Source organism: Hyaena hyaena, unplaced genomic scaffold (genome assembly GCF_003009895.1).
Source record: "Hyaena hyaena isolate Hyena2069 unplaced genomic scaffold, ASM300989v1 scaffold_73, whole genome shotgun sequence".
Lineage (NCBI taxonomy): Eukaryota > Metazoa > Chordata > Mammalia > Carnivora > Hyaenidae > Hyaena > Hyaena hyaena.
Genome location: NW_024080705.1, coordinates 2,717,503 through 2,788,333, shown reverse-complemented (window position 1 = coordinate 2,788,333; position 70,831 = coordinate 2,717,503). Strand labels below are relative to the sequence as shown.

Here is a 70,831-nt window from a genome sequence, read left to right as displayed (position 1 = left end):
GGGGCGCCTGGGTGGCTTAGTCGGTTAAGCGTCCGACTTTCGCTTAGGTCATGATCTCGCGGTTCGTGGGTTCGAGCCCCGCGTCGGGCTCTGTGCTGACTGCCAGCTCAGAGCCTGGAGCCTCTTTCGGTCTGTGACTCCCTCTCTCTCTGACCCTCCCCTGCTCACGCTGTCTCTCTCTCCTAGAAATAAATAAAACATAAAAAAAAATTTAAAAAAAAAAAAAAAAAAAACCTAGAGGAGAACACGGGCAGCGACCTCTTTGACCTTGGCTGGAGCAACTTCTTACTAGACACGTTACCAGAGGCAAGGGAAACAAAAACAAAAATGAACTGTTGGGACCTCATCAAGATAAAAGCTTCCACACAGTGAAGAAAACAACCTAAAAAGCAACCTATGAAATGGGAGAAGATATTTGCAAATGACTATCTGATAAAGGGTTAACATCCAAAATCTATAAAAAAAACTTATCAAACCCAACACCCAAAAAACAAATAATCCAGTGAAGAAATGGGAAGAAGACATGAATAGACATTTTTCCAAAGAAGACATCCAGATGACTAACAGACACATGAAAGGATGCTCAACATCACTCATCATCAGGGAAATACAAGTCAAAACCACACTGAAACACCAGCTCACACCGGCAGAATGGCTAAGATTAACAACACAAGAAACAGCAGATGTTGGCGAGGATGCAGAGAAAGGGGAATGCTCATACACTGTTGATGGGAATACAAACTGGTACAACCACTCTGGAAGACAGTATGGAGGTTTCTCAAAAAGTAAAAAATAGAACTACCCTCTGGTCCAGCAGTTGCACTAGTAGGTACTTACCCAAAGGATACAAAAATAAAGATTCAATGTTTATAGTACCATTATCAACAATAGCCAAACTATGGAAAGAGCAGAATGTCCACTGACTGATGAATAGATAAAGAAGAGATGATATAGGTAGGTAGGTAGGTAGACGGATGGATAGATTGATTGATTGATTGATTGATAAAATGGAATATTATTCATCCATCAAAAAGAATGAAATCTTGCCACTTACAATGACACGGTTGGAGCCAGAATGTATTATGCTAAGTGAAATAAGTCAGTCATAGAAATACAAATACCATATGATTTCACTTATCTGTGGACTTTAAGAAACAAAAGAGGGGTGACTGGGTGGCTTAATCAGTTGAGCGTCTGAATTCAGTTCAGGTCACGGGTTTGAGCTCCACCTCAGCCTCTGTGCTGACAGCTCAGAGTCTGGGGCCTGCTTTGGAGTCTGTGTGTGTGTGTCTCTCTCTGCCCATCCTGTGCTCATGCTCTGTCTCTCTCTGTCTGCCAAAAAAATAAAATAAAATGTTAAAAAGGAAAGGTAAGAAAGAAAACAAAAGGAACGTATGGGAAGAGGGAAAAAAGAACGGGGGAAGCAAACTAATGACTCTTAAAGATAGACAACAAACTAAGCGTTGAGAGAGGTAGGTGGGTTGGGGGTGGGCTAGATGGGTGATGGGTATTAAAAAAGGCACTTGTTATGTTGAGCAGTGGGTATTATATGTAAGAGAGAATCACAGAATTCTACTCCTGGAATTTTTGTACTGTATGTTAGCTAACCATATTGTACTATATGTTAGCTTACCAGAATTTAAATAAAAATTTAAAAAGGGTTGCCTGGGTGGCTCAGTCAGTTAAGCACCTGACTCTTGATTCCAGCTCAGGCCACAATCTCACAATTTGTGAGATCGACCCCTACCTCGGGCTCTGCACTAATTGTGTGGAGCCTGCTTGGGATTTGCTCTGTCCCTCTATCTCTACTCCTAACTTGTTCATGTTTTCTCCCTCTCTTAAAATAAATAATTTTTTTTTTAATTTTTAAAGAGAAAAAGAAATGGTGTTGCTCAAACTTTAGCATGCATAAGGATCCTGTGGAGATTCCTGAGTTCTAAACAGGTTCCTGGGCTTTATCCATCATAGAGTCTGATTCAGTAGATCTAGGGTGAGGTCTAATAATTTGCTTTTGTAACAAGCTCCTGGGTGATGCTAGAGCACCATTTTAGAGAATGGGAAGGTGTTGGAAAAAAAAATAGTTTTAGTCACTCTCTGATTTTCTGTCGCAATTGCTACTACTAATAGTTAAATATTTGTGTCCTACATCAAAGTAGTTACTATTCCATTTTGCTGATGAGGAAACTGAGGGCACAGACAGGTTATTGAACTTGCCCAAGATTGCACAAATGGTTAAGTGCTATCTCCAGAGCCACCTTCTTAACCACATTTTCATGAAAGATGATGTCACCATGGATGTCAGCCAGTATAGTGTCCTTGCCTTGATGCATAGACTCCCTGATTCCTTGAATGTAGACCAGAAGAGAAAAGTTAAAACAGAACAGTCTGGTCTGGGTTCACAGTTCTCCTGGGTTCATTTCCTTTCCTGGTAAAATGAGGTTTACATCTCCTCATTTTACAAGAGCAAATGGCCCAAAGAAAAAAAAGTAAAGGATGGGCCTAAGGTCACATAGCCAATCATTTCTCTTTAAGTAATACCTGGTGAACAACCCACACATCAGCTTTTTTGTTTTTCACATCATCTTTTATTTCTGAATTTTTGGTGCCATATTTTTATTGTTTAAACACTGATGGAATTTCTAAAACTGAGCATTTTTAGCTAGCTGCTACTGGTGAAGACATATCACTGTCCCCCTATACTTCCCCCTCCTCAATGGAATCTCTTGACCTCATCTGCCCAGGTGATCCTTTTTGCACAAATGGGGGAAGAAAGGCATCTGTATGAGGCCAAGATGAGAGAGGAGAAGGACAGTCAAAATCCATGACAGCTCAGTTAGGGGGCTAGTCCCAACTGCTGAAACTCAGATCAAGACAAGCCTACTGAGGAGAGAAACTACAGGCTAAGAGGAGGCCTTTCTTCTGCCAGCAGGTGCTCAGGGCCTGGTGGCATCAGGGTACTCCGAGTGGCCTAGTGGGTGGATGTGAAGACAAGAGAGAGCCTGGTGGAGGCAGAGCAATGACTGTAACTCACAGACCTGTTTGGGAGCCCAAATAGAGCGTCCATGGGGCTATGCGGAGCTCCAGAAATAACTGATGGCATAGAAGGAAAGCTATGGTGTGCTATATATGGGTAGAGCCATCAAGACATTAACCAATTCACCTTTAACCTGTATTTGTTTAAACCCCCATGGCCAGGAGCCTGGGGACTCAGACAGTTAAGCATCCGACTTCGGCTCAGGTCATGATCTCCTGGTCCATGAGTTCAAGTCCCTTTGAGCCCTTGGTCAGGCTCTGTGTGGACAGGTCAGAGGCTGGAGCCTGTTTTGGATTCTGTGTCTGTCTCTCTTAAGGATAAATAAACATTAAAAATAAATAAAAATAAACAACTGTGGCCCTCAACCTTAGCTGCACATTAAAATCACCTGGAGTTATCAAATCCCAATGCCAAATGCATACCCAGACCAATTAAATCTCTGGGCTGGGACTCAGGCATTAGGGTTTCATGTTCCCCAGATGATTTCCAAATTGAGAAATAATGATTTCAGAAAAAATACAATAATGTTTTCCATTCTACTGTGGTTTTTATCTTTATTTATTTTTACTTTTTTTAAGTGTATTTATTTGTCTTAAGAGAGAGAGAGAGAGAAACAGTGCACATAAGCAGGGGAAGGGCAGAGAGTGGCAGAGAGAGAGAATCCCAAGCAGGCCTGGTGCTATCAGTGCAGAGCCCAGTGCAGGGCTCTGTTTCACAAACTGTGAGATCATGAACCGAGCTGAAATCAAGAGTCAGATGCTAAACTGAGCCACCTAGGCACCCCACTAGTGTGGTTTTTAGACTATAGCAAAAGCTACAATTTCCTCAGGAAAATGAGGTTAGTTGTGAGGTTCAAACAGGAAACATGAGAAGATGCTTTGAAAACTGTTAAAGGTAGTAATCTCTATTATTATTATTATTAATTATTAGATCCTGTTTTAGAGCCTCTGCTAATAGTCTAATGAGCTGGGAAGTGTTTAATGTATTAAATATAAGTATATGTAATGTACTTTCTCTGAAGACAAATCAGCATTGTCTTCAGAGGTGGAATGGTGTCAAGAATGACATCAAATTTGAGGTGCCTGGGTGGCTTAGTTGGTTAAGCATCCAACTTTGGCTCAGATCATGATCTCATGGTACATGGGTTCAAGCCCCACGTCAGGCTCTATGCTGACAGCATGGAGCCTGAAGCCTACTTTGGATTCTGTATCTATTTCTCTCTCTGCCCCTCTCCTTCTTTCTTTCTCTGTCTCTCTCTCCTCTCTCAAAAATAAATAAACATTTTTTTAAAAACTGAAAAAAAGAATGGCATCAAATTTAACTGAATGTAAAGAGATGGTTGTGGTGTATGGAGCTGTTATCATATGTAGATATACCTACTTAATTGTAATCTCTCCCTTTTATCCCTGCCCTTTTGCTTAAAAGAACAGTAAAAATGAGGTGTATCAGTAGAAAGAAAGATGGAGAAGACTCTTTACTGCATTTCCTGTCCTCACTAGTCCTTGACTTCTAAACTACATACTCCTTGTCAGTCCCACACTGTCCTGGTCTCTCTGGAGGCCCTAAACAGGCCAGTTTTGGAGCTGGTTCTAGGCAGAGATCCTATGTTCTACAGGGGGAGATTCTAATTTCCAGCCATGCATAGAAAAAACTGAACCAGAGAGTTCAAGTGATTTTCCCTAAATCCCACAGGTTAAAACAAGAGAAAGATATAGTTCTCCATAATCTAACCTAGATTCCGCTATGGAAACATTCGTGCTGGGCAGCTATTCAATACAAGAAATTGTCAAAGTGAAAACATGGGAAGAAATGAAAGAGCTCGGATGGGAGAAGAAAGGAGGAGAATGAGCTGCCTGATACAAAATACTCTTCCTCAGTGGGGTGAGATGACACAGAACACTGAGAAGTAATAATACTGAAGTCACAGCCACACTGATGCATATCACAGAACCTGAAATTGAAGGGAACTGAAGCCTTTCATTGTGAGACATTTCATCATTTTCTCAGTAATTGCATCAGTTTTATAATTTCTTCCATCACTGACTCCCCAGTGGTCCCGGCATCTCCTCATCTGTGATGTGGAGGTGGCGGGTAATGGTGTTTGCTTCCAGGAAATTAAAGACCTCTCTCAATAACTGCATTAGTCATTGACACTTGCTGCTGTGATTGATCCTGTAACCACCATCAGATCTGGGCACAGAACGGATATGAAAATTCATAAGCAGGAAAACAATGTTATCTATCTTTCCCTTATCCAGCTCTCTCTTTACAAGAAATATCTGCAAGTCTTTTTTCCATTTCTAATTTGTGCATCAAGAGGCATATTTTTGACAGGCTGGGATATATCCATTTGGGACTGGAAACTTTGGGATCCCAGGAAATTGTGAATTCTATCTAAATTTTCCAGAGTTGCTCTGTTGAGTAGCCAGTTGCTCTGCTATTTAAAAGAGCAAAAATATTTCAGAATGGTTTTTCCAACATATCAAGACATCCAGAAGTCAGGAAGCCATAACACTGAGAAAAACACTCTGTCCCCCTTCTATCTCTGTGAGAAGTTACCAGAAGAAAAGTATACTCTGGTTTTATTATTGCTTATATCTTGGTCACCCCCTGACATCAGAGATTTGGGGAGGTGATGAATATATTGTTCCATAAGCACAGTGCTTCAAACTGAGTCACTCAACACATGTGGCCTAGATTTAAAAAAACAAAACAGGGGCACCTGGGTGTCTCAGTTGGTTAATCATCCAACTTCGGCCTAGGTCATGATCTCACCATTCCTAAGTTTGAGCCCTGCGTCGGGCTCTGTGCTGACAGTTCAGAGCCTGGAGCCTGTTTCAGATTCTGTGTCTTCCTCTCTCTCTGCCTTACCTCCTCTCTCTCTCTCTCTCTCTCTCTCTCTCTCTCTCAAAAACAAATAAACATTAAAAATATTTTAATAAAAAAATAAAATAAAATAAACAAAACAGAACAGAACAAAACAAAACTGTAGGCAACAGTTCCAATGAACAAACTATTTTCTGGGTTTTCCAATCCAGTGGCCCTAAAATCTTTGAAACTTGCTAAATTGCTTGATTTGTCTGTGTAAGTACATGGTAATTCAACTCTAAATGTACATACGTACTCTTTGACCTATTCCAGTGCTAGTTTTTTATCCTATGGGTGTACTTCACATTCAAGAAATACTGTACACTAAGCTATTCATTACAGTATTATTTGTAAATGAAAAAAATGTAAATCACCTTGAAAACCATCAATCGAGTTGGAGACAAGTTAAATAAATTGTATGGTTCATTCACGCCATGGGATGTTATAAAGCACATAGAAAGTAGGGCAGCTGGCTGGCTCTGTCAGTGGAGCATGGAACTCTTGATTTCAGGGTTGTAAGCTCAAGTCCCATGTTGGGTATAGTGATTACTTAAAAAATAAAATCTTTTTTAAAAAAGCACATGGGGTGCCTGGGTGGCTCAGTTGGTTAAGCGTCTGACTTTGGCTCAGGTCATGATCTCACAGTTCATGGGTTCGAGCCCTGTGTCAGGCTCTGTGCTGACAGCTAGCTCAGAGCCTGGAGCCTGTTTCAGATTCTGTCTCCCTCTCTCTCTGACCCTCTCCTGCTCACATTCTCTCTCTCACACACACACAAATAAATAACATTTTAAAAACTTAAAAAATAAAAATAAAAAAGCACATAAAAAGAATAAGTTGGCACTAACATACTAAAATGGAAAAATCTCCGAGATATACCAACTGAATAAATGGAAGGTGTGCCACACTGTAAATAGTATGCTACCATTTATGTAAAGAAGAGAAATACATACATGTGTATAAATTCACAAGATAGCCAATGAAAGATATGCAATAAGTGATGCCCCTGAGATCAATAATAGAGGAAAAGGGATTGAGGGGTGGTGGGGGGAAAGAGGCCACAATTCTGTTCCTGATTATCAAGTTTTAACACATATAACAAGGCTCCTGCCTGGCTCAGTCAGTAAGGCATGCAACTCTTGATCTCAGGGTTGTGAAGTCAAGCCCCACATTGGGTGTAGAACTTTCTAAAAAGAGAGAGAGAGAGGGAGAAATTTAACACATAATAATATAGTAGTAAGAGTAACTAACACACATAGTGCTTACTATGTGTCATGCATATTCTAAATACATTATATACTTTAAACTAATTTGACATACTTCTGTTAAGCTATAAGATATTCATATACTGTCTTATTTCACAAGATTATTAGTTACTTGAGAGCATAAATATGACTTAAGCATTCTTATATCCTACATGAATGCTAGTACAATATCACATAATAATGTTCTGAAGAAATATGTGTCTCATTCATTTGTTCAATATCAAATATGAGAAAAACAAACTTTATTTACTATTTAGAGCTGACCTAAGAGCTTACTAACTTTTATGTAAAATTATCCTTTCATAATCAGTTTGCTATGTCATAAGTTAAGCCATATCCAAAAATAAATGGCTCTGAAAATGTGCTATTATACATACATGCAACTGTGGTTATGCTGGACACAATGGACAATTCAAATCATTGAAGAACACTTAATCCAGTTTTCCTTTTTTACATTCAAAGAGAAAAACTATATTATCAAAACACAGTCCCGTCCCTTTTTAAACCTTGACTTCAGGAAATATTTAAGTATTTAAGAATAGGCAGTCTTCTGGGGACACCTGGATGGCTCAGTCAGTTAAGCATCTGACTTCAGCTCAGGTCATGATCTCATGGCTTGTGTGTTGGGGCCCCACATTGGGCTCTGTGCTGACAGCTTAGAACTGGGAGCCTGCTTCAGATTCTGTGTCTCCCTCTCTCTCTGCCTCTCCCCTACTCACATTCTGCCTCTCTCTCTTTCTTTCCCTCTCCAAAATAAATAAATATTTTTAAAAATTTTTGTTAATAAAAAAGAATATCCTAGGTGCCTGTGTGGCTCAGTCGGTTAAGCATCTGACTTCCGTTTGTGAGTCTGAGTACCGTGTCAGGTGAGCCCTGCTTCTCTCTCAGATCTCTCCCTCTCTCTACCCCTACTGCGATTCTCTCTCCTCCCGCTGCCTCTTGCTCACTTGCACCCTCTGTCTGTCTCAAAACAAAACGAAACAAAACTAAACTAAACAAAACAAAAAAACAAATCATAAAGGAAAAAGAATAAAATATCTCCTACTAAGTTATGTGGGATCGAAGATATAAAGTGCTTATGTCAAGCCTGACCCACCATAAACCCACATTCAAATGGAGCTATTTCTCATGTCTTAATTGGAGGTTTCAAGCCATCATGGGAGAGAAAAGTAAGAACTGATCTCAATCTTGTCAACGAGGAACTGCATCTGTACCAAAAACGAAGTGGACCATAGGAGTGGGAGTAGTTTTCCTCTTGACAACTAACTAGAAGTTATCAGTGCTGTCAATGGGTCTTTCTTCTGGTAGAAAAAGGGAAAAAAAATTAAAACCCTGATGTTAGATTCAAAGCTTCTCTTATTCGATTTAGTTATTTATTTGAGTGTCCATGTGAGCCACACAGGTATTATGACCAGCAATTGTAGTCCAAAAGCTCATTTTATTAACTTAACATGCTCTATTTTCTGTCACAGGGATGTAAATGGTGAGCTGCTAAGGCTTCTGCAGCACCCCTGGCCCAAGCTCTGCTCTGTGGCCTGGTGCTCTCTGACAACTTCCCGACTCCTGCTAACCCCAGCTGTCCCCCAACCAGGCCTCCCCTGAAACCCCCCCCTCGCTCTGTGGAGAAGAGCCCCATGCCCAGTCTAGCTAAGCCTGAAATTCATTCCTCCTCCCACCAACTCCCACACGGGTCCTTATTCTTTTAATGTTCTTTGGATAAACACTTTATTTTCCAATAAAATTAAAAATAAGCCTTAAGAAAATACTTTGTTGGGATTCCTCAGTCAGTTGGGGGTCCAACTCTTGATTTCAGCTCAGGTCATGATCTCACTGTGTTGCAGGATTTTTTACCACAATACTCAGGATTCCTTACCACAATTCTCAGGATTCCTTACCACAATACTCAGGATTCCTTGTCTTGCCACTTCAGAGAATGAAAAGGTGGACACAAAGTGACCAGCAGGCAAAAGTTTATTAGAATATAAGATTAGAAAGGAAGAATAGTAGGAAAGCTCTCTTTACAGAGAAGGAACATTCGAAAGTGAATGCCCCCAACTATAGGCAAGGTCCTTGTTTTTTTATAAGGTTCTGGTTAGCCCTCTCCTCCCCTCCCCTGTGTTCCTTCTCAGTTTCTACCCTTATTGGCTTGGTAGCTCTAGGTGCTGGGTTGTCTATTCCTGATTGGCTTGTTTCAATTTTATGAAGGGTGATCTGTGGCCATACTTAGGTCTTTTGTCAAATTCCTAAGAGGAAACCTGAGGGGTAGTAGGTGAGGTCTGTTACTTTAAGAGGAACGTTACATGTGAGGAGGTTTGCTGTGGTCGGACACTCCCAGCATTGTTCCAAAATAGGTGTTTTTCCCTACCCAGGGACCTCAGGCCCCAATCTTTCCCTCTCTGCTGATTTTCTACTGAATCCTATCTTCTCCTATCAACAGTTCATGGATCAAGCCCCAAGTTTGGGCTCCATAGAACCTGCTTGGGATTCTTTTTCCCTCTCTCTCTGCCCCTCCCCCATGCGCACATGCTCTCTCTCTCTCTCTCTCAAAATAAATAAACGTTTATTAAAAATACTTTTGTTTTGCTTTGTTTTATTTTGTTTTGTTTTGACAGAGAGAGTATGCATAAGCAGGGGAGGGGCAGAGGGAGAGAGAGAACCATAAGCAGGATTCACATCCAGCACAGAGCCTAACTCGGGGCTCCATCTCATCACTTGTGAGGTCATGTCCTGATCCAAGATCAAGAGTTGGACACTCAACTAACTGGACCACACAGCCACCCTTGTATTTGTGTTTTTTTTTTTTAAGGTTTTCATCTGTGTTATGAACTAAATTGTATTCCCCCAAAACCTGTATGTTGAAGTCCTAATCCCCACTACCTTAGAATGTAACCTTATTTGGAGGTGAGGTCTTTAAAGAGTTGAAATGTGTTAAAAGGAAGCTGTTGGGGTGGGGCCCTAATCCAATATGACTGGCATATTGAGGAAGCAGAGATATCAGGGATGTGTGTGCACAGAGGGAGGTCATGTGAGGAAACTTGGAGAAGGCAGCAGTCAAGGAGAAAGGCCTCAGGAAAAAATCAAACCTCCAAACACCTTATGTTGAGCATCTAGCCCCCAGAACTGTGAGAAATGTTTAAGCCACTCAGTTGGTGGTATTTTATTATGGTAGCCCTTATAAACTAATATAATCTACTGTGAAACTATTTCATAAAAGGAAGCACATTTTAAACCATAAAGGACATAATTTCTGAATTATGTGGCTTTAAAAAACAAAAAACTTCCTGGGGCACCTGGGTGACTCAGTCAGTTAAACATCCAACTCTTGGTTTTCGCTCAGGTCATGATCTCACAATTTTGTGAGTTCAAGACTCCAGTTGGGATGTGCACTGACAGTGCAGAGCCTGCTTTGGAGTCTATCTCCCTTTCTCTCTGCATCCCCCACTCACGCTGTCTCTGTCTCTCTCAAAATAAATAAACATTTAAAAAAAATTTTTAACTTCCTATATTCTTTTTCTTCTCATTTTGCTATAGACCAGTGACAGCTCTGTCGCTGACTAAGGAACCCCTACTCTAAAATTGTTTTTCTTCTTGATTTTTCATTCACTTGTATGCAAACTAAAAAGTTATCTATAAACTACACATGACCATCAACAATTCCAACCTAAAAACGGTATGTTACCTAATAGGCCCATTCTCACTATTAGAACATAATTTTTAAATGGATCACTTTCTGTATAACAAAAGAAATCTTGTAAAAACATATTTCCTCAAATAATAACCTTTTAAATTTATGATTATTAAAATTAAAATAGAAACATCTAATTAAATTATTTTTAAAATACTGGTGAATTATAAATTCATCATGAATTTTGGAAAATTTATTTACTTCACTCTACGGGGTTTAGACATTTCAAGTCAAGAGTCAGAAAATATTTCTTTTTTAAATAATTTTTATTTATATATTTTTTGGGATAGAGAGAAAGTGAGCAGGAGAGAGGCAGAGACAGAGGGAGAGAGAATCTTATGCGGGCTCTATGACCCTGAGATCATGACCTGAGCTGAAATCAAGAGTTGTTTGCTTAACCAAATGAGCCACCAAGGTGCCCCAAGAGTCAGAAAACATTTCTTGTACATCCAGCACTAATAGGGATCATGTTATATTAATGAATTATTTAAATACAGAGATAGTTTTTTTAAATGGATTTTTTATAACATTAACAGGAAGAGTCACACCATACAAGCTACTTTGGATCTAAGAGTCTTAATCGATTCAAATATTGAAAGAAATTAGTCTGAAAAATTTCTCATTTACAACACACATTTTGATAGAATGGGTTCAAGGATGGAGGAATCAATTGGTACTGAGGGATTCACAACATGACAAAGAAACATGACGTTTTTAAGATTTAAACAACTTGTTGGCAGCACAGGAGATGATCTTGCTCTCTCTCTCTCCTACTGAGCAGACACTTTTCATATTTCATAGTTTCTGAATTTCCTCAGGAGTTCTGAGGGAGCGTCCCCAGACCAGCGGAAACGAAGGTGCCAAGAGTTCACATCTGAAAAGACTTTAAAGCACAGAAAAGAAGATTTTAAAATCAGAAACAGGAATAGAAAACCCTGTGGGTCATAGTAAAACAGCTTGCTGATAAGATTTCACTGCAATAAATAAAATGCAAGGGTAAGTATTTAATATGAATTATTAATATCTTACAGAAACAGATTGTGTTTCTTTTAATTATTTTAACATTTATTGTTTTGAGAGAGAGACAGAGAGAGAGCTCAAGTGGGAGAGGGGCAGAGACAGGGAGACAGGATCCGAGCTTGTGCTCATAGTAATGAGCACAATGCGGGGCTCAAACCCATGAATCATGAGATCATGACCTGAGCTGAAATCAAGAGTCAGCCACTGGGGCGCCTGGGTGGCTTAGTCGGTTAAGTGTCCGACTTTCGCTTAGGTCATGATCTCACGGTTTGTGGGTTCGAGCCCCGCGTCAGGCTCTGTGCTGATTGCCAGCTCAGAGCCTGGAGCCTATTTCAGAGTCTGTATCTCCCTCTCTCTCTGACCCTCCCTGCTCATGCTGTCTCTCTCTCTCCTAGAAATAAATAAAAATATTTATAAAAAAAAAAAAAAAGAGTCAGCCACTTAACCGACTAAGCCATTCAGGTGCACCTGAAATGGATTATCTTAAGCAGACTTTTGAATTCTTTTCCCCCTCCTCACACACACTTTCTTAAAATATAGCTTATTGTCAAGTTGGTTTCCACACAACACCTAGTGCTCATCCCAACAAGTGCCCTCCTCCATGCCCATCGTCCATTTCCCCCTCTCCCTCACTCCCCATCAACCCTGAGTTTGTTCTCAGTATTCAAGAGTCTCTCATGGTTTGCCTCCCTCACTCTCCGTAAGGATTTTTCCCCTTCCCCTCCCCCATAGTCTCTCCTGATCCACATGAGTGAAAACATACGGTATCTGTCTTTCTCCACCTGACTTATTTCACTTAGCATAACACCGTCTAGTTCCAACCACGTTGCTACAAATGGCCAGATTTCATTTTTTCTCATTGCCATGTAGTATCCCATTGTAAAGATAAACCACATCTCTTTGATCCATTCATCAGTTGATGGATACTTAGGCTCTTTCCATGTTTTGGCTATTGTTGAGAGTGCTGCTGTGAACATTGGGGTACATGTGCCCCTATGCATCAGCACTTCTGTATCTCCTGGGGAAATTCCTAGAAGTGCTATTGCTGGATCATAGGGGAGTTCTACTGCTAGTTTTTTTAGGAACCTCCACACTGTTTTCCAGAGGGGTTGCACCAGCTTACATTCCCACCAACAGTGTAGGAGGGTGCCCGTTTATCCACATCCTCGCCAGCATCTATAGTCTCCTAATTTGTTCATTTTTGCCACTCTGACCGACGTGAGGCGGTATTCTAGTGTGGTTTTGATTTGTATTTCCCTGGTGATGAGTGATGTTGAGCATTGTTTCATGTGTCTGTTAGCCATCTGGATGTCCTCTGTGGAGAAGTGTCTGTTCATGTCTTCTGCCCATTTCTTCACTGGATTATTCGTTTTTTAGGTATGGAGTTTGATGAGTTCCTTATAGATTTTGGATACAAGCCCTTTATCCGATACGTCATTTGCACACACTTTTATTTGGCTTGGTTCATCCAGTCATTTATTCATTTATTACAGAAATATTTATTTAGTGCCTGTTACATATTGTCAGGCTCTATGCTGGGTACTATGAGACACCAGTACATATCTCCTGGCAGGGATAATAGAAAAATCCAGAAAATTATTAATGTGGCAAAAAATATGGAGGGAAGGGTGCCTGAGTGGTTCAATCTGTTAAGCAGCTGACTCTTGATTTCAGCTTAGGTCATGATCTCATGGTTGGGATCTCTCACTGGGATTCTCTCTCTCCTTTCTCTCTTCCCCTCCCCCTTCTCTCAAAATAAATAAATAACTATATATATATATATATATATATATATATATATATATATATATATAGGGAAACACAGGAGAATGGGAGACCAGAGAAGGTCATTCAGTGTGGACTAGGTAGAATAAAGGTAGAGTGAGAGAAGACTTCTAGAAGGTCACATTCAAAGTGACCATGAGTAGGAATTAGCTGACCAGGGTGTCTCAAACTTCCATACACATAGTATTTATCTGGGGATCTTGTTATATTGGAGATTCTGATTCAGATGTCTGAGGAACTCCCTTCTCTGAGAACTTGATCCAAAATACCACCCAGCCCCTACCTCCATCATTCCTGTCCCTTTACGCTGCTTATTTTTGTATAAACTCCTCATGAATATCTGATACTAAATATTCATTTATTTATATATTATGTATGTATATTATGTATGGGAAGACCCCACTAAAATAAAAAAAGGAAATTGTCTACGGGTCACAAAAAGTAATGGTAAAATGAAGAGTAGATCCCAGATTTCTTTTTCTCCTTGATTTCTCTATTTTGATTTTTATTTATTTTAAAATTTTATTTATTTTTTTTATGGGGCAACTCAGTGGCTCAGACAGTTAAGCTCTGACTTTAGCTCAGGTCATGATCTCATGGTTCATGGGTTCGAGTCCCTTGTCAGGCTCTATGCTGACAGCTCAGAGACTGGAGCCTGCTTCAGATTCTATGTCTCCTTCTCTCTCTGCCCCTCCCCCCCACACACTTGTCTCTTTCTCTCTCTCTCTCTCTCAAAAGTAAATAAAACATTAAAAAATATTTTTAATAAAAGTTTATTTATTTTTGAATTGGTGGTATATTCACACGGCTAAAGTTCAAAAAGCACAAAGATTACATAACCCCCAAAAGTCTTCCACCCATCCACTCGTCTGATTTTCCAATAGACAAATTTATTACCAGTTGCCTACATATCTTTCCAGAGATAGCCGAGGTATATTCAAGCAAATACATGCATACAATCTCCAACATTGCTGCCCTACTCCTTCTTTAACCTAAATGCTAACATACAGTCTTCTATTCTGCATTTTGACTTTTTGTTTCTAACATATCTTGATGATTGCTTTTTATTGGTATATGGAGATCTTTCTCATTCTCTCTTACAGTGGAGGAGTATTCTATTGTATGATATACAAAAACGCAACCTTTTTGAGGAGCATTTACTTGTGATTCTGCAGTGAATAACATGGTACACATGTCATTCACTGATGGCTGATCTGTAAAGATAAAGTTTGTAGAAGTGGGATTACTGGGTCAAAGTTATCATGCATCTGTAGTTTTAATAGACACTGTCAAACGGTTCTCCATAAAGTTTCACCAAGCAGCAGCTGAATTTCCTACACCTCATTGACACCACGTGGACAAACTTAGTAACCTTTGCCAGGCTGATGAGTACAAAAAGTGCAGTTTTCATTTGCCTTTCTCTTAGTATGAATGAGTTTAGGCATCTTTTCATATGTTCCAAAGCTATTTGTATTTGAGAGAGAGAGAGAGAGAGGGCACAAGTGAGTGAGAGGTAGAGAGAGAGAGAGAATCCCACGAGGGGTAGAGAGAGACAGAAAGAGAGAGAGAAGAGGGGCTCACCCAAAGTGGGGCTTGTGTTCACCTGAAGCAGGGCTCAAGCTCACCGGAAGTAGGACTCAAGCTTACAAGCTCACGTGAGACTGTGACCTGAGCCGAAGTCAGATGCTTAACAATTGAGCCACATACACACACACCCCTTTTTTTTTTTGCTGGATGGTTGATGTTATGTCTCACTGATTCATAAAAGTGTACATTAAGAGAAGTTACCATTTCACTAATAATGTTGAGATTAAACATCTTTTCATATGTTTAAGAGCCATTATATTTTCTTTACTATTATATCTATTTATATAGTTTCCCTCTTTTTTTTCCTTTTGGATTATTGATCATTTTCTTCTTTATCTGTAGAGTCGACTTTTGAATTCTTATCAACAAGAATTAGTTTACATGGATGAAAGAACCTCACGTGCTTAAATGCTTATTAATAAAAGGATATTTATAGATACCTCCAGTGGTGGGAATTTTGGCAATTCATTCGCAAAGAAATTGGAAACAACTTTCAAACAGATCCCAAAAGTAAAAGGTCAATGGTAAAGGATCTCTGGAAATATGAATAATTTATTCCATAAAAGTAATATTTTTTTAATTCTAATAAGCAACTTTGTTGAAAACTAGAAAAAGGTCATTTTCCTTCTCTATTGATGAGAGTCTAAAAATCTTCTGATTTTTTTTTTTTTTGGTAAAAATCTTCTGACAGGCAATTTGGCAAAATTTCTCAAACTCATTAAAATGTGTAAACCCTAAATTTCTACTTCTATAAATTTATCCTAAGGAAATAATCACAGATGTGTTCAAGGGTTTAACTATAAGGATATTTATCATGACACCATTTATAACTTTTTTGTTTTTTGGGTTTTTTTAAATTTAATTTATTTTTTAAATTTACATCCAAGTTAGTTAGCATATAGTGCAACAACGATTTCAGGAGTAGATTCCTTAATTCCCCTTCACCCATTTAGGCCATCCCTCTCCCACAACCCCTCCAGTAACCCTCTGCTGTTCTCCATATTTAAGAGACTCTTATGTTTTGTCCCCTCCCTGTTTTTATATTATTTTTGCTTGCCTTCTCTTATATTCATCTGTTTTGTATCTTAAAGTCCTTATGCATTTTTTAAAATCAAGAAACAATCTAAATCTCCAGCAATAGAAAGTTGGGTAAAAGCCTTTTATACTGACATTAACAATTTTTTAATATTTATAGTCATAGAAAAATGCTCATAACATACTGCTGACAGGTATTTTTTTAAAAACAATGTATACAGTATGATTTTATTCCTAAATTCATTATTACATGGATATTTATGTAAAATTTTTTGAAAGTCTACAAGGAATTATCTCTCAATGTTAATAGTTATCCCTGGATAGTTGGAATACATGTGATTTTCATTTTTAACACTTTTTTAAAAATCTGTATTTTCTTATTATTCTGCAATGAATACATATTCCTTATGTATTTTTTATGTTTGATATTGCTCATGAAAAAAGTTTCCAAAATAATATACAAAATGTTTCCACTGATATTTTTAAATATTATCTAAATATCTCGTCGGAAAAATATACACAGAACAGTTGCCAGTGGTTGTCTTAAGAAAACTATCTGTTTGCACTTTGTTTAGAATTCTCAGAGAACACAAATTTAAGAATTCTCCCATGGGGGGGTGCCTGGGTGGCTCAGTCACTTAAGCGGCCCACTCCCTTTCTGCTCATGTCATGATCTCATGGCTCATGGGTTCGAGCTCTGCGTTGGGCTCTGCACTGACAGTGAGAGGCCTGCTTGGGATTTCTCTCTCTCTCTCTCTCTCTGTTCCTCCGCCTGCTCACACTCTTTCTCTCTCAAATAAAGAAGCAACAAAATAAATCAACATTAAATAAAATAATTCCTCTTAGGGAAAAAGCAAAAGAAAATTTCTGACAACCTGTAATTGAGACACACACACACAATATGTACCGTATGACCCTTAGTTTTAGGTATACTAACATACATAAATACATGCCAAAAGATCAATAATAGATATGTCCCTAGGTGTTAATATTAGAAGTTGTATTTTCTACCTTTTATTCAACCATATTTCTCACATTTTTACTGTAAATACTTCTTATTTCATAGTTTGAAAAAAGTGTTTTCTAGTTTGGTGTTCAATAGAAAGACACCCCCCAGACAAGAATTTGAATGCAAGTGGATAATTTGAGAGATGATTCAAGGAGATCCTGGTAGGAAAGAAAAGAATCAAGTTTATAAAAGGTACATTATCAGGCAAGTTGCCACCCCGTGCAACTGGGGCTTGATTGCAGTGGGGACCCCCTGGAAGACAATATAAAAACCCCTCAGAGTTATCCAGTTTGAGTAAAGGAGGCTCCCACCCACATTCATCAGTGTCTGATGGCTACATCCAGAGGGTGTTTATTCCCTGGCACTTACTGCCAAGGCAGCTCAATTGCCAGAGAAAGTCCTCTGATAGAAACCATAGAATTGGCAATGGGAAAGTTGATGCCCAGAAAATATGATGGCACACCAACAGCATCTGCTATTTGTGATCTTTTTTTAAAATTCCAAAATGTTACACAAACTATTTGATTCTAGATTTGCATTTATCAGAAGATATTTTATTGTATATTTAAATGGAAAGAAAGGAAAAGTGAGGTTGTGTCCCACACCAGTTTTCAGAGGCTGTGCTCCATACTTTACTGCAATGAAGAGTCAGAATAGCATGGGGACTATTTGAGGACTGCTGATCACAGAAGAGGCATCAAAAGGCAAACTCCAAAGTAAATATCAACCACTCCAAAGTAAATATCAACCACTGATTGAAGAAATTAACAAATATGCTGAAGAGGTATGTGAGAAACCACTCAGGACTTGCTAAAGCTGACAGGAATAGTATTTCTTAAATGCTGATGTTATAAAAAATTTACACTACAGTAAAACAAAATTACAAATAATCATACAACTGCACTTTGATATATCAAACTCCAACTTTAGGGTGCTACGCAGAACAGCCAATAACCTCTTACACAGCATTAAGAAAACACTGGAAAATGCAGGCTTTAGTAAAATTTCATAATTCTTATTCCCCAACAACAGCTTCTCAGAATAATGATCCTCCTCTCACAGCCCCCATCTTCATTCCTCAGCCACAATAAGAGAATATACTTCACTATGTGAGGGCATCAAAACTACATCACACTGTATTGTGCACCTGAAACTACTATAATACTGTATGTTAAGCATACTGGAAATTGTAAAATAATAATAATAAAATAGAAGTAACAAAAAAAAAACCCTGACATCACAATTTATCCTGAATAAATTATAATATATCTATACTGTGGAATGTTTATCTACTATTTAAAAGAATGAGTTAATTCTAAATTTGAGGTCTAAGGAGAAGTTCCATAATAATAAAAGCTAACACCAAAAAGTGTACATACCGTGTACCTGGTCTAAATATTCTATGTAGATTTTTTTACTACTCAAAAAAACCTTATGAGTAAACACTAATGTTTTGACCATATAGATTAGAAAACACAGATACAGAGAGGTTCATTTGCTTGCCCAAGATCACGAAACTCATCAGTGCTAAAGCTGGAATCTGACTCCAGACCTTGTGCTCTTAGACTGTGAAACAGAGAAATGTGCACAGTGTAATGCATTTTTTTAAGTTTGTTTTTATTTATTTTGAGAGAGAGATAGAGAGCAAGTGGGGGAGGGGCAGAAGGAGCCAAGCAGGCTCTGCACTGCCAGTGCAGCGCCCGATGCAGGGTTCGAACTCACATGCCATGAGATCATGAGCTGAGGCTAAGCCAATAGTCTGACACTTAACCGAGTCACCGAGGTGTCCCTCACTCTTTATCTTTAAAGCTTTCATAAGTGAACGTATATTTATATATGCTTCAGAACAATGTGGAAGAAGACACACCTGGACATCTTCATTGGTTACTTCAGGAAACAGAAACACAGAAAGATGGGAGACAGGGGTAAATACTAAGTCATCATTTACATATGATTCTTTGAATTTTCTAATGACAAGTTTGTATTACTTTGGGGGTTTTAAATATCTAAGTAACAAATTTTTAAAGGAAAATGTCACTGAATCTTATGAGAGGGATTCAAGTGGGGCCTCAGCCTCCTCCTGCCTGAGTGTCTAAAGTGATCAAGTGCCCCACCTCCCCAAGTTCCAGTGAACTCAAACTAGGTCTGAATCTGAAACAGGAAGTCACAAGGCAGCCCAGAAAGCTGAATCTGAACATTCAGGAAGCACAGATCTGAATATTCTAGGGCTGAATGGAGAAGCATGTGCATATTTGCCTATATGTGACTGTGGGTAAGTGTTTGCTGCGTGTGTTTGCTTAAAACACTGTTTTTTTTCTGAAATTCGGTTTTCTGCTTTGATGAGTTTGTTACAGTATAACCATTTTCATTTATGAGGTCAATGCAATCAATTTGCAGAGTCCACAAAAGGATATCTTGAGTAACCAGCAGAGACATCTGAATCACACCTTGAGAATCTTTATTCTAGCTGGCATATAAAAGTCTCCCTAAAGAGAGATTTCAAGTGACTGTTTTCTACAAAGACTATAATTTACCACAAGCTACCTAATTAACTTCTTTTTTTAAGTAAAGATTCAAGATTCAAGGACTTTCAGGAGTTTAAATTCTAATGATGTATTGTATCACAACCCTGAGAATCAAGTAAGAATTTGGAGGACAGTGACAATGCATGTTTATAACACACCTATACAAGATAAACACAGTGGCCAGATAGACAAAGAAAAGATAATAATAGTTGACATTAACCCAAGACCTGCTTGGTAGGTGAATCAGTGTGCTAAGTATTTTACATAGATCTCCTTATATAATCCTCGTGATAACTCAATGAGAAGGTACCATCATGATCTTGATTTTATAGATTTGGAAACTGAAATCTAGAGAAGTTAAGTAACTTTTACCAAGAACTTATTACAGATAATAAGCAGTAGAACTAGGTAGTATAGCTTGAGAGTTTAATTTCTATAATACCCTGCTTCAATGGATCTATATATGATTCAGAGCTACGTACAGATAAGGTATCTTCTCAAGATAGTGCAATGCCTTAGAAACAGACACTGAAGCCAAACTGGCTTAGTTCAGATCCCTTCTCTGCTGTATAGCTTTGAAAAAAGTTACTCAACCTCCCTGGACTTCAGTTTTCTTTTTTTTTTTTTACAAATAGTTTATTGTCAAATTGGTTTCCATATAACACTCAGTGCTCATCCCCACAAGTGTCCTCCTCCATGCCCATCCCCCCCTCCCCCCCACATCAGTTTTCGTCAGCATTCAAGTCTCTCATGGTTTGCCTCTCTCCCTTTCCCCCACCATTTCCTCCCTTCTTCTCCCCCATGGTCCTCAGTTAATTTCCTCCTAATCCTCCTATACGTGCAAACATATGATATTTGTCCTTCTCTGCCTGACTTATTTTGCTCGGCAGAACACCCTCTAGGTCCATCCATGTTGCTACACATGGCCAGACTTCAGTTTTCTTATCTGAAAATTAATATTAAACAAGATAATACATGTAAAGTAATGTATGTAAAGAACATTCCTGTACATTTACTATGAGAGTTTACTACACTCAATACTATACTCAATAAATGGCAGTGTTATTTCAGTCACTCCCAGAAATGCCTCATATTTTCCCTTGAAAGGAATGTATTGAGGAATGTGCCTTCCAGTTTTTGTGTCAATGCTAAGTAACTAACTTTTAAGGTGATAAAGCAATCCTTAAATCTGACACTACTGTTTAGTTGGAAAAGATTGAGAATAAATACAGTACAAACCAAGCCCTTTAATTTCAGACCTTCGTTCTGCAAAGCTACATGATTTGACTTACTTGGAGAATCTGGATTTTGTGGGGAGAATGACTTCTCCAAGGACTCGGATTCTTTTTGCTCTATTTTCTCTGTGGTTGAATCCAACTCCTCTTTCTTTATTTCTCTTTCCTCATTCTGTTCCTCATTTTCAATCTTGTTGGTATGAATCTGGTCAGATTCTTCCAGCATCAGATCTTTTTTACCTCTGACAGCCCAGTGCATTGACTACATTAGTTAAAAGCAAACACATAATATAAAATCAATATTATATAGTATTCTATATTTAAAGTTCAATATATGGTAAAAACCTGACCTACTATTATGGTGCTTATTAACAGTGTTAGATTTGACTATTAACCAGATATTAATCAATTAACCCAGGTATTAATTAATTAATCCTCACTAATTTAGAAAATTAATATATAAGGAGATATCCAAACCATGGTAAACAGCAAAGGGCCCTGTATCAGAAAGATTCAAAATATGAGATGTTTCTTCAGAAAGTTAAACATGGAATTATCATATGACTCAGCAATTCCATTCCTAGGCATATACTCAAAAGAATTGAAAAGAGGTGTTCAAAGAAAAGCTTATACACTAACGTTTATAGCAGCACTATTCAAAACAGGAAAAAGATAGAAACAACCCAAATATCCATCAGTTCATGAGTGGATAGACAAAAATGTGTTATAGCCATTCAATGGAATAGTATTTAGTCATGAAAAAGGAATAAAGTACTACAGGGTGGATAAACCTTGAAAACATTATACTAAGTAAAAAAAGCAAACCACAAAAAGCCATATATTGTATGATTCTACTTTTAAGAAATATCCAGAATAGATAAATCCATAGATAGAAAGCCAATTAATACTTACCAGGAGCTGGGAGAAGGGGAATAGGAAATGTTTGCTAACAAAGTTTCTTTTTTGGATGATGTAAAAGTTCTGGAACTAGATTGTGATGATGGATGAACAACATTGTGAATGTACTTAATGATGTACACTTTAAAATTGTTAAAATAGGGGCACTGGTTCTCCTCAATCAGTTAAGCATCCAACTCTTGGTTTCAGCTCAGCTCATGATCTCATGGCTCATGAGTTTGAGTCCCATGTCGGGTTCCATGCTGACAGTATGGAGCCTGCTTGGGATTCTCTCCCTCTCTCTCTGCCCTTTCACTGCTTGTGCTTCTCTCATTCTCAAAACAAATTTTAAAACCAAATAAATAAATAAAACAAAGGTAAGAAACAGAATTGTCCCCATTCACTCTATTGTAGTATCTTTTAAAACACTGTGTCCTCTACATATATTTCCTATTAAAACATTTAAAATGCTAAGATGGATGGATGATTGGAAGGATGAATAAATGAATTCAATGTGAGGAAGAGAAATTGAGAGTTTGCTGTGTCAAGAATACTTCAAGTAGAATAACTAACCCTGGCATTAACCAAAATAACAACCGTAACTGTTTCTTGAAGCCTCTTCTTGATATCATGGGACCCTATTCCTGATGCACTCCTGAGCAGTTACCTACTACTTGTTTTACTCAAAAACCCAAGGAAAACCCATAAGCCACATTTTTAAGCAAGTTTAAAACCCAGAATAAAGTTTTTTCTTGATTCTTGATATCCAGGGTATTGTTTTCCTGTATGACCCCAAAAAAAATGGAAGAAAGAAAGAAAAGCAAAACACAGAAACCAAACGAAACAAACTTTCCTGAAGTTCAAGGCCTATGAGAACCATGCCAGGCACCACAGAAGGGGCCTCTGCCATGCTGCACATGTGCACATGATTCAAGGGGCGGCTTACTTTTCATCTTCAGCACACTTCTGAAAGTCTGAACCATCCTTTTTTTTTTTTTTTTGCAATGTTTATTTATTTTTGAAAGAGAAAGAGAGCACACATGCACGCACAAGCAGGGGAGAGGCAGAGAGAGGGGGACAGAGGACCTGAAGCAGGCTCTGTGCTGACATCAGATTGCCCAGTGTGGGGCTCAAACTCATGAACTGTGAGATCATGACCTGAGCCCAAGTCTGACAATCAACTGAGCCACCCAGGCACCCATCTGAACTATCTTAAAATACTGGGTTTGCCAACTTTTATCTGTGGGCACCATTTTATTTAACAGTTTAAACAAAGCAACATAGGAAAGAGGCACTGAGTATTGCATGTGGATGTGCCCAGCTTGGTTCACCCAAGAAAATGCTGCTAAGCAGGGACCAGGGTATATCAGAGCAACAGCTTCTTAAAAGAGTGTGGAGATACCACAATTTCTTATCTCCTTTCTCAGGAGCACTAACATTGGCCTCACAGGCAGGAGCCAGGAGAAGCACCTCAACAAGAGGAGAGTGTGCAAAGGGGTAAAATGCCTTCTTGGGACCTTTTTATTTATTTATTTTTTAATTTTTAAAGAAACTCTATGCCTAACATTGGGCTTGAACTCACAGCTCTGAGATCAAGAGTCACATGCTCTACAGATTGAGCTAGCCAGGTGCCCTCCTTCTTGGAATCTTTTAGATAAATCTGCTCATCACACCTTTTTAAGAAAATTGGGAGTATTGATGGCATGGTGTTAATGAATAATAGGTCAAAATTGGGGGCGCCTGGGTGGCTTAGTCGGTTAAGCATCCGACTTTCGCTTAGGTCATGATCTCGCGGTTGGTGGGTTCGAGCCCCGCGTCGGGCTCTGTGCTGACTGCCAGCTCAGAGCCTGGAGCCTGTTTCAGAGTCTGTGTCTGTCTCTCTCTCCTAGAAATAAATAAAACATAAAAAAAAAAAATTAAAAAAAAATAGGCCAAAATTGTCATTAGTGGTCATTAATAACATGATCTCAACTATACTAAAAGGTAAGTATACGGGACACCTGGGTGGCTCAGTCAGTTAAGTGTCCAACTTCAGCTCAGGTCATGATTTCACAGTTCATGGGTTCAAGCCCCACATCGGGCTCTGTGTTGACAGCCAGCTCAGAGCCTGGAGCCTGCTTCAGATTCTGTATCTCCCTCTCTCTCTGGCTGTCCCCTGCTCACGCTGTCTCTCTCTCTCACAAAAAAATAATTAAAAACATTAAAAAAATTTTTAAGAAGTATATATCCAAATATAGATACACAAATATATACATATTCAAATGCATATACATAAAATATAGTTCTAGATATAGATATATAGACAGACTGGAGGGCAGCATAAATTTGCATATAACCTAAAACCAGAAATACATTCAAACCCAGAGAAGTCACTTCTTTCCACCTTCAACATATCTCTCCCCAACTGCAAGGGAGCATCCTCCTGAATCCCCTTCCTCATATATAATCAACCTACTCACCCCAAGAATCAAGAACTGCCCCATAAAGCAATTACTACCAACATTTGGTACAATCAGCTCTCACACTAGCAAATGAAAGGGGGAAACCAGTGAAGGGAAATGTACCAAAATGCTAATGGAGTTATCTTTTCATGGCAAGATTATAAAATTATTTTTCCTTTTATTTTTTTATTTTTATTTTTTGGTGTTTACTCAATTTTCTATGACTAGATTACATATATGTACAATTAGAGAAAATTAGATTTTAAAAATTACATGCAGTTATGATTATCAATGATTTACTCGCATCCAGAATGCTAGTAAATGTGTGCTTGGGGCAGGGGGGTGGTGGTTAAAGTGTATACCAATCATTTGCTAAATTGTAAATGCAGGTATTATGAATTTTTCTGTAGGTTTTATTTTAAAATAAAAATGTTAATTTGGGGGCACCTGGTTGGCTCAGTCAGTGGAAAAAGTGACTCTCGATCTTGGGGTGGTGGGTGCAAGCTCTGCATGGAGCCTAGTGTTTACTTTAAAAATAAAAGAAAGAGAAAGATGGAGTGCTTGGCTGGCTCAGAAGGTAGAGCATGTGTCCCTTGATCTCAGGGTTATGAGTTTGAGCCCCATCCTGGGTGCAGAGATTAAAGATATTTTTTAAATGTTAATTTTTTTAAAAAGCAGGGGCCTCAGCTGGTATAAAAAATAATCTACTTTTGGTTTGGTTGGTTTAGGTCTGTTGTTATTTGGTTTAGTTCCTTCCTTTTTCTGAATGTGCACAGAGTAGAAGAAGCTGGCCAATGGCTTCCTCTGTGGAGGGAAAGGATATTGTGGAGATCAGTGAAAAGTAAAGAGTAAGAAATTCAAGAACTCAGGGCCCAGAGAGCTGAAAATGTGATCTGTAATATCACAGGTCCGTTAGGCATCCTGTACAGTATATTTATTCTGTGCTTTTGTACTTCTTTCTTGGAATAAAAGTACCTACTATTTTCCTTAGATGATGATAAGGATTAATGACTCACCTACAATAAATGCTTTATTAGCTGTCAAAGATATTCTGAGGGGCACCCGGGTGGCTCAGTGTGTTATACATCTTGACTCCTAATTTCAGCTCAGGTCATGATCTCATGGTTCGTGAGATCAAACCCCACCTCAGGCTCCATTCTAAACATGAAGCCTGGTTGGCATTCTTTCTCTCTCTCTTTCTCTGCCTTTCCACTTCTCGTTGTCTCTCTCTCTCAAAATAAATAAATAAAACTTAAAAATAAAAGATACATTGGCCTACTAGTTTTACTCACTCATCCATCCCTTTTATAAGCAAATCAGAATAAAATATTTTATCATCAGACCCTTGTATCTGCTAATCCCAATTAAAGAAATACACAAGGGTATCTACTTAAATACAGGCACTTCTCATGTTTTGTATGTCAATCAAAGGACTAATGTAAAAGCAATGCTAAGGAGCCTGGTTTGCTGGGACACAATTAGGCCACTCATATCTGTGTTCACAAAGGGCATTTTTCAGCTCCTCTAAGGTATTAGTTGGGCAGAACAATATTTAACATCAAGCAAACTAGTGTGGAGTGACTCAGTTCAATAGAAAGATCATCAATAAAAATATCAAATGAAAGCAGCTGATAGAGACTAAGAGGGTGACTAGGAAGAGAAGAATCTGTACAGTAAAATAATGAATGCATCAGAAGAATATCATTGTGTGTATGGAGTGAACTAATGTTAAACAGACACCAAGCCTGGGTACAAAGGCCACTGTCCTACAGTCCATGAAATTGGTATGTTGTTTATTCTGCCTTCTCAATTAATTTGTTTACCAGCTTTCCTTAATGAGTTCCCCTGCCCAGAAGCCATTTTTTAAAATTCTGGACTTTGGTTAGCAATAAAAAAAACTGTGCCCCCAAGCCAGTAAACATTAAGATAAATAGAAAAAAAAAATCAATGGAGTCATGTGAGTCAGCTGAATAACTATTCAAATTTAACTAGTTGTTTTTATTCTGGGTCAACATGAGTGAATTTTTTACTTGCCTGGGTGATCTCTGACCTGCTTCTGGATAACATTCAATTAGGACAGACTGCCTTCTGAACAGGTCCAGAAGGTATTGAATTGCACACTGTTTCCCATCTGATGGAGGACAGTGTAGCTATCCAGGCATAGTAGGAAGCTTCCCTAGTAGTCTGCAGCCAACTGGACTCACCCCAAGGACACTCTGCTGAGCCCAGGAACCCAGAAATAGTCAGTAGACAAATAGACCCAAGCAAGGGTAACTGGCAGTCCCAAAAAGCCCTTCCAGAAGTAATCAATTTGTCAAACAATCAATTCACCAAAAATGTGTTTCTATTACCTCTTTATGACGTATATAACAATGGATACAACATGACAGTTACAATAGTTTATAAGAATTTTTCTCAACACTTTATTTTGATTGTAGCTTTACTGAAACTATTTTCCCACAGCCACTCGAAAGCCATTCTGACATGACATATATTTCAGAAATAGAGGGAGATCCATTCATACTCTGGATTCCTTGGGGTAAAACCATTTAGCATGAAAGCAGTGAATTTCCCTAAGATCTTTTGAGCTAGAAAGATCTCTGTTTTCAGATTACCCCAAGACCCAAAGGCTGGGGAAACTGAAGACCTCTCTCCATACCCCTTTATTTAAAACCAATATCACCTCTGGTGCCTGGGTGGCTCAGTAGGTTAAGCATCTGACTCTTGGATTTGGCTCAGGTCATGATATCACAGTTTGTGGGTTCAAGCCCAACATCAGGCTCTGCAGAGCCTGCCTGGGATTCTCCCTCTCCCTTTCTCTCCACTCCTCCCCCACTTACACTGTCTCTGTCTCTCTCAAAAATAAACTTAAAAAAATAATAAAATAATAAAACCAACATCACATATCTAAACTTAAATTTCCAATATATTTATTGACCTGAATAAATTCTATAAATATTTTACAAATTAAACTATCAGGAGAAACTCTTAAAAAGGAAAAATGAAATAAATAGCTTATAAGGTGACAGGGACTAGGTCTTTGGTGGGGGGGGGCGGATACCAGTTACAGTTTTATCAGTCTTGAATCATAGAAATGTGTCGCCTCTGAAGTTAGGGCTCATTTGAAGAATTTTCCTAAAGGAGATTCCATGATATGAATCTGTATGTGATACTGCCAGAGTGCATTAGGATTGTCCTCCCTTGAAGGTATTGAGACTAATATTACTCCTACCAATTATTTCCCTTCCAGAGGGATTATATCGTTTAAATAAAAAGCAGAAACACAGAGTTGGTGATGTAAAAGTAGGGGTTTTATGAGATTTAACAATCTGTAAATGTATAGGCCAGCAAACATGCAGATGTGTTTTAGAAAATGTCACCTAAAATTTAAGTCCTTAGTTATAATCAGTTTATTGTCTGATGGCATATGTAACATACCTAACCCAAATACCCCCAATGGTGATGTTTATCTGCAAAAGGAGAGACACTGCTCTATTTAGAAGGTGAACTATTAGCATGATAATTTTATTAATTCTTCTATGTGGTGCATATGAAAGGATGAGCAAATGAAATGCATAAACGTAGAAAGCAATAACTAAAATGCTATAGACAGATGGGGCTTTCACATGCAGTAAAGACTGTAAGGATTAGAACAGAAAAGAATGAGAGGAAATAGAAAGTCTATTAAATGAGTTATAAAACCCATGAAACTTGATATAGAGGATTCACTGAGGAAGAGAAACAAAAGCAAGTCAAAACAACAAGGTTTAGCCCAAAGAACAATGTACATGAAAAAATATTGCTGTTGACTTAAAGCAGAAAAATATGTATCTTATTATTTTTGTTCCATTAATAAAAAAATCTCAAGCTAAATGCTGGCCCAGCATACTGTTTCAATTTTGCTAACAGGACAAATGATGCAGCCAGTAATATCTAAAATATTATTATTGTGGGGCCTTTGGATGTCTCAGTCAGTTAAGCATCTGACTCTTGATTTTGGCTCAAGTCATGATCTCACAGTCGTGGAATCAAGTCCTACATCAGGTTCTGTGTAGACAGTGTGGATCCTGCTTACGATTCTCTCCCTCCTTGTCTCTCTACCATACGTACACATATACTCTGTCTCTCAAAATAAACAAATATTTTAAAATTTTAAAAAATAATAAAATATTATATTATGTTGTAAGACCTCAAACAGTCCATAGTTAACCTAAATTCAAGGCAGAAATGACCTTTGGAGACAGAAAATTAGCATTTAAAGGAAAGGCATAGGCAATATAAATTAGAGGAGAAATTTAGAGAAGAGTTTTTGAAAAATCCACAGCTAATTTGATATTAGTGATTAAAATTAAGTGACAGAGTTCAGTAGATCATCAAAAAACAAAAAAACAAATTATAAATCATAATCGATAACAAAGCAAGGGTCACTAACTCAGTTGCATTTACAATCTGTCACACTCAGGAGAATGGAAATATGGTTATGTGAAGATGGTAGAACTGTGTTTATTTAGTCAGCGTCAAGAAGGAATTTTGGATATACACAATGGAAAAGAAAAAATCTCATTTTTGAGTATGTGAAGTAGTTACTATTTTTTTAAAGAATCTAGTTATTTTGTGTATATATTAAATAATCATAATGTTAATCCTTCATAATTAACTAACCCGCTTAAAACAAATCACATGAATATATAACTTATTCCAATATGAAATGAAGAAAATGGCTTACATTTTATGCAGCGTAGTTTTCAACTATATGCACTTTGAGAGTTTTGCATTGTTCTCCCCATTGTGTCAAAGACTCTCCCTCACTATTACAGGTCTTTTATCAGTGAAAAAACAACTTGCTTGTCTTCTTAAAAACTGTTAAGGAGGAAATCTAAATGTAAACCTGAAGGGGTGTAATTTAAGAGATGTGAATACCTTTATAGACTCATTCAAGCAAGTGTCCCTAAAAACATGCCTATTAATTAATTTGTGTATACACACACACACACACACACACACACACATACACAGAATATTATTTGGCAGTCAAAAAGAATGAAATCTTACCATTTGCAACAACATGGATGGAACTAGAGAAAACTATGCTAAATGAAATAACTCAGAGAAAGACAAATATCATATGACTTTACCCATATGTGAAATTTAATAAACAAAACAGATGAACATGGGGGAAGGGAAGGAAAAATAAGATAAAAACAGAGAAAGAGGCAAAGCATAAGAGATTCTTAAATACAGAGAAGACACTGAGGGTTGCTGGAAGGAAAGTGAGTGGGGAGATGTGCTAAATGAGTGATGGGCATTAAGGAAGACACTTGTTGGGATGAGCACTGGATGTTATATGTAAGTGATGAATCACTTGGTTCTTACTTCTGAAACCAATACTATACTATATGTTAACTAACTTGAATCTAAATAAAAATATCTATATATAAAATAAAGTAACTTGTATATTTTAAGTTTCATGTCATAAAAGAGTGTCCCTATTTAAAACAGCTGGATAATATATCATACTTGAGAATGTAGAAAAAATTTTAAATCATATTTTCTCTATAATATATAAAGGCCAATGTAAGAATAAAATAAGTATATAACACAGTAATTATATTTATGTTTTTTTATGCTTAGGTTTTTTTGTTTTTTTGAGAGAGAGAGAATGAGTGTGCACTTATATGAGCAGGGGAGGGGCAGAAGGAGAGAGAGAAAGAGAGAGAGAACCTTAAGCGGGCTCTACCCTCAACTCAGAGCCTGATGCAGGGCTGGATCCCACGACCCCAGGATCATGACCTGACCCAAAATCAAGACTCAGACACCAAACTGACTGAGGTACCCTGGGACCCCTATATTTAGTTTTTTGTTTTATAGCATGAAGAAAGATAACACTATGGCTTTAGAAGTCTCTCTGCATCTATCCAATGACTCTTTCCCAAGAATCTATAGCAAGAATAAACTTGGGGCGCCTGGGTGGCTTAGTCGGTTAAGCGTCCGACTTTCGCTTGGGTCATGATCTCGCGGTTCGTGGGTTCGAGCCCCGTGTCGGGCTCTGTGCTGGCTGCCAGCTCAGAGCCTGGAGCCTGTTTCAGAGTCTGTGACTTCCTCTCTCCCTGACCCTCCCCTGCTCACGCTGTCTCTCTCTCTCTCTCTCTCTCTCCCCTAGAAATAAATAAAACATTAAAAAAAAAAAAGAATAAACTTAAAATAATTTACAGTTTTCTTTAATTAATCGAACTCTGTGTTTTATGGAATTTATAAACCTTGAGAGGAGAACAGGCTGATATGAACTAAAATGATGAAGGAGATGAATTTACATTGGTTCAAATTCAGCAGTATTATATGAGCAACTTGCACACTGTTATCAGAATGTGTAAAACAGTAAATGATAATGAGTACTGTATATATTGAATCAAACAGCCAAAGAGACTGAGAGTTGTAGTCATGAGCTCTTCTGGCACTGATCCATTGAGTTTCCCTTCACAGGATTTTGTGGACACACAGTTATATACAGCTTCTACCAGCTTCTTGGTCTCCCTCCTATTGCTTATTGACTTTTTAAGTCCTTATGTGAGTCTAATCCATGGGAAGCCTGAGCTTCATAAATTCACATCATCCTAGAGAGAAACCTACCGTTTTCACCGAATCGCTCAAAGCTTCCCACTGGTGGAATGGCATTGACATCTGGCTCCTTCGCCAGTGGTCATAACGTGCACGACTCTCTGTATCAGTCAGAATTTCCTTTGCCTTCTGAAGTTTCTGAAAAGTCTCCACTGGAAAACAAATCAAAAGATGAGCACTTCTTCCTTGGAGGAGTTATTTTAAACTCCCAGGCAAACTGATCTCACTGGAATATGTCTCTGATTTTTACTCACTGTGTGACCTTGAGCCAATTCACCTTTCCAAGCTTTAGTTTCCTCTAGTGAAGTGAATCATAAGGACAAGTGAGATCCTGTATGTAAAGTGCCTGGCTCACAATTTAGCCTCTCCTTTTACAGAGCACCAGTGATGTGCTGGATGCTCTTCCAGGTGCTGATGACACAGGTGTGAACAGAACACATGAACTATTTAGTAGGACTGACATTTATAAACATTAAAAAAAACTTTTTTAATGTTTTACTTATTTCTGAGAGAAAAAGAGAGAGAGAGAGCATGATCAGAGGAGGGTCAGAGAGAGAGGGAGATACAGAATCTGAAACAGGCTCCAGGCTCTGAGTCATCTGTCAGCACAGAGCCTGACGTCGGGCTCAAACCCACGAACCATGAGATCATGATCTGAGCCAAAGTAGGACTCTTAACTGACTGAGCCACCCAGGTGCTCCATAAACATTTTTAAAATTACAATTTTATTTACTGGGTAGAAAACTACCTTTTCTAGTGGTAGTTTTGAGGAAGGGTAGTGATCAGGCTAGAGGAACAGTGTAAATGAAGACTCTATGGCAGGAAAGAGCATGGTGATGTAGAGAAAGTAGAGGATGTCAATGTGGCTGGAGGACACAGGGCTGGGAGAAAACAATGAAGAATGGGGCTGTAGAGCAGATAAGGGTGCGATCATCCAGGATCTTAGAGGCCTAAGGATTCTGGTCTGGTTTTTTTTGTTGTTGTTGTAAGAGCAATGAGAAGCTATTGGAAGGTTTTAAGCACAAGACATAACATGGTAGGTGGTTGATAAAGGGTAGCTTTGTCACTGATCTATTTGACCAAATGGCATACAGTAGAAACCATTCATGCCCATATTGGAAACACTTGCAATGTCTCTTCTGCTCTTCAATGAAGTTAAAAAATCTCTCTCTCTCTCTCTCTCTCTCTCCCTCTCTGTCTCTCCCTCCCTCTCTCTCTTCTTAATGGCACTGGTTTATTTCCATTGCAGTACCTCTTTTGTGTGTGTGTGAGAGAGAGAGAAAGAGAGAGAGAGAGAGAGAGAGAGTGCGAGTGGGAGAGGGTCAGAGAAGGGGAGAAAGAGAGAATCCCAAGCAGTGAGACTTGCCAGTGCATCTGACAGCGCAGAGTGAGATGTAAGGTTGAACTCACAAACCATGAGATCATGACCCAAACTGAAATCAAGAGTCAGATGCTTAACTGACTAAGCCATCTGGATACCCCTGAAGTTAAAACTTTCTATAGAACAGTATATAAGATCAACACACAAAAATCAATTGTGCTTCTACACAGTAGCAATGAGCAATCTAAAAAAGGAATTAAGGCATTTAATTGAAATAAAATGCATTTACAATCGCATCAAAAAGAATAAAATACTTAGAAAAAATGTTAACAAAGTAAGTGCAAAATTTATATATTGAAAACTATAAAACACCGTTGAAAGAAATTATATACCTAAATAAATAGAAAGACATCAATATTCATGGATCAGAGGACCTAACATTGCTAAGATGGTGATACTCCCCAAACTACTCTATAGATTAAATGCAATCTCTATCAAAATCACAGCTGCCTTTTTCTGCAAAAATTGACAAGCTAAACCTAGCAAATCCATATGTACATACAAAGGACCAGAATAATCAAAATAATCTTGAAAAATAAAAACAAATTTGGAAGAACTCACAAAATTTAAAATTTTCTACACAGCTACAATGAAAACAGTGTAGTACTGGCATTAGACTAAACATAAATAAATGGGATATTGAAAGTCCAGAAATAAACACTCAAATTTACAGTCAATTGGCTTTCTACAAAAGCAGCAAGACCATTCAATTGCGGAAAAAATTGTCTTTTCAACAAATGGTGCTGAGACAACTGGATATCCACATATAATAGAATTAAATTGGATCCTTACCTCACACCATATACAAATCTCTCAAAATGATCCTAGACCTACACTTGATCTTATCAGAAATGCCAAGAAGCAATAAAATGGATCATAGATCTAAATGTACAAGCTAAAACTATAAAACTCTAAGAAAATATATAGGAGTAAGTCTTTGTGACCTTGAATTAGGCAACACCTCTTTAGTATGACACCAAAAGCACAAGTACAAGCAACAAACAAAATGAAACAGAAAATTGTACTTCATCAAAACTGAAAATTTTGTGCTTCAGAGATCGTCAAGAAAGTGAAAAGACAAGCCATGGAATGGAAGAAAATATTTGCAAATCATAGATGTAATGAGGAATGTATATTTAAAATTTATAAAGAATTCTTAGAACTCAATAAAAAGACTAATAGCCTATTAAAAAAGGAGTATGAATAGACGTTTTTCCAAAGAAGATATACAAATGAGCAATAAACACACGAGGAAATGTTCAACACTCGTATTGGGAAAATACAAATAAAAGCCACAGTGATACCACTTCATAATCACTAGAATGGCTAAAACAAAAAGATAGATAATAACAAAGTGTTAGTGAGGATGTGGAGAAATTTGGAGCCTCATGCATTGCAGGTGGGATTGTAAAACAGCATACTGTTTTGAAAAACAGTTTACCAGGGTTGCCTGGGTGGCTCAGTTGGTTAAACGTCCGACTCTTGATTTTGGCTCAGGTTATGATCTCATGGTTCGTGGGTTTGAGTCCCATGTCAGGCTCTGTACTGATAATATGGAGCCTGCTTGGAATTCTCTCTTTCTTCCCCTTCCCCATTTGTGCTCTCTTTCTCACTCTCTCTCTTAAAATAAATAAATAAAATAAAACTTTAAAATATAACATTTTACTAGTTCCTCAAAATGTTAAACATAGAGTTTCCATATGATCCAAAAACTACAACTCTAAATATACATCCAGGAAAAATGAAAACATATGCCCAAACAAAAACTTTTATACGAATGTCCATAGTTACACTATTTATACTAACCATAAAGTGTAAACAACTCAAATTTCCATTAGTTGGTAGTTGGATAAACAAATATATATATATATATATTTTGTATTTTAGAGAGAGAGTGCAAGTAGGGGAGAAGGGCAAAGGGAGAGACAGAGAGAGAGAGAAAGAGATGCAGGGCTTGATCCCATGACACTGGGATCATGACCTGAGTTGAAATCAAGAGTCAGACACTCAACCCACTGAGCCACCCAGGTGCCCCTGTGGTATATACATTTAATGGAATTATCACTTGGCCACAAAACAAAAGAAGTACTAAAACATGCTACAAAATGGATGAGTCTTGAAAACACTATGCTAAATGAAAGAAACCAGCCACAAAAGCCCACATATTGTATGATTCCATTGATATAAAATATCCAGAATAGACGAATCTGTAGAGAGAGTAAATAGATTCATAGTTACCAGGGGCTGGGCAGAGGAAAATGGGAAGTAATTGCTAATTAGTATAGAGTTTCTTTCTTTTTCACAACCTTATGAGGTGGATATTATTATTATTGTTGTTGTTATTATTCCCATTTTAAAGAATCTAAGGCTGAAGGAGTTGATGTAACTTGCCCAAGTCCCAAAGCATCAAGTGACGGAGATGCAAAATCAAACCCTAGCCTGCCACATTCCCCAGCTGGTCTCTCCACTTGACTACCTTCTTCCTGCACCTTCCGTTTTCCTGCAATAGATGCTACCCTCCAATCTCCACTTTCTTCTCCACCGCCAGGGATAATAAAAGTCATCATTCATCAATAGGAACCAAGATGTGCCCTTCAGAAGCTGAGTCTAGTAAGGAATCAGACATGTAAACAAACCATTTCAATATCATGTAATAGAAATATAGAGGCAAGGGCCTCGCTCTCTCTAAATAAGCATTTAAAAAAATAGAGGAAAACTGGTTCTTCTTTGGGATTCAGAAAATATTTCATTAGTTTTCTGTGTACTTGGAGTCATCCTTGACTTTTCTCTTTCTCTCACATCTCACTTCTAATCCCTTAGCAAATCTTACTGGTTCTACTTTTAAAACATATGCAAGATCTGACCCCTTGCTGCCATTTGCAGTACCAAAGGTCTTGTTCAAGCTGCCATCTTCTCTTGCTTGGAGTATTATACCAGCTTCTCAACCGATCTCCCTGCTTTTGCCTCAATCTGTGTTCTACATAGCAGTCAGAGAGACCTTTTTAAAAATAAGTAATACAATATCACTCCTCTGCTCAAAATGACTTTTAATAACTTTTCATTTCTCTTAGAGTAACACTAAAAATTCTTACCATAAATGGCATGTCTAGTAGGTCTAACATGCTCTGCCTGCCCCCTATCTTCTCTTCCTTCTCTTACCTCATTTTCTTCTACTTTCCCCATCTCCCTTGCTACAGCCATAGGAGCTTCCCTGATGCCCCTTGAGTATGCCAAACAGGACTTTGGTACTTACAATCTATCCAGAAAGAATACTTTTACCCCAGGCACTCATATGGCTTACTTCCTTCAGATGTCATCGCAGATGCTGTCTTATAGAGGTGGTCTTCCCTGACTGTGCTATATAAAATGCCTGTCCATTAGCCCCACGCTTTTATCTCCCTTGACCTACCTTACTTTTATTTATATTACTTGCTCTTGGCCATTATGTATTTATTTGTTTATGAACTATCTCCTCTACCAGAATACAAACTCTGTGAAAACAGAGACTTGATCTGTTTTGTTCTCTGCTATATCCGTTGCATTAAAACAGTATAGCAGGTGCTCAAAAAGTATTTGTTCAATGAATCAATGAATGAATGCTTCCTATTTTGACTGTGAATATAAAGATGTTATATAGTGCTATTCCCTGAGCTCCAACCACCAAAAGAAATGACACATATCCTTCAAACACTTTGTGAATTAGGAATATTTTAATAGTATCAGTGGGAAAACTAATTTAAATTGCCCTGATAGTGCTTAAAATACCTCACTGGAATTAGTCAAGAGTCTCTCAAACAGGTGTTGAAGCAAATGTATGATCCACACTTACGATACTGAAAATACTGAAATATTTCTATACCCTAGGTGGTAAAGAATTGGTATTCCTGAGCCCCCATCCTCCAAACACCACCACTTTATATTTTCCCCCAGTAACCAGACATACTTCTTGGCACAGCAGGGCCCCTCTAAGACCCTACTCCAAAGCTGGACAGCCCAGTACCTCACAGATCATTTGCTACTTAATATCACTGCTAGAGGCAGGAGCAACTGGTGGATTAAAGGGAAGACCCTAAAGATGGGGTTATTGAAAATTACAGGGAAATAAACAAACTAATAAAAAGCATCTTGCCATAGCAACTCACTCCAGTGAGTAATCCTTCCTGCTGCTGATGACAATTTAAATGTCCCACTGTACAAATAAGATGTCACTTTTTCCAACAGGAATAAAAAGCACATGAAATTATCACCACAGATGCACCTGCCAGTTACCACCACAGCAGTGGTTGTAAAAACTTATGTATTTATCTATGAGTCACTGTTTCTTTGCACATTACTGTTAACCTGTTTTACAGAGTCTCCAGAATGAAAGAAGCCTGCTTGGGATTATTCTGATGTCAATGCCTTGACAACAATTGATAAGCAGAAAGCTAAAGAGACCTTATCTTTCCTGATAGGTGACCTTTCCTTGTTCCATCCTCTCCACCACACTTAATAAAAATGAGATTCGGTTTATATTTGTCCTTTCATATATAGCTAATCAAATTAATCACACAAGATAAACATTTACCAGTTCTGGGAAGAGAGATCTCATTTTATAAGCTTATGTGAGCAAATGATGCTTGGGACCTTTGAAAGACATTCTGATTTAACTCCTAGGTCTGCTCTGAAACTACAGAAGTCCTTATAAATTAATATTTCCCAATAGAATTTGTATTATTATAGCCACATTTTAAATGTAGGCCACTTAAAATTACTTGAAAAATAATAATAAAAATATGATATTTGAACACACCTTGAAAAAAGTGTGGAGGAAAATATACCACTGTTAATAATGTTTCTCTGCCAGGGAGAGATAAGAGCGGACTTTCACTTTCAACATTATTTATTACTGTATGCTATTTTTATTCAAAGAGAAAAAAGCAATAAAGAGTTTTTAAAGTAGGAAAGCATGGAGATTTGGGAAGATATCAGTTAGCAAGGACAAAGAACTCTCCTTCAAATGCCCCAATGTTTTTGAAGCCTACAAATCAATAACAAAAATATCATTTCACAGATCTTTAATTCAGTCTGAAATCCCCTTCTTCAGGGTCAGAGAGAAATTAATAAAGCATTGGCCTGGAACAATTACTGTCACGTGTACACACAGGACTGGCATGAGCACCAGCCAGGAACTTTTGAGCTCAGTGACACAGTCTCTACAGCACAACTGGTCCTATCTGCATCACCCACACCTGAAGAGGAGAAGGGATTTCTGAAAACCTAAAAGCCTTCGTTTTAATTTTTTTTATGTTTTTATTTTCTTTTTGAGAGAGAGACAGGGTGTGAGCAAGGGAGGGTCAGAGAGAGAGGAAGACTCAGGATCTGAAGCAGTCTCCAGGCTCTGAACTGTCAGTGCAGAGTCCCATGTGGCTCAGACACGAGGCTTGAACTCACAGACTGTGAGATGATGATCCCAGCCGAAGTCGGATGGCCAACGAACTGAGCCACCCAGGCACCCCAAAAGCCTTCGATTTAGAATTTTAAAAAAATGAAAAGGAGAAAGATGTAATGTTTACTTACAAAAAAAGAAAATTATCTCATTTTATTAAATTTTTATCTTGGTATCCTGCATTAAAGAAAAGAAAAGAAAAAAGAAACTCCAATGAGTCATAATTGCCAACATTCACTGAGCTATTCCTGCATGCCCAGGAATGTTAGTCTCTGCATCCGATGCATGAAGCAATATGTTATTAGTGTACCCATTTTTCCTACTAGAACACTGTAGCTCAAAAAGATGGCCCAAGGTCTACTGGCTCATAAGTAGGAACTAGGAGCAATCCAGACAGACAAGATTATGCTCCCTATCTACTACTCCATCATGCTAACAAATCAATAATTAGTAATGGAAACGATTGAGACTACACTTAATGAACCAAAAAGGTATATATACAAGTATAATGTCTTCTATAGGCAGTTACTCTATAAGCTTTCACCTTAATGAAATGTTTCAAAATCCCCTAATGTATTCTGAATTTCTGTCAAATTAAAATTCAACATCTAGGTGAATTTTTGTTTAACATTTTACAATACTTTTATCAGTACTCTTAATCTTTCTTCAAGTGTATAAAGAACCACTTAAATTTTCAGAAAGTCATATTAATCTAAATTGAGTAAATGAGTGCTTAAACAGATTTGAAAACAATTTCTACCCAAAGATTGAATCATCTATCAACTACAAGCCTGACAGGGGAAGATATTGATGTCTGTGTACCTTTCATTTTAAACAATATTTACAGCTCAGTGTTTCTCTGAAAAAGAAGCCTTGAGGTAGCCCATACGTGAAAATTCCCATCACTATGGTAACCAGAAATGGCAATAATTACACAGTGATTCATCATGTATCCCAAATAGAATTTATTTGCTGGGGACAGAGAAACAACTCAAAGCCATGCTTTACTGGAAAAGAGCCCAGTTAAAGAATAACCTGGGGTGGTAGTTGTTTTTAAGTGTTTGTCAGATTTTTATACTTTTAGGTTAGGACATCTGTCTTAATAGTAACTCCAGTTCAAAGATGTAATTAATGTATCTCCTAAAGAAATGTTCATGAAATTTATTCATTCAGTCATTCAATAAATGATTTGCACAAAGTAAGTATCCTTCAAGGTAGTTGCTATAGGAGGTGTGGGGCATATTACTGTGAACAAGATAGCAGGAGGCCTGCCTCACTGAGCTTTCAGTATGACTAATAAGCAAATAGGCAACAAGAAGATGGTGTGATATACAGTCTGCTGCCTGACGTAAAGTATGCTCTGGGTAGCTGGGGCACACATGACTTCCCAGAGGAAGTCATGACTAAGCCAAAACCTGACATAGGAGCATGACCTAGCCAATTAAAGCAAGGCACAGAGGTGTGCAGGCCTCAGAGGGAGCCAGACAGAGGAAGAAGCAGGCATAAAGTCCTGAAGAGTAGAAAACAGGGCATATTGAGAAATCAAGGTAGTTCTCTGTGGCTGAAACATGGGGCTGTTGGCAAAATGGTGGGGAGAAAATGAAAATGGAGAGAAGCAAAGAAGTCAAGAAGCACAACATGAAGGGGCTTGTAGCTAAAGGCTTAGCAACGACAAAGAGTGAACTATTGCTGCGTGTACAGAATGGGCAACTATCACAGACATAATGTAAAGCAAAAGAGTATATAGTATGATTCCATTTATATGAAATTCAAAACTAGGCAAAACTAATCAATGAAATAGAGATCCAAATATGGGAGAGGATACTAACTTTGAATAAGATGTAAAAAGGGAATCCTGGGGTGCCAGAAATATTCTACATCCATCTGAGCAGTGGTTAAACTGGTAATATGTAGACAAAAATTTATCAAGTTTATATTTATGGTTTGTTCACATTGCCTTAAACAGATCATGCCTTAATAAAAAGGGTAAAAATCATATAACAAAAAATGGGGCACCTGGGCGGCTCAGTTAGTTGAACACCTGACTCTGGATTTTGACTCAGGTCATGATCTCAGGGTCGCATCGGGCTCCATGCTGAGTGTAGAGCCCATTTGGGATTGCCTCTCTCCCTCTGCCCCCCTCCCATTCTTGTGTGCTCTCTTTCTCTCAAAATTAATAAATATAAAATATTTTTTTTAATTTTTAAAAAGTATAACAAAAAATGACTTGATATATTAGAAAATGACCTGTTTATACAAATCAAAAGGATCAATGATTTCTAGAGAAAATTAATAAAGAACTTTAAGAAAGGAGAAAATCAGGGCTCCAGGATGTCTCAGTCAGTGAAGCCAGTCAGTTAAGCGACCAACTTTGGCTCAGGTCATGATCTCATGGTCTGTGAGTTCACGCCCCTACATCAGGCTCCACGCTAGCAGTGCGGACCCTGCTTTAGATTCTCACTCTCTCCTATCTCTCTCTGCCCCTCCCCTTCTCACACTTTCTCTCTCTCAAAGTAAATAAATAAAAACTTTTTTAAAAGATAAAGGAAAAAAATTTTAATGAAGAGTTTGGGTTTTACCATTTGTGCAATGTGGATTAAGACAGGTCTTAATCATAATATTTTCCTTATAGAAAAATCATATACATATACATACTATACACAAACCTATAGTATTCACCTATAGTAAACATAATCATCTAATTTAATATAATACTACCTACCCTGAGGATAAAACCAAGGTAGAAATACACAAATGACTTCAACTACTTTGCTTAAGTTCTATTTCATTTTTTTATGTTTATTTTCATTTTTGAGAGAGACAGAGCATGAACAGGGGAGGGGCAGAGAGAGAGGGAGACAGAATCTGAAGCAGGCTCCAGGCTCTGAGCTGTCAGCACAGAACCCAACCTGGGGCTCGAACCCACAAACTATGAGATCATGACCTGAGACAAAGTCAGGTGCTACACTGACTGAACCACCCAGGCACACCTATATTGCTGAAGTTTTAAGCTAGGTGTACATACATAGAATTCTCATCTCTTTTTGTACATATTAAATATTTTATTTTTTCCATAATTAAAAAGAAATCCACTCTCTGCAGTATGAAGCAATTAAAGGAGTGCTGTAGGGATCCAGGCATGAAATGATGGTGACTCATCTTCTCTAGGGGCTTTGAAGATGTAGGGAAAAAGACCTCCAGAAGAGACATGTGGAAAGTAAATCACCAACATTTGGTAATTGACCAGATGTAGACTTAAGGGAGAGCAAGGAGACAGTTTTCTGCTTGACCAACTAAATGGATGATGTTGCCATTTATTAAGATGGGGAAACATAGAGATATGAGCAAGATTTGAGAGACGGTAAGAGGAAAACAATGAGTTCAATTTCTGACAGGGTGGGGACACCTGGGTGGCTCACTCAGTTAAGCAATTTCTGACAGGGTGACTTTGAAATGTCTCCAAATGGAGATTTCTAAGAAGCAGTCAAAACTAGAGTCCAAAGATAGGAATGAGAACTGAGTTAAGGATAGATTTGGGAGCCATCAACAAAGAGCAGATGACTGAAGCCACAGACTTGCACAAGACTCAAGAGAGAAGTTGGGGTGCCTGGGTGGCTCAGTCAGTTAAGTGTGTGACTTTGGCTCAGGTCGTGGTCTCATGGTTCACAAGTTCAAGCTTCACTTTGGGCTCTATCTGACAGCTCAGAGCCTGGAGTCTACTTCAGATTCTGCCTCCCTCTCTCTCTGCCCCTCCCCTGCTTGAGTTCTCTCTCTCTCTCTCTCTCTCTCTCAAAAACAAGTAACATTCTTTAAAAAAAAAAAAAGACTCCAGAGAGAAAGTGGGGAGTAAGCCCAAAAATGAGAGTTTAGGAGGGAGATTTAGGGCAGAAAAGGAGTCACAACAGAGATAAAAAGGCACCCAAGGGGTGCCTACATGGCTCAGTTGGCTAAGCAATGGACTTCTTCTCAGGTCATGATCTCACAGCTCATGAGTTCAAGCCCCGTGTCAAGCTCTGTTCTGACACCTCAAAGCCTGGAAACTGCTTCGGATTCTGTCCCTCTCTCTGCCCTCTCCCGCTCACACTCTGCCTTTCTCTCTAAGAAAAAAATAAACATAGAAAGAAAGAAAGAAAGAAAGAAAGAAAGAAAGAAAGAAAGAAAGAAAGAAAGAAAGAAAAGAAAAGAAAAGAAAAGAAAAGAAAAGAAAAGAAAAGAAAAGAAAAGAAAAGAAAAGAAAAGAAAAGAAAAGAAAAAAGAAAAGAAAAGAAAAGAAGGAAAAAGAAGCCCAAGAGGTTGGAGGAAAAGCATGAGTGTGTATCTTGGTACCTAAGAGAAAGAATGTTTCAAGGAGGCCTGGTCAACAGTGCCAATTTCTGATGCAAATTCAGGGAAAGATGAGAACTAAAAAGTAAATGTTGGATTTGGCAGCCAAGAGGTCTTTGATGACTATTACAAGAGCCATTTCTAGGAAAGGTGAGAGGGAAGTTAGCCTGGGATAAATTGAAAACTGGTGATGGAAAGTAGAGATATCAATTGTGGACTTCTTTTTCAGGAAGTTTGGCTTTAAACGGAAGGACAGAGATAAAAGAGGAGCAGGAGGGAGACAGGTTAAAGAAGGATAAATGATAAGTTTGTATTTTTTAAATATTTATTGGGAAAGCGCAAGCAGAGGAGGGGCAGAGAGTAGGGGACAGAGGATCTGAAGCAGGCTCTGCACTGACAGGCTGACTGCAGTGAGCCTGATGCAGGGCTCAAACCCACTAACTGCAAGATCTTGACCTGAGTCTAAACCAAGAGTTGGGTGCTTAACTGACTGAACCACCCAGGTGCCCATGTCTGTATTATTTTAAACTGACATACACATAAGTATGTATGTCAAATTCCATTTGATAAAAGAATTTAAATTATGGTAAAGAAAAAAAATAAGTATGCATATATTACCATATATTATATAGAGACATATTCAGTTCTCCAAAATGAAGAAAATAACATCAAGTTCTCATCAAGACAATCACCTGGTTACAAACATACTTAGGTCATGTTAACACTCAAATGCTGGTGACATAAGGCATAAAGTGAACAAATTTTAAACCAGGAAGCAGCATGTTACAGCAAAAGAAAAATGGATGAGAAATGACTACTATTATAGAAAAGATCCTACACCATTCCTTCCCCTTCTACCATCTAATAGTGCAAAATCATTCTTTGTCATTGAATGAAAGAATAAGTTTGAGCCTGACATACAAAAGAAAATTGGGTTACTATTCAATAGCTTTTTAGATTTAGATGCTATTCATTTTCATGGGAAATAGGCATTATTAAATATTTACCAGCTTTGGAGTTTTCAGGATGTTTGTCCGGGTGACATTCCAAGGCTCTGGCTTTAAATTCTGCCAGGATTTGTTCAACCTAAAACAAAAACTGGTGTTAAAAATAAGGATTCCAACTTAAATGGCATAGAAGAAGAAGTTGGGCATCATTCCTTTTCAAAACAGCCATGACCAACCCAACTTTTAATTGTGATCCTTGTATTTGTATTTCAATGTTTTACTCTAAGAAATAATTGCCTGAATTATGAAATTCAGAAAGCGTCCAATAAAAACTGTTGTCCAAATAGCGGTAACAATTTAACTTGCTACTGCATTTAGATAATGGTCCAAGACACCTGTGAGCTCAATATGTTTAAATGTCACAAATGGTCAGATGGGTTTATTTTAAGAATACATAGAAGATGTGTTCACTAATCTGAGTTCTTCTAAAGATGCTTAGCCATCATTCATTATTCAAGGATGACTGTTTAGTTTATAAATTAATCCATTATAAATTTCCCTCTTTTTTTATTAAGAATATCACAATTAAAAGGACATAATTCAAATCTGTTAATTTTGTTATCAATTAACAGTGTGGTTGGAGACTTTGGTTGGGAAAAGAAAAACTTCAGCCCAAACTAACATGAAGTTTGAGAGGCATTTTGATTTGATTTGATTTCACTCAGCCATCTAAACCTTATTATCATGCATAATCAAGACTTGTCCTCGTTAATTGTAATTCCAATGACAGCAGCAGGAGACAACAGTGGTTATGTGGCCCGCAATACCATTCGTTTTACTTTGTTTTATACTGTTTTTTAAATTTTTATTTTAAGTAGGTTCCACACCCAAAGTGGGGCTCAAACTCATGACCCTGATATCAAAAGTCACATGCTCTACTAACTGAGCCGGCCAGGTGCCCTCATTTGCTTCATTTTAAATCTTAGTTCTGCTAGAGACTTTAGGCAAGTTATATAACTTTCATGTGCCTAGTTTCCTTATCTTCGCATTACATGAATGTTAGAAATAGATCATTTAACACAAAGCCTAATTATAGTAAGAACTCAATAATAAAAGCTAAAACTAAATGTCAGTGGTTAGGTAAATTGTCTGAAATCATTTAGCTACTTACTAAAACAGTCAAATTTTTGTTAATGAAGAAGTTGGACTTTGAATCCAATAATCTTTTTTAAAATACTCATTTATTTTTGATAGAGAAAAGATGAGTCAGGAAGGGACAGAGAGAGAAGAGGACAGAAGATCTGAAGCAGGCTCTGCACTGACAGCAGCCAACCCGATGTGGGGCTTGAACTCACAGGCTGTGAGATCATGACCCGAGCCAAAGTTGGACACTCAGCCAACTGAGCCCCCCAGGTGCCCCTCAAATCCAATAATCTTAACCAATGGCAGAATTCTTAGGGAACTATTACCAAGTTGCATATTTACTATCCACTAATTAATAAAAGTAAATGACCTCTTGTTTGAGAAACAAATTCTCAAGCAGCTCAGCTTAATATTGTTATAAGACTCATGGAAAAAACATAAATTTATCAGCTCCATGTCATCCTTAATTCTTGAAAAAAATTTCCTCCGTTTTATAGAGCCATGCTATAGGGGAGCCTGGCTGGTTCAGTTGAAAGAACATGTAACTCTTGATCTCAGAGTTGTGAGTTTAAAGTCCCACCTTGGCTGCAGAGATTACTTAAAAATAAAATCTTTAAAAAATAATAATAATAAAGTCAGGCTGTATTAGGTAAGCATATGCATTAAATGCCCAGACTGATAACTATTCTTTTCTTTGTTAATCATCTACTGGGAATCCAGTGGAATAACAGGAAAAGATAGACTTTCTGTTCAGAATTGTGATTGTGTTTCCTCTTCCTGGGTGCTCCCTTTAACCACAGTTACCAAAAGCCACTTATTTAACAGAGAAAATTGAGACTGAGACTTGTTTTTAAATTTTAAAATATTAAAATTTCTAAAGATTCTAGTATTAGTAGTAGTAAGCATTTTTTAATTAAGCTATATATGAATTTCATAATCTCTCTGAAAATATTTTTATCAATACAGAACAAAAAGTAAAAGTTCCTTTATCCCTCATCCTCCCAGGATAACAGATTATACCCTTCAAGATACATTTTTTACACACTTATACACATATTTATGTATGTATGTATGTATGTTTGTATGTATTGGAGGACTTTAATAAGATAAATGGGTAAAATTATACATATCTATCAAAGGTAGAAAATTTAGAGGGTTTTGTTTTGTTTTGTTTTTTCAATCCTATCCCATTAAGAAACATTCTGCCATAAGCCCATGGAAGCAAATGTACCAAAATGGTTCATTCTCAATAATGCTAATATATGTGATTGTTAGTTTCTTCTTTACACTTTCTTTACTTTGCCAATTTCATATTTTAAAAAATTAAGAATAGAGGCGACTGGGTGGCTCAGTCGGTTGGGCAGCCGACTTCACTCAGGGCATGATCTCACAGTTCGTGGGTTTGAGCCCCAAGTTGGACTCTGTGCTGACAGCCAGCTCAGAGCCTGGAGCCTGTTTCGGATTCTGTATCTCCCTCTCTCTCTAACCCTCCCCTGTTCACGCTGTCTCTCTCTCAGAAATAAATAAAACATTTAAAAAATTGTTTTTAAATTAAGAATAGTCCATATCTGTTTTTCATTACTTTTTATAGTTTTAGGGTCACAAATTTATCACAAATCTCCTAGGTAGGCTAGTTCTGAGTAAACTAACTGGTAAAGCAGGTTAGTTTGTCTTGGGAATATTCCATTTATCTCCTGGCATCCCCACCCCATGTGTTCATGCCAAGTGTAGTCCATGGACAAATGAGGCCCTCCATGTCAAGGTCCACTGAATCCTGTTTTCCTGAGCCAGTGTTCAATGGTCTGGAATACTGCTTATTCTGCTAGCCAATAAACATACAAACAAATGTTCAACTTTACTCATAATCAAATAAATCAAAACATCTAAGGTATGATAATGACCAGTGTCACCGAGGGTGCAAAGAAATGAACATTCTCATACTCTCTTGGTGAGGATACAAATTTCCTGGAAAGAGATATATACAGAGATCTATCTATCTATCTATCTACCTATCTATCTATCTATCTATCTATCTATCTATCTATCTACCTACATATGAAAGAGTGATAGAATTGGAGATATATATGTATATATAGATATATATGAAAAGTATATAATTTTTTTTTACTCTTTGATGTAACAATTCCTATTATAGCAATTTGTCTAGGGAGATATTCAGAGGTGAGAAAATTACTTAGTTATAAGAAGGTTCAATAAATAAAATGTTATAAATTTTAAACAAAACCTTATATGTCCAGTAATGAGATATTAAAGTTAACTGAAATATTGCTTAGGATGAGATATTATTCAGTCATTTAAAAAATCATCTTGTAGGGATGCCTGGGTGGCTCTGTTGGTTAAGCATCTGACTCTTGATCTCAGCTCAGTTCACCATCCCGTGGTTTGCTGGCCCCTGGTTGAGTTAATACTATTGTGCCACTGCTAATTTTCTGATTTGTAAAATTTTACTATGAATAATTGTAAATACAATGTTAACATTAAGGGGAACAGGATGAAGTGTATACAGGAACTCTGTATTATTTTTGCAATTTTTCTTTAAGTCAAAAATTATTCAAATAAGTGGAGCACAGAGGATTTTTTAAGCAGTAAAACTACTCTGTATGATAAACGTCATTTTACATTTGTCCAAATCTATAAAATGTACAAACCCAAGAGTGAACTATAATACAAACTATGACTTTGGGTGATTATGATATATCAGTAAAGGTTCATCAGTTGTAACAAATGTACCATTCTAGTGGAGATGTTGATAACAGGGAAGCTATGCATTAGTGCAGGGAAGGAAGTATATGGAAAAGCTCTATACTTTCCACTCAATTCTGCTATGTATCTAAAACTGCTTTTTAAAAATCTGTTAAGGGGCACCTCAGTGGCTCAGTCGATTGAGTGTTCAACTTTGGCTCAGACCATGATCTCACAGTTCCTGAGTTCTAGCCCCACATCAGGCTCACTGCTATTAAGGCAGAGCCCACCTCAGATCTTCTGTGCCCCCTTCTCTCTTACCCTTCCCCCAACCTCAAAAGTAAATAAACATTTTTTAAAGTCTATTAAAAATCATTTTGGGGCAAGTGGCTGGTTTAGTCGGTAGAACATACCACTCTTGATCGCAGGGTCATAAGCTCAAGCCCCACATTGGGCATAGAACTTACTTAAGAAAAAAAAAATCACTTCAAAGTAAAATATTGTTAGGGGCGCCTGATGGCACAGTCAGTTGAGCGTCTGACCTTGGCTCAGGTCATGAAGTTCATGAGTTTGAACCTTGTATTGGGCTCTGTGCTGATAGCTCAGAGCCTGGAGCTTGCTTCAGATTCTGTGTCTCCCTCTCTCTCTGTCCCTCTCCTGTTCACGCTCTTTCTCTCTCTCCTTGAAAAATAAATAAGTATTAAAAATTTTTAATACTTTAAAAAGTAGTGTCAGTTATAGAATTGTCTAAATTTACAAAGTTCCAAGTGTCCAGTATTACTGTGAGGCCAAAACAATGCCCATACCCACACCTGCAACTTATTACATGCCAGGTACTATTCTAAGCACTTTATTTAGCATGTCCCATGTAATGCCCACAACAACTCTATGAGGTGGGTACTATAATTATTACCCCCATATTACCCCCGGGTTGGCCTTTAGAAAACAAAGGCATAGAAAAAAATTAAGTTATTTCCCCAAGGTCATACAGCTAGTAAATGGTAAGATTTAAACCCAGGTGGTCCGAAGTCTATAAGAAAGAGAACTAGAAACAAAAAATAGATGTCTCCATTTATCAAGTTTATGCTCAATTTTCAAGACTGTGAAATCTTGAAATCAGGATACCTTCTTATCATTACTACTGAAATGGCGACCAAATATCAAAAAATCAAGTAAAGTATACATCAAGGAGGATGAATTCATAAGGACTTTAGAAGATTTCATAATGCGTCTTTTGTGTAAAATGTGATGCAGGGTGAAAAAGCTGATTAACTTGGAATCAATCTTCAATAAATATTCTTGAGGGACACCTGGGTGGCTCAGTCGGTTAAGCGTCCGACTTCGGCTTAGGTCATGATCTCACGGTTCGTGGGTTCAAACCCTGCATTGGGCTCTGTGCAGACAGCCAGCTCAGAGCCTGGAGCCTGTTTCAGGTTCTGTGTCTCCCTCTCTCTCTGACCCTCCCCTGCTCATGCTGTCTCTCTCTCTCTCTCTGTCTCTGAAATAAATAAAACATTAAAAAATTAAAAAATATATTCTTGAAATTAGGGTATGTTGTTTTCTACTCAACAGAGCAGAAATCCTCCCTTAATTAAATGACATTTATATGTGTCATTTAATTAATTTTCAACACAAGCTTTAAATTGTAAGAACTAGGGCACCTGGGTGTCTCAGTTGATTAAGCAGCCTTCTCTCAATTTCAGTTCAGGTCATATTCTTGAGGTGAGATGAAGCCCCGGGTTGGGCTTTGCGCTGACACTTCAGAGCCTGTTTGAGATTCTCTCCCTCTCTCTCTGCTTTACCCTGCTCTCTCTCTCTCAAAATGAATGAATGAATGAATGAATGAATGAATTGTAAGAACTATATACTAAAGCAAAAGAATTTTGTGTGAGGTCCAACTCAGTTGTTATCAATAGAATCAACACATTGAGTTGCTTTGAAATTATAACTGCTAAATTGCTTTTTTTTTTTTTTTTAAAGTAGGGTCAATGCCCAATGTGGGGCTTGAACTCATGGTCCTGAAACCACAAGTCTTCTGCTCTACCAACTAAGCCAGCTAGGTACCTCTAAATGCTTTTGAGTATGAATATTTCTGGTCAATCTTTTAAAGCATCAAGTCAAGGAATATTTGAAGTAAAATAAATCCATCCAATACAAATCAAGTAAATGAAATGTCACACTAAATACACAAAAAAATGGAATTAAAATAGTTTCAAATGGGAAAGATATATATGAAAAGATGGGAAAGATACATACAAAAATTGACAAAATTGTGACAGATCATTTCATTTTAAATAAATGATTGTAATTTAAACATGCTATGGCATGGACAGAAGGAATGGCAAGATAATGCTTTTATTCTCCTGTTCACAGTATCTACAGAGAAGTATGACTATAACTGGTAATGAAAATGCTGACTATAATGAAAGGAGACTGTTATAAACATTATAAATAATAAGATTTTTTTTTACTCTATTCAAAACTAATGCTCCTTCTCTTTCTTCATAGACTGAGGAAATAATCACATAACTATAAAAGACTGACTAATTGGGTCTGGAGATTTATTATGGGGATAGAACAACTTTTACCTTATAACTTAGCATGACAATAGTCTTGTAAAATCCAAATCATAAAGCTTATTGAGCTAAATGATGTTCCTTTGATTTTAAAATTTTCCTTCAGGGGCACCTGGGTGGCTTAGTCGGTTGGGCGTCCGACTTTCGCTTAGGTCATGATCTCGCGGTTCGTGGGTTCGAGCCCCCCGTCGGGCTGTGTGCTGACTGCCAGCTCAGAGCCTGGAGCCTGTTTCAGAGTCTGTGACTCCCTCTCTCTCTGACCCTCCCCTGCTCACGCTGTCTCTCTCTCTCTCTCTCTCCTAGAAATAAATGAAACATTAAAAATAAAATAAAATAAAATTTTCCTTCAAAAATTATTTGGCAATAGCATAATTCATAATACAGATGTTAAAAATGGTAATAAGCTTTCTCAATTGCTGTAAGTAAATCACCACCAAAATAAACAAGAATAGCATATCCTAAAGGGAAATATGCAACTAAAAGAGTATTATAACCTAGGGTGTGTGTGTGTGTGTGTGTGTGTGTGTGTGTGTGTGTGTTTAACTACAAGATACTTAAGCTGACTTTCTCAGTCTGATGATAGAGATTTTAATCCTTTGTGTCCAAGGTCACATTCTATTTTCCAAACAAAATTAAGCACATTTTATTACTAAACTCCAGCTTTATGAAACAAAGATAATTAGAAAAATATTTTGCTTTAAAATATTTTAATATTAATAGCCATGTTTTAGTAATAAAATAAAACATTTTAGTAACTATTATATAAAATATAAGATAATATATTCAATAATTGAAATATACTTCATATTCATCTCCATAGTATTTAAAATATTGGAAAACTAGGAATGAATGAAGTATTTAACAATAAGAGAATAATCAATTGTGATACAACAATAAAATGAAATATACAATATTAAAATATGTATGAAGAGTGTTTTATGGTATGGATAAATCCTTGTTATAATGTTAGTGGGTAAAAAGCAGGAATCAACGAGTAAATATATAAAATCTTCCCAAATATCTCTCTAAAAATATATATAGGAAAAAGACTGAAGTTTAATATACCAAACACTAATAGTGTTATCCTTGGGAGGTAGAATTACAAATGAGTTTTCCATAATTTTGAAAACGTTTACAACCTTCATCATTGTCTATGTGGCGCTTTAAAAACATTATTTCATTGTAGATCAAGTGAACAAGTATAGAGTTATCACACGTTTTGTTTCAAAGCCACCCTTTTAAGTAATTTTTAAGTTAAAATGTTAACATAAAAGGGTGTTTTTTGGTTTATATAATTTAACTGCTTATATAAAAGTACATATTTTAGTAAAACATTTTAAAATCACTAATTACTAGAAAATACATTTAATCTTAATTAACATTAAATACATTTAATCTCAATTATAGTATAAACTGCCATAATAAAGATATAGCTTATGTGTTCTGTGAAACACTGCCAACAGCATTACAATAAAATTTCAAATATATATTTTTGGTATATTTGAAATAGAGTCTATGGCCATGTGTCAGAATACACATATTGAATCAGAAACATCTATAAAATCACAAAGGACACTACTCCAGTAAAGACCCAGGATTTATATCCTTAACTTTCTTTCCCTAAGCCAAACATGCTTTAAAACAATGTAAGATTAGGTTTTTAGGCAATGTGACTAAAAGTTCAAGGTTAAAACCTTAAATAAAAACTTGAAAACCTGTTGTGAAAAAGAACAGCATTATCCACTGTCTTACCGAAGACAGTTCATCACATCCCAGTAACATGTAGTAATCTTCAGTATCTTCTGACTTGTAATTTAGTATTGCATCCATTTCAATGACTAAATCAGCTTTTCTTCCCTGTGAAACAAGAGACAAAATAAGCTGTGAATTAACAGGAAAAGCCTTTTTAAATCTGGCTTTCAGGAGCACGTTCCAAACAGCAATAACTAGATTTAAGGCTGGCCACAGTCCATACAACAGATGTCATCCTAGACCTTTGTAAACTCTACCTTTCATTGGCTGTTGGCAGAAGAGAAAAGAATAGACCACGTGCCTAACCGCTGCAGTGAAGCCTGGGATCTGTAGTTTCAGTTTATGTAAGTAATGCACTTGAACCGTTCCTTTTATACGTTGACAAAGACTGTCCATTTTTACATACTCCCCAAATTAGCTATTTCTCCATCACCTGTATATTTTTATCTTTTTCCTTTTTTTGAAGAAATAGAAGAAACTTTGAAGCAATATAATAAAAATCTTAGAAAGTGTTAAATCTGAGTAGTGGGCTTTTTCTGAGTGTTTAGAATATTTCATAATTTTTCAAATAGTTTAAGAATAGAAGGAAATAGGAGAGCAAATTTTCAATCCTTTGATAATGTATTCAGTAAACAAGTATTTATTGAGAATCTATTTTATGCCCAGCACACTTGTAGGAAAAGGTGTGGTAGATAAGTCTCAGTTCTCAAGGGGCTTACATTCTGATGGAGGAAAACAGACAAGAAACACGCAAACAAACAAGATCAATTAAAATAGTGATTTATAGGGTGCCTGAGTGGCTCAGCCAGTTAAGCATGTAACTTCAGCTCAGGAGTGATCTTGTGGTTCATGGGTTCAAGCCCCAGGTCGGGCTCAGTGCTGACAGCTCAGAGCCTGGAGCCTGCCTCAGGTTCTATGTCTCTATCTCTCTCTGCCCCATCCCTGCTCACACTATGTCTCTCACTCTCTCAAAACTAAATAAACATTAAAAAATTTAACAGTAATTTATACCATGATGGAAATAAAACAGGACAGAGAGGAGAACTGTATGATGACCATGTTTGATTTACTGTGCTATTGTTCCTGAGTTGGCTCTCCAGGCTCCGGAGATATCTGGCCTTGGGTGAGTTCAGGGAATCTGTGTTTCAGCTTACTGTGGTCCTAGGATATGCAGATCAGTCTAGGATTTACACAAGAAAGTCAGTGGTATTGGATACAACATTTTAACTACCTCAATCCTTTAAACATTAACCACCTTGAAAAAAGAAACATTTTCATTGAGCTCACCTATATACAACTTTTTTAAAGTTTATTTTGGAAATGAAATAAAGCACTGAGCATCATTTTTACAACTCCTTCATTATATACACTCCCTAACTAAAATTTCTGTATGGAATTTTATATTTTTCTTTCATAGTTTATTGTCAAGTTGGTTTCATATAACACACAGTGCTCATCCCCACAAGTGCCCCCCTCCATGCCCATCACCCCCCTTATCCTCTCCCCACTCCCACCAGCCCTAGGTTTGTTCTCAGTATTCAAGAGTCTCTCATGGTTTGCCTCCCTCCCTCTCCCCAACTATTTTTCCCCTTCTCCTCCTCTATGGTCCTCAGATAAGTTTATCCTGATCCACCTACAAGTGAAAACATATAGCATCTGTCTTTCTCTGCCTGAATTATTTCGCTCAGCATAACACCCTCAAGTTCCATCCACGTTGCTACAAATGGCGAGATTCCATTCTTTCTCATTGCCATGTAGTGTTCCATTGTATAGATAAACCACATCTTCTTGATCCATTCATCAGTTGATGGACATTTAGGCTCTTCATGATTTGGCTATTGTTGCAAGTGCTGCTATGAACATTGGGGTACATGTGCCCTTATGCATCAGCACCCCTGATTACATTCTCACCAACAGTATAGGAGGGTGCCCATTTCTGCAGATCCTCCCCAGCATCTATAGTCTCCTGATTTGTTCACTTTTTTAAATTTTTTTAATTTTTATTTATTTTTACAAATAGTTTATTGTCAAGTTGGTTTCCATATAACCAATCTGAAATGGATTATCTTAAGCAGACTTTTGAATTCTTTTCCCCCTCCCCACACACACTTTCTTAAAATATAGCTTACTGTCAAGTTGGTTTCCTCACAACACCTAGTGCTCATCCCCACAAGTGCCCTCCTTCATACCCATCTCCCCCCTCTCCCCCCCCATCAGTCCTCAGTTTGTTCTCAGCATTCAAGAGTCTCTCATGGTTTGCCTCCCTCCCTCTCCCCCACTATTTCCACCCTTCTTCTCCCCCTTGTTCCTCAGTTAAGTTCCTCCTAATCCTCCTATACATGCAAACATATGATATTTGTCCTTCTCTGCCTGACTTATTTCGCTCAGCATAACACCCTCAAGGTCCATCCATGTTGCTACACATGGCCAGATTTCATTCTTTCTCATTGTATTATTCCATTATTCCATGTAGTATTCCATTGTATAGATAAACCACATCTTCTTGAGCCATTCATCCATTGATGGACACTTAGGCTCTTTCCATGTTTTGGCTATTGTTAAGAGTGCTGCTATGAACATTGGGGTACATGTGCTCCTATGCATCAGCACTCCTATACCCCTTGGGTAAATTCTTAGCAGTGCTATTGCTGGGTCATAGAGGAGTTCTACTGTTAATTTTTTGAGGACCCTCCACACTGTTATCCAGAGGGGCTGCACCAGTATACATTCCCACCAACAGTGTAGGAGGGTGCCCGTTTCTGCAGATCCTCCCCAGCATCTAGAGTCCTCTGATTTGTTCATTTTAGCTACTCAGACCGGCGTGAGGTGGTATCTCACTGTGGTTTTGATTTGTATTTCCCTGATGATGAGGGACGCTGAGCATCATTTCATGTGTCTGTTGGCCATCTGGATGTCCTCGTTGGAGAAGTGTCTGTTAATGTCTTCTGCCCATTTCTTCACTGGATCATTTGTTTTTTGGGTGTGGAGTTGGATGAGTTCCTTATAGATTTTGGATACTAGCCCTTTATCTGATATGTCATTTGCAACTGTGTTTTCCCATTCCATCGGTTGCCTATTAGTTTTATGGATTGTTTCCTTTGCCATGCAGAAGCTTTTTATCTTGATGAGGTCCCAATAGTTCATTTTTACTCTTGATTCCCTTGCCTTTGGGGATGTGTCAAATAAGAAATTGCTGCGGCTGAGGTCAAGGAGGTTGTTTCCTGCTTTCTCCTCTAGGGTGTTGATGGTTTCCTGTCTCACATTCAAGTCCTTTATCCATTTTGAGTTTATTTTTGTGTATTGTGTGAGAGAGTGATTTAGTTTCATTCTTCTGCATGTTGCTATCCAGTTCTCCCAGCACCATCTGTTAAAGCTGTCTTTTTTCCATTGGATACTCTTTCCCGCTTTGTCAAAGATTAGTTGGCCATACATTTGTGGGTCCAATTCTGAGTTCTCTATTCTGTTCCATTGGTCTGTGTGTCTGTTTTTGTGCCAATACCTTACTGTCTTGATGATGACAGCTTTGTAGTAGAGGCTAAAGTCTGGAATGGTGATGCCTCCCATTTTGGTTTTCTTCTTCAATATTACTTTGGCTAGTTAGGGTCTTTTGTGGTTCCATACACATTTTAGGATAGTTTGTTCTAGTTTTGAGAAGAATGCTGGTGCAATTTTGATTGGGATTGTATTTAATGTGTAGATTGCTTTGGGTAGTAATGACATTTTTTTAAAATTTAATTTAATTTTATTTATTTTTTTTTACAAATAGTTTATTGTCAAATTAGTTTCCACATAACACCCAGTGCTCATCCCCACGAGTGCCCTCCTCCATGTCCATCCCCCCTCCCCCCTACATCCATCAGTCCTCAGTTTTTGTCAGCATTCAAGAGTCTCTCATGGTTTGCCTCTCTCCCTTTCCCCCACCATTTCCCCCCTTCTTCTCCCCCAGGTCCTCCATTAAGTTCCTCCTAATCCTCCTATACGTGCAAACATATGGTATCTGTCCTTCTCTGTCTGACTTATTTTGCTCTGCATAACACCCTCAAGTTGCTCTTCCGATCTTACACATGGCCAGATTTCATTTTTTCTCATTTCCATGTAGTATTCCATGGTATAGATAAACCACATCTTCTTGATCTATTCATCTGTTGATGGACACTTAGGCTCTTTCCATGTTTTGGCTATTGTTAGTGCTGCTATGAACATTGGGGTACATAGTAATGACATTTTAACAATATTTATTCTTCCACTCCATGAGCATGGAATGTTTTTCCATTTCTTTGTGTCTTCTTCAATTTCCTTCATAAGTTTTCATAGTTTTCATCATACAGATCTCCTATATCTTTGGTTAGGTTTATTCCTAGGGATTTTGTGTGGTTTTTTGTGCAATTGTGAATGGGATCAGTTTCTTGATTTCTTTTTCTGTTGTTTCATTATTGGTCTATAAAATTGCAGCCGATTTCTGTACATTGATTTTTGTACCCTGTGACTGCTGAATTCATGGATCAGTTCAAGTAGGCTTCTGGTAGAGTCTGTCGGGTTTTCCTTGTAGAACATCATGTTGTCTGCAAAAAGTGAAAGTTTTACTTATTGTTTGCCAATTCTGATGTCTTTGATTTTCTCTTGTTGTCTGATGGCTGATGCTAGGACTTCCAGCACTGTGTTAAACAACAGTGGTGAGAGTGGGCATCCCTGTCGTGCTCCTGATCTCAGGGAGAACGTTCTCAGTTTTCCCCATTGAGGATGATATTAGCTGAGAGCTTCTCATAAATGGCTTTTATGATGTTTAAATAAATTCCTTCTATCCTGACTTTCTCGAGGGTCTTTATTAAGAAAGGATGCTATATTTTGTCACATGCTTTTTCTGCATCTATTGACAGGATCATATGGTTTTTATCTTTTCTTTTGTTAATATGATGTATCGCATTGATTGATTTGCAAATATTGAACCAGCCCTGTAACCCAGGAATGAATCTCACTTGATCATGGCGGGTAATTCTTTTTACGTGCTGTTGCATTCGATTTGTAAGTATCTTGTTGAGGATTTTTGTATCTGTATTCATCAAAAATATTGGACTGTAGTTCTCTTTTTTTTTTTTTTTTTTTTTTTTTTTTTGCTGAGTCTCTGTCTGGCTTGGGAATCAAAGTGATGCTGGCTTCGTAGAATGAGTCCAGAAGTTTACTTCCATTTCTATTTTTTTGGAATAGCTTGAGAAGAATGGGTATTAACTCTGATTTAAATGTCTGGTAGAATTCCCCAGGGAAGCCATCTGGCCTAGGGCTCTTACTTGTTGGGAGATTTTTGATAACTGATTCAATTTCTTCACTTGTTATGGGTCTGTTCAGATTTTCTATCTCTTCCCATGTGAATTTTGGTAGAGAGTGTGTGTTTAGGAATTTGCCCATTTCCTCTAAGTTGTCCAGTTTGTTGGCATATAATTTTTCATAGTATTCCATGATAACTGCTTGTATTTCTGAGGAATTGGTTGTAATAAATCCATTTTCATTCATGGTTTTGTCTATTTGGGTGCTCTATCTTTTCGAGAAGCCTGGCTAGGGGTTTATCAGTTTTGTTTATTTTTTCAAAAAATGAATTCTTGGTTTCATTGATCTATTCAACTGTTTTTTTTATTCTATGTTGTTTATTTCTGCCCTGATTTTTATTATTTCTCTTCTTCTACTGGGTTTGAGGTGCTCTTGTTGTTCTGCTTCTGGTTCCTTTAGGTGTGCTGTTAGATTTTGTATTTGTGCTTTTTTCTAATTTTTTGAGTGCAATGTACTTTCCTCTTAGGACTGCCTTTGCCACATTCCAAGAGTTTGGATTGTTGTATTTTCATTTTCATTTGTTTCCATATATTTTTAAGTTTCATCTCTAATTGCCTGATTGGCCATTCATTCTTTAGTAGGGTGTTCTTCAACCTCCATGTTTTTGGGGTTTTCCCAGACTTCTATCTGTGACTGATTTCAACTTTCATAGCATTGTGATCTGAGTGTATGCGTGGTATGATCTCAATTATTTTATGTTTGTTGAGGGCTGCTTTATGACTGCAAGCAAAACCAAAAGGGAAAAAGAAAAAGAAAAAAAAAAAAGACAAAAGACAGTCTAAAAAGACAAAAGACAGTCTAAAAAGACAAAAGACAGTCTAAAAGTATAAAACCAGAATTCCCAGCTACAAATAAAGAGCAGGGTGGCAGTGCTGATGGAAGAGCATATACAAAGAGAGAAATGACAGGGGTGGGGAGAAAGCGAAATTGGACAATGACCAGGCAGAGAGACTAAGAAGCTTAATTCAGAGAGAGAAAGAGGAGAATATGGTAGGAGGCAGGGAGAAAGAAACAAAGATAATATTACTCAGAGAAACTATATAGTCTGATTACTCCAGAGAGATACAAAGGTAGCGGTGGAGGTGTAGAATATACATCTTGAGGTGTAGAATATACATCTAGAGAATGGATTAAATGTGACTGTTTAAGGGCACCCTCCTACACTGTTGGTGGGAATGTAAACTGGTACAGCCCCTCTGGAAAACAGTGTGGAGGTTCCTCAGGAAACTAACAATAGAACTCCCCTATGACCCAGCTATAGCACTGCTTGGAATTTACCCAAGGGATACAGAAATGCTGATGCATAGGAGCACATGTACCCCAATGTTCATAGCAGCACTCTCCACAATAGCTAAAACATGGAAAGAGCCTAAGTGTCCATCAACAGATGAATGGATCAAGAAGATGTGGTTTATCTATACCATGGAATACTACATGGCAATGAGAAACAATGAAATCTGGCCATGTGTAGCAACATGGATGGACCTTGAGGGTGTTATGCTGAGCGAAATAAGTCAGGCAGAGAAGGACAAATATCACATGTTTGCACGTATAGGAGGATTAGGAGGAACTTGACGGAGGAACAAGGGGGAGAAGAAGGGCGGAAATGGTGGGGGAAAAGGAGAGAGGCAAACCATGAGAGACTCTTGAATGCTGACAAAAACTGAGGACTGATGGATGTAGGGGGGAGGGGGGATGGGCATGGAGGAGGACACTTGTGGGGATGAGCACTGAGTGTTATGTGGAAACTAATTTGACAATAAACTATTTGTAATAAATAAATAAATAAATAAATGTGACTGTTTAAGCAAACCAATGACCAGAGCGCCCAGTCAAGCAGAAGGGAGGGATACGAATGAGACAAGGGAAAATATATCTGAATGGAAAGAATTGATCTAGAATTAATCACGACAGTGCATCCATCTTGGTCTTTCCCCGGGCTCAGGTAAAAAATAAAAAGCAGCTCTTTAGCAGGGATGGGCATGGTTTGGTGTAAGCAGGTCTTAGCCTCCACTGTGGTCCTGCGGGCCTGAGGTCCCACCTTGTTGGTTGTGGGGAGAAAAATGGCGGCACCCCAGTCCCTTCAGAACCAAGAGTTGCCAATCATTCTTTTGGTTCTGATCTCCTTGTGCTGCGGGCATAGTGAAGGTGGGCAGTGTTCTATGTCTCAACCCTCACCTCATTTCCAGGTCTTAGTCCGCTCGCTTTATTGATACTGCCCGAAATGTAATCCCTCAGGCTGGGTCACTTCCCAGCTGGGGATGGAGCTGGGAGAGCAGCGGAGCAGTTTCTTCTGGCGCTGCCTGGGACCCGGGAACCCAGCCCAAAGTCAGCGCCACAGCTAGAAATAAGATCACTCTCCGTCCTGAGCCGAGGTTTTTCTCTTCTCCAGGGACAGTTCTATGAGCTGTTTCAGCTCCTCTTTCTCTTGCCTTCGACTTTTTGAGGCTCCTCACGAAGGGGATTCCCTCCCTTCCCTTCCTGTCTCTTGGTCCCAGCCCATTTTTATCTTCCCCAGTTCACACTCATGTACCTATGAGGTTGTCTTATTAATGGACTATGTCTCTTTTCTTCCCAGACTCCTGTGGTTCAGTGTCCTATGGCTCCAGGCCTTTTTTGTTTGAGAGGTGGGGGCGAGTGAAATGTATGGACCTCCCTACTTCTATGCCATCTTGCCTCCCCTCTTGGAATTTTAAAATAAAGTATAGGGTTGCCTGGGTGGCTCTGTCAGTTGAGCATCTGACTCTTGATTTCGGCTCAGGTCATGATCCCAGTGTGGTGAAATCAGCTCTGTCAGGTTTGGCGCTGAGTGTGGAGTCTGCTTAAGATTCTTTCTCTTTCAGGGCGCCTGGGGGACTCAGTGAATAAAGCGGCCAACTCTTGATTTTGGCTTGGATCATGAGATCAAGCCCCATTCCTGCTCTGCATGGACAGCTCAGAACCTGCTTATGATTCTCTTTCTCTCTCTCTTTCTTTATGCACCTTCCCTGATCTCTCTCTCTGTCTCTCAAAATAAATAAATATTTTAAAAATAGAGTCTGTATCTCTCCCCCTTCCTCCTCCCCTGCTTGCATTGTCTCTCTTAAATAAATAATTAATTAATTAAAATAAAGTACAATTATTTTTGTTGTGGAAACTTCACATTGTTTCGGGTATTTGGAGGCCTACTTCAGTATCACAAAATACAGACCAGAATTACAGACCAGAACTGGCAAATGGCCTTAAAATGATGTGAAGTTGCTGCTATCAAAAATAGGGTGGCGAGTCCTCAAAAAATCAAACATAAAGTTACCATATGATGCAGCAATTTTACTTCTGGGTATATACCTAAAAGAACTGAAAGCAAGATGGGTGGCTCAGTTAGTTAAGCATCCGACCCTTGATATCAGCTCAGGTCTTAGCTCAGGTCTTGATCTCAAGGAGATGAGTTCAAACGCGGCCACTGGCCTCTGTGCTGGGCATGAAGTCTACTATAAAAAAAGAAAAGAAAAAGAAAAAAAGCTGAAAGCAAGGACTTTAACATGCTTTTTGTACACCCATGTTCACAGCATCATTATTCACAATAGCCAAAAGGTAGAAACAACACAAGTGTTTGACGTAGGAATAAATAAAATGTGGTATACACATACAATAGAATTTTATTCAGTCTTAAAAAGGAACTTCTTTTTAAAAATTGTTTTAATGTTTACTTATTTTTGAGAGAGAGAGAGACACACACACACACACAGAATTCAAAGCAGGCTTCAGGCTCTGAGCTGTCAGCACAGAGCCCAACACGAGGCTTGAATCCACAAACTGTGAGATCCTGACCTGAGCCGAACTCAGATGCTTAACTGACAGAGCCACCCAGGAGCCCCAAAAGCAAGGAACTTCTGACACACACTACAACATGGATGAATTTTGAAGACACTATGTTCAGTGAAATAAGCCAATCACAAAAGGGCAAGTTCTGTATGACTCTACTTATATGAGATATGTAGAGTAGTCAAATTCATACAGACAGAAAGAAAATTAGAGGTTACCAGGACCTAAGGGGAGGGATGAATGTGGAGTTACTGTTTCATGGGCATAGAGCTTCAGTTTGGGGAGATGGAAAAAGTTGCAGATATGAATGATGATGATGGTCACACAACTATACAAATGTATCTAATGCCACCGAACTGTATATTTAAAATAGTTAAAATGGTCAATTTTATGTTATATAAAATTTATTTTATATTATATAAAGTATATTTGCCCTAGTTTTTTAAAAAAGTTATATAAATACCAGACAACTTTGACCAGAAAAAAAATATTGCTCTTTTACTCTCCATCCTGAGAACAGTGAGGACAATGCTTTGATGTTGTCCTGAAGAACAAAAAGAAAAGGTGATTATTAAAGGAATTTTGGCAAAGCACTCTCCCCTGTTTTTTCAAATGCAACTGGAAGGATCTTTCTCCTAAACCACCATGTTTTCACATTCTATATATTTAAGTTAGTAAAGAGTCACAGTCAACATATGCTGGCAGCAGAAGAAACTAGTACATCCTTTCTTTTTTTTTTTTAATAATTTTTTAAGGTTTATTTTTGAGAGAGACAGAGCACGAGTGGAGGAGGGGCAGAGAGAGAGGGAGACACGCAGACTCCAGGCTCTGAGCTGTCAGCACAGAGTCCGATGCAGGGCTTGAAACCGTGAACCGTGAGATCATGACCTGAGCCAAAGTCTGACACTTTAAGCCACCCAGGTGCCTCCAACCTTTCTGAATTTGAAATTGTCATATCAGAAGTCAGAATTTTAAACAATCTTTTGAGCATGTGGTCACTTAAAATGATGTAGAAACAGGGACACGTGGCTGGCTCAGTCAGCAGAGCGTGCAACTCTTGATCTCCTGGTTGTGACCTTCAAGCTCCACCTTGTGTGCAGAGATTACTTAAAAATACAATCGTGAGGGGCACCTGGGTGACTCAGTCATTTGAGCGTTTGACTATGTCTCAGGTCATGATCTCACAGCTTGTGGGATTGAATCCCATGTCAGGCTCTGCACTGATACCTCAGAGCCTGGAGCCTGCTTCGGATTCTGTGTCTCCCTCTCTCTCTCTGCATCTCTCCTATTTGCACGCTGTCTCTCTCTGTCTCTCTTCCTCTCTCAAATAAATAAACACAATAAAATTTTTTTAAAAATAAAAATAATTAAAATCTTGAAAAAAATTTATAAAGTGATGTGAAAACATAGGTAATGCCTGGGAAGTGTCCAAACTCCATTGTTCAGTGAAAAAAAGGTTACAAGCCAGTATGTAAAAATTCATTGAGCCTGAAGACTGTACATGTTGCTAGGTAAAATATCTCAATTTAAAAAATAAAACTTATAAAATTTAAAATACATATGGTACAATGCCAGCTTTATAAATATATATGTTATGTACATTTATAAAATGTGAAAAAGCATATCCACCAAAATAGATCAGTTAGGTAGTGGGGTCACAGATGGTTTACATTTCATTTTTTTTATTCATCTACATTTGCTAAGATGAATATATATAATACTTGTAATTTTATTTATTTATTCGTTTATTTTTACATTTGTTTATTTCTGAGAGACAGAGTGAGACAGTGTGAACAGGGGAGGGGCAGAGAGAGAAGGAGACACAGAATCTGAAGCAGGCTCCAGGCTCTGAGCTAGCTGTCAGCACAAAGCCTGACATGGGGCTCGAAACCACGAACTGTGAGATCATGACCTGAGCTGAAGTCGGACACTTAACCAACTGAGCCACCCATGCACCCCAATACTTGTAATTTTAAAAGGGGGCAGTAAGAAGTGCCTGCACCCAGGCTCAGTTGTTGGATCAGTTAGTTAAGCATCCAACTTCGGTCAGGTCATGATCTCATGGTTCACTGAAAACTACACTGAAACTGCAGAGCCTGCTTGGGATTCTCCCTCTCCCCCTCTCTCTACCCCTGTCCCGCTGTCTCTCTCTCTTTCTCTCTCTCTATCAAGATAAATAAATAAATTTTTTAAATTAAAAAATTAAAATAGAAGCAATGAAAAGCAAACCAGTAAAAACTGCATAATGCCAAACATCACACAGCTATTTACTGACTTAGTAGAGATGACAATCAGAGGGCTCTATTCAAGAATTTCTTCTTCAGAGGGGAAAAATAGTGGGGGAGAGGGAGGGAGGCAAACCATGAGAGATTCTTGAATTCCGAGAACAAACTGAGGGCAGGTGGGGTGGGGGGGGAAGGGGGTGATGGGCATGGAGGAGGGCACTTGTGGGGATCAGCACTGGGTGTATTATGGAAACCAACTTGACAATAAACTATTTAAACTTTTTTTTTTTCAATAAAAAAATAGAATTTTTTCTTCAGTTGGTTTGGTTTGGGCTTGGTTTGTTACACACCTTACTGTGGCTATGTAGTTAGCCAGTTTACCCATCCTGGGAAGCTAACATTGTGCTGTGGGATTGACAAGAATAAAATGAATGCTGCCATCACAAGGTGTCCCTTCTCAGGTGTCTCAGCCACTATCCATTCTGAGAGGTAGGTCCAGCTTTTGTATCTCTGGAAAGATTTCTCGCTTACAGGAATCACAGTGGAAGATAAACAATGCCAAACTCTGCTCCTTACTTCAGAACCTCTTGTAAGGGTAAAGTATTACACTACTATATTCACACTAAAGCCGTGATCAAAAGTAGCAAAATGGCAAGAACATACCACATAAGCCTGAATAAAAGTCAGCTGTAAATTTCACCGAAAGACAATACAAACAAACAAACAAACAAACAAACAAATTTGGGTTCACATACGTATCTATATAACATAAGAATATAGTGTATATATTATATATAAATAGTCAAATACCTACATATAATACTGAAGATGATCAAATGACCTCATAATATTTAGCTTTCTTTTCCTGAGAGAGAAAGAGAGCACAAGCAGTAGAGGAAACGAGAGAGAATCTTAAGTCCCAAAGAGGGATGACCCTGGGATCATGACCTGTGCTGAAGTCCAGAGTCAGACACCCAACCAACTGAACCATCCAGGTGCCCCTCACCGTATTTAATTTTTAAAATTCACTTTAATCTACATGTTTTAAATCATATATTATGAAATATATATTGTACATTTATAAGTATAAGGCAATCTACCATTTTTTCTAACGGATGGTAACTTTGCCTTATATCTGACCATATATAATACTTTTTTAATTTGGAAATTCTATTTCAATAATTCTTAGGTTTTGAAATAATTTTCAAAAATGCTTTCTCTTTTTTAAGTTGTATATTATCTAGAAAAGTTTTCATTACTTACTTTAAAATATATTAGCAGCCTTTTGGGGGCATAAAAGATGAGCAGGGGTCGCCTGGGTGGTTCAGTTGGTTAAGCAGCTGACTTGATTTCAGCTTAGGTCATGATTTCATGGCTCATGAGATTGATCCCTGTATGGGGCTCTGTGCTGATAGAACAGAGCCTGCCTGGGATTCTCTCTCCTTCTCTCTCTACCCCTCCCCTGCTCATCCTCTCTCTCTTTCAAAATAAATAAACATTTAAAAAGATAAAAAGAAAATGTGTCCACACAAAAACTTTAAAAAACAAAAAACAAATAAATACATAAAAGATGAGCAGATGTTTTCAGAAAAGTTGGAATGTCACTTATTTCTACCCTTTCCCCAATATTAACCTTCAAACCTAGCACAGGATCTCATTATGAGGTGTATATACTTTTTTATTTTTTCAAGTTTATATGTTTATTTTGAGGGAGAGAGTAAGCAGGGTATAGGCAGAGAGAGAGGGAGAAGAGAGAGCATCCCAAGCAGGCTCTGCATCATCAGTGCAGAGCCCCATGTGGGGCTCAAACCCACAAACCATGAGATCATGACACAAGGTGAAATCAAGAGACAGATGCTTAACCAACTGAGCTACCCAGAAGCCCCTATAGGGTATATTTTTAGTGTCCATTTGGGGTTTTCTCCCCAATAAAGGTAACAAGAATCATGTTGGGACCACTGGCTAATATTTGGATAAATGGTAAAGCTAGAAATAATAAATGATAATGCCAAAATAAATTACATACAATCAAATAACCCAGAAGCCATACAGAAAAAATTAATAAACAGGAGTATATAAATATTAAGTCAATTTGTGCAGCACAAAAAATACAAAAGCAAAATCAGGTTAATAATGTACAAGGAGAACAATTTAACAATTCCCAACTTCCCTACCTTACAAAAAGTGCAGACAAATCAGTAAGAAAAAGACTGACAGTCCTATAGAAAATTGGGCAGAGAACACAGCTACTCTCAGAAATATAAATGGCCGATACATATAGGAGTGCATCTTTCCTTATCACTATGAAACTTAATCAAAGGAAGATAAATTGTTCACTTCTCAAAGAAGTGGAATTTCTAAAGTTTGATAATACCCAATCCTAAAGCAGAAGTAGGGAAGTAACTTTCATACATTGTTAGGTAAGAGTGTAATCTTGCACCATTTGGCAATTTGGCAGTATTTATTAACTTTTTTAAAGCTTGTATCTCGTTAACTGGGCAATTTTGTCTCTCTGAATTTACCCTGTGGATTTATACCAAAATATGTTCAAGGTGATCATTGCAACATTCTTTGCAACAGAAAAAAAATCAGAAACAACCAAAATGTCCCTCAATAAGATGGAGAAGCCGATGGCATAAATGATGAATTTATAAATGAATAAATTATGGTATTTGTGGAATAAACTACTGTACAGCCATTGAAAAGAGAGTAGGATAGCTCTTTCTGTACAACTAGGGAAGGTGTCTAGCATAGAATATAAAATGAAAAAAGGAGTTTGCGAAGACTATTATAGCACTATCACACTTGTGTACTTTGTGATAGTATGTACATTTGCACTTATAATTTTTTTCTTTAAAAAGATGATGTTTTTCTTTTCAGGGAGTGTAGTTGGGCAGGTATACAATACAGGCTTTTAGTTTCAGTTTATACTTTTCTGGACTGTTTGTACCAGATCAGTGTAGTCACCCTACCATTTTTTATTTCATGTTATGCTTTTTAATATTTTCAAAGAGCAACTATCATTTGTTTTATTTACATATGGCTATTAAATAAAGTCTTTAAAAATGCATAGAGCAAAATATATAGTAGCAATCATGTAGAACTTTTTAAGAAAGTTAAAATTCATTACACCTCAAGACTCTCTGAGTCAGATGCCCAACCTCAGGACCTACCAGATCAGAAAAATACCCAATCTCCTCCAGCTTGAGAAACGTCACCCACCCTGAGACTACAACTCCCACAAGACATCGAGGGATTAGAGGGAAAGGAGCATCTTGGGAAGTCCCAGTTACTTCCGGCCTCCGGGAGCCATCCTTCCGGAAGTGTTTTTGGTTTCTGTTTTGTAGGGGTTTTTTACTTCAAATGCGCTAGGCTTTAAGTGGGAAAGGAAAAACAGCTAAGGTCAGCACAAACAAAAAGGAGAAATCTAGAAGGTAAGAGACCACAAGCCTCAGATGCGCTGAGCGAGAATAAAAATTACGCAGGCTGTGTGGCTTCTGGGTGACTCAGTCGGTTGAGCTTCTGGCCCTTGGTTTTGGCTGGGATCTTGATGTTCCCGACAGTGGGTTCCAGCCCAGCTTTGGGCTCTGAGCCGACACTGCGGAGCCTGCTTAGGATTCTTTCTCTCTCCTGGCTCTGCCTCTCTCTCTCTCTCTCTCTCGAAATAAATAAATTTTAAAAAATAAAAATAAAAATAAATTGGGCAACCTGTAGATGGGCTCCGCGCAGCTCTGAAGTCGTCAAACTGGCTCCCCTCCTGCCTCTTGTTTTTCCTTGCAGTTTCCCGCCAAATGTCTATCCTGCTAAACAAAATCGGCTCTTTTACCTTGGGTTTTTTGAAACTCGAGCTTTCAAGGCGCTAAACCCAGGTTCCAGAAACTGCCTGCAACCCTTCGTCCTGATTTCCCACAAAGCAGGCCCCGTCTCCTCTCTTCTCCCCGCCTCGCTAGGCTGGGATCCTGGACACCATTCGTGCACTGTGATAAAAAGGCCTCGATTCGGGTGCGCCTTGGTGGCTTAGTCGGTTGAGCGTCCGGCTTTCGCTTAGATCATGATCTCGCGGTTCGTGGGTTCCAGCCCCGCGTCGGGCTCTGTGCTGACTGCCAGCTCAGAGCCCGGAGCCTGTTTCAGTCTGTGACTCCCTCTCTCTCTGACTTTCCCCTGCTCACGCTGTCTGTCTCTCTCTCCTAGAAATAAATAAAACGTTAAAAAAAAAATTAAAAAAAAAAAAAAGGCCTCGATTCGACTTAGCTCCGAGCTCTCAACTCCTGCTCCTCAGAGTCTACAGCTCCGTTCCAGCATGGGATCCCGCGGAAATAGCCTGCCAGGACCTTAGACTCCAAGTATGTCAGTGTCACCAATTTGTAAAACAACCTAATAAAATCCCTCCCTGGCTGCGAGAACAAAACAGTATTTTGAAACAAGTACAGGGTATGTTAAAACAGCATCTTTTTGTTAAGTCAGACATAGAATAGAATTGTGAAAGATTCCTTAAAGGCTGTTGAAACATTTCTTTGAAGTTTTAATCAGTGATCCAGTTGTTAAAATAGTGTGTAGGATAGTGGTGGAGAGGTTGGTAGAGAGTTGTGGAGAGAGGGTATGTGGAAACTACTTTATGCTCAATTTTGCTAAATTGCTAAATTGAACCTAAAACTAAAAAGTAAAATTTTGGGCTGCCTGGGTGGCTCAGTCGGTTAAGCATCCGACTTTGACTCAGGTCATGGGTTCGAGCCCCGCATTGGGCTCTGTGCTGACAGCCTGGAGCCTGGATGGAGCCTACTTCAGATTCTGTGTCCCCCGCCCCTCCCCTGCTCACACACTCTCTCTCACAAAAATAAATAAATGTTAATTAAAAATTTTTTAATAAAATAAAAAGTAAAATTTTTATTAACTTAGAAAAATAATAGTAACAACAGGAAATATAATAGCCACTATTATGGAGCTCCTACTATATGCTGGTAGTAAAGCTGGGATTTGATGGCTGCTGTGTCTGACTCTTCAGCCCATGGTGAAGAAAATACATAAAAATACTACATCAAATTATCTGGCCAGAATTTTGGCCTTTTGGGAAATGCACATGACAAGGCTGTTAGGAGACCTGATTTCTAGCATCAGCCCCATCCCCCGTCCCCTTGTTGAGCCATAGTTCCTGATTCTCAACCTTGAAGGCTCACACAAATGATCTGGTGATCTGGCTAAAGGCCAACTTCTGTTTCAGGATATCTGGGTGAGCTGAGATTCTGCATTTTTGACCGTCCCCCAGATGAAGTCCTTGTTGATCCAGGATCACACTTGGAATAGCAAAGGACTTTAGATCCTGTCAAGCTCTGATACTCACACTCAGTAGTTCTTTCCCCTCTAATCTTAATGCCTTTACTCTCAAGGAATTATTAAAGGATTTGTCAAAAAGGAGAATGACTAGGGGCGCCTAAGTGGCTTAGTCAGTTAAGCATCCAGCTTTTGATGTCGGCTCATGATCTTGGAGTTTGTAAGCTTGAGCCCTGAATCAGGTTCTGCGCTGATGGTGTGGAGACTGCTTGGGATTTTCTCACTCCCTCTCTCTCCCTCTCTCAAAATAGACAAATAAGCCTTAAAAAAAAAAAAAAAAGAGGGACCCCTCGGTGGTTCAGTTGCTTAAGCAACCAACCAGCTTAGGTCATGAACTCAGGTTCATGAGTTAGAGCCCCGCATCAGGCTTGCTCCTCTTAGCGCAGAGCCTGCTTCGGATCCTCTGTCCCCCTGTCTCTCTGCCCCGTCCCTGTTGATTCTCTCTATCTCAAAATAAATAAACTTTAAATTGGTGGGTGGGCGACAAAGTGAGTTCTTGGTGAAGCTGTGTAGAAGTGGTGAGCTGACCGAGAGGGGGGAGAGATAAAACTTATCCAGGTGGAGAGAAGGCAGGGCAGTATAGGCCTGAGCAAAGATTCAGAAGAAATGGTGACCAGGACCCTGGATATTTAAGCCATATAGTTGCAGACAACTGAACTGTAGCATTTTCCTCATGTTTTAATTTTGAAATCTGAAGATTTTGCTGGCCCCTGCTTCATGATGTACAGGAGGTGATTTTAACAATAACGGTAGAGATTTGGAGGGTTTCTCCACCCACCATTTAACAAGAATTATGCAATTTCAAGAATTCAAACGTCTGAGTGTGTCAGTTTCATTAAAGATTTTTTTTTTTAAGCTCTCACTTGTGCTGTGGAATAGCCACCAGCACTACCTCATCATTGCCACTAGAGGGACTAGAACCAAAGGAATCCTCAACCTTCACTTTACTAGAGTCCTAGTATACTAGAATTGTTCTGCATACTAGATTCTTACTCAACATTTTTAAAAATGCTTCTTTGAAGCATATTTCTTACTTATGCATTTTAAAATACTTTTAAAAATCAAGGCTTCTGTGGAAGATATAAAATTTAAAGAGTACTATTGACCCTTATCCCCAATACCCACCCACAAAAAGCTCTCACCCACAAAGCCACCCACAACGCAGCTCCAGGCTGTGAGCTGTCAGCACAGAGCCCAACTTGGGGCTCAGATTCTCAGACCATGAGATCATGACCTGAGCCATAGTTGGACGCTAAACTGACCGAGCCACCCCAACGGCCCTATAATGTTAAGATTCTTGTGTGTCCTTTTAAATATTTTCAATTTATGTATGAATATATGTATTATTCTTTTTTTTTTTAAGTTTATTTTGAGAGAGAGAGTGTGCACCAATGGGGGTGGGGGAGAATCAGAGAGAGAGAGGGAGAGAGAATCCCAAGCATGCTCTTTGCTGTCTGCACAGAGCCTGATGTGGGGCTGAAAACTCAGGAAGTGTGAGATCATGACCTGAACTGAAGTCAAGAGTCAGACACCTAACTGATTGAATTACCCAGGTGCCCCAAACATATGTATTATTCTTTTATTTAAACCCATGATCTGTCATTTCACTTCCACTTTGACTTTATCTCCTACCACTTTCCACCTGTGATGCAGGCTGTATTCCAGATCTTCAAACTTGCCAACATGTTTCAGCTTCAGAACCTTTGCACTGAATACATTCTTTTCCGTGACTACTATTTTCCCACATCCTCCTCATTCAGGCGTCAGCTTATTTGTCGCTTCCTTAGGCTCTTTGTGACATCCATCAAATAACTACTCCCCCAACCAAAGTCAGTCTCTATTACCTTTGTTTATTTATGTGTTTGCATACTTATGCACTACTAAAATGTAATCTTTATGATAGCCAGAACCTTGGCTGCCTTGTTCACTTCATATCCCTAGATTCTAGAACATAAATTAGGGACTCAAAAAGTATCTGGTAACTGAATAAATGAAAATGTGTTCTACATACTATTCTCCAACTTGTTTTTTCTTTTTTTAAATTTTTGTAATGTTTTATTTATTTCTGAGAGAGAGAGACAGCGTGAGCAAGGGAGGGTCAGAGAGAGAGGGAGACACAGAATCCGAAACAGTCTCCAGGCTCTGAGCCAGCTGTCAGCACAGAGCCTGACACCCAGCTCGAACCCTCAAACCGCGAGATCATGACCTGAGCCAAAGTTGGACGCTTAGCTGACTAAGCCACCCAAGTGCCCCTCCAACTTATTTTTTCACTTAATATATCTTGTACAGGTTGTATTTTACTTTTTGTGGATAAGCTTTATTCTCTTATTTCAGTTATATTCTTAATTTTTTAGAGAACTTCACATGGTCAAAAATAAAACAATATGAAAAGGTATTCATTGAAAAGTCTCACATTTACTTCTGTCTACCATCTACCTAGTTCCCACTTAACAAGGTAATCATTTATATTTATTTATTGTGTATCCTTTATGCAAAACACATATATTCTTATTATTTTCTTCCCTTTTTACACAAAAGAGTAGCAGATTATGAATATTGTTTCTATACTTCATTTGTTCAACCACAGACCCAGAATTTATATACAGATTTATAATTTACTCAATTCTCTATTAATGGACTTTGTTTTCAGTTTTTAATCGTTGTTTTCAATTGTAATCAGTGTTGCAATAATTATTTTCATACTCAATAAATGTACAGTAGAATAAATTCTTGGGAGTGGAATGACTAAATCAAAATGTGTGTGTGTATTGAATCATGAGTGATCTTACCAAACTTCCCTCCCAGAATATTGCCTCAGTTCATACTCTTACCAACAGTGTACAAGAGCACTAGCCTCCCCACATGCTTGACCATGATAAATATTATTGACTTGAAAATATT

At 38.2% G+C, this 70,831-nt stretch overlaps 1 protein-coding gene across 2 annotated transcripts; it reads right to left on the bottom strand.

The window, feature by feature from the left end:
* Positions 1 to 11,243: 11,243 nt before the first annotated feature.
* DNAJC12 (DnaJ heat shock protein family (Hsp40) member C12) lies at positions 11,244 to 51,443 on the bottom strand. 2 transcript variants are annotated; one of them, XM_039233301.1, is made up of 5 exons: positions 51,252 to 51,443; positions 43,138 to 43,216; positions 31,011 to 31,150; positions 21,103 to 21,307; positions 11,244 to 11,732 (listed from the first exon to the last, which is right to left on the bottom strand). In XM_039233301.1, exons 1-5 carry the CDS (start codon positions 51,327 to 51,329, stop codon positions 11,638 to 11,640), a joined length of 597 nt encoding a protein of 198 aa, XP_039089232.1. In that variant the 5' UTR covers positions 51,330 to 51,443; the 3' UTR covers positions 11,244 to 11,637. The 2 variants fall into 2 exon arrangements, with proteins under 2 accessions (XP_039089232.1, XP_039089231.1); XM_039233300.1 differs by lacking the exon at positions 11,244 to 11,732 and adding an exon at positions 14,467 to 14,868.
* Positions 51,444 to 70,831: the final 19,388 nt, after the last annotated feature.

Excerpts from the sequence above, each read along its gene's own strand:
- DNAJC12 (XM_039233300.1), bottom strand. The coding sequence starts at position 51,329 with ATGGATGCAATACTAAATTACAAGTCAGAAGATACTGAAGATTACTAC. Across the intron at positions 43,217-51,251 it reads GATGTGATGAACTGTCTTCG|GTTGAACAAATCCTGGCAGA; the intron begins GTAAGACAGTGG and ends TTTTTGTTTTAG. Across the intron at positions 31,151-43,137 it reads TCCTGAAAACTCCAAAGCTG|TGGAGACTTTTCAGAAACTT; the intron begins GTAAATATTTAA and ends TTTGTTTTCCAG.